This window comes from Somniosus microcephalus, chromosome 10, assembly GCF_052327205.1.
Source record: "Somniosus microcephalus isolate GS21.2 chromosome 10, FLI_Smic_1.0, whole genome shotgun sequence".
NCBI classification, from domain to species: domain Eukaryota; kingdom Metazoa; phylum Chordata; class Chondrichthyes; order Squaliformes; family Somniosidae; genus Somniosus; species Somniosus microcephalus.
Genome location: NC_140996.1, coordinates 228,552,607 through 228,623,973, shown reverse-complemented (window position 1 = coordinate 228,623,973; position 71,367 = coordinate 228,552,607). Strand labels below are relative to the sequence as shown.

Sequence of the window (71,367 nt, the reverse complement as noted above, 5' to 3'; positions counted from 1 at the left end):
TTGTGAACTGATGTCCCGAGCTTGCTCGCTGTGTGTTCCTGACTTCCTTCCTCCTTTCTTTCTCTCCAAAGCGATTTACGAGGCTCGGGTTGGGAGTGGAAGGGGAGGAGGCGCCGAATCCCCGCCCCGAAACTCACGTTGCTCACATTTAAAGGAGCACAGCACTCTGAATGTTTATATAATATACACACTCACTCACACACAAATACATATACACACAGACACATACACACTCACTCACACAAATACATATACACACACATACACACACATATGCACACACACACGCACACACTCACACAAATACATATACACACAGACACACGCATACACTCACACACACACTCACTCACACAAATACATATACACACAGACACACGCATACACTCACCCACACACATATACACACTCACTCACACAAATACATATACACACACTCACACAGACACATACACACTCACTCACTCACACAGACACATACACACTCACTCACACAGACACACGCATACACTCACCCAAACACATATACACACTCACTCACACAAATACATATACACACAGACACACGCATACACTCACACACACATACACACGCATATACACACTCACTCACACATACACACGCATACACTCACACACACACATATATACACACAGACATTTTTAATTATGCAATTATTGTGACGGGTTTGGATAGGCTGGATGGGGAAAGGTTGTTCCCACTAGTTGATGGTACAAGGACTAGGGGGACACAGATTTAAGTTTTTGGGAAGAGATACAGGGGGGATGGGAGGAAAAACGTTTTTACGCAGCGAGTGGTGAGGACCTGGAACTCACTGCCGACGGAAGTGGTGGAAGCGGAAACACTCAATGTTTTCAAGAGGAGACTGGATAGGCACTTGAGGGAAATAAACTTGCAGGGCTACGGGGATAGAGCGGGGGAATGGGACTGACTGGATTGCTCTACAGGGAGCCGGCACGGACTCGATGGGCCGAATGGCCTCCTTCTGTGCCGTTATGACTCTATGGGGGAGAAATGCAGTTGTTTGCGCCTCCCGTTAGCGCCTTAAGAGGGCGCTAATGGGGCGCAAAGCAACTAGCGCCCGGGCGCGGCGATGTTTGCGCCACTCGCGAAATTAACTAGACATTTTGCGGCGCTGCTAAACACTACCGCCACGATCTCCTGCGCCGGCAGATCGTGACGTCAGTCGAGTGCGCAACGCCCCGGTAGCGCCCCGGACCGGATATTGAGTGGTGCCCCCTGCCTTACCGCCTGCCGCTAGCAACGACAGGTTGAGGGGAGCGTTTTGCTGTCAGAAAGGGACTGGGGGAGCGCTATTTAAAGGCGACCGCTTCCTGCCTTTTTTTGTTGCTGACATTTTTGCACCACGCATTCTGAGAGAGAGAGAGAGACTTCTGGAGAGATTCAATGCTGTGTGAAGGGGTTTTGAGTACTGAGCAGCACTTTGCAGGTTCATTTTTGATTTGCCTTTCCTTGCTTCGCCAGCGCTCTGAGGTAGCGCCTCGCTCCTCGGCCTTTGCGCCTTAAGAGAGGTGTGAAGTGCCTGATTTAGCGCTCCAATCACCTCCAGGGGCGATAAAAGCCAAGTTTGCTGTCGGAGGCGATAATTAGTGCCAGACGCTAAACTTTGCGCACGGCCGATAATGGCGCCCCAAACGGGGCGATACTGAATTTTTCCCCCATGACTCAATGACATACAGATTACACAAGCCATATATTACACACATACCCATATACAATACACCATACATATATGCCACAAACATATATATTTCACAGGCACCTACATACGTGTTACATACATGTATTACATTTACTTACATCACAGATACACCCAAATATATATTACACATATATTACACATTCACATACCTAAATATTTATGATATCACAGCCTTGCTATCTTGTTACAAGTTGTTAGACAGGTTGTGAAATGTCTCATGTTTCACTCTCGATGCTCATTCTTTCATGCTCATTCTTTTTAGCTCTCCTCTCTGATCTAGTAATCTCTTTTGTTCTTAATTTTCCATTCCCTCTCTCTCTCTCTCTCTCACTCCTTATCTCTTCTTTTCTCTTTCTCTCATCCTCTAGCGTTCTTCCATTCACTCACTCTCTCTCTCCACCTCTTTCATTCTTGATTCCTCATCCTCTATTATTTTCTCGTTGACGCTCCCTCTCATTCTAAACTCATTCTGTTTCTCAATCACATGCTGATTCTCTCAATTTTGTCTCATAGAATTATAGAGTCTGCAGCTCAGAAACAGGCCATTCGGCCAACAGGTCAATGCTCCACACGAGCCTCTTCCTACTCCTCTTCATCTCACCCTATCAGCATATCCTTCTATTCCTTTCTCCCTCATGTGTTTATCTACGCTATTTGCTTCAACTCCTTGCAGTAGCATATTCCACATTAGAACGATAGAGCACAGAAGGAGACCATTCGGCCCATCATGCCTATGCCAGCTCTTTGGTAGAGTTTATCCAATTAGTCCCACTCGTGTACTCTTTCATTCTTTATCTCTCCATTCTGACTGATTGACATTCATTTGCACAGCAAGGTCCCACAAGCAGCAATGAGATAAACGACCAGATAATCTGCTGGTTGAAGGATAAAGGTTAACCGTGACGTGGGGAGAACTCCCCTGCTCTTCTTCGAAATAGTGGCTGTGGGATCTTCGACGTCCACCTGAGAGAGCAGACGGGGGCCTCGGTTTAACATCTCATCCGAAAGACGGCACCTCCGACAGGGCAGCGCTCCCTCAGTCCTGCACTGGGAGTGTCAGCCTGGATTAGATGCTCATGTATCTGGAGTGGGGACTTGAACCCACAAACTTCTGACTCAAAGGTGTGTGAGTGCTACCCACTGAGCAACGGCTGATATATAAATAGTGAGGAAACTGTCTTCCTGACTTCAGTGGCAAAAACAGGAAGGCAGATTATTATCTGAACGGCAATAGATTGGGAAAAGGGGAAGTGCAACGAGACCTGGGCGTCTTTGTGCACCAGTCGCTGAAGGTAAGCATGCAGGTGCAACAGACAGTTAAGAAGGCAAATGGTATGTTGGCCTTCATAGCGAGAGGATTCGGGCACAGGAACAAGGATGTCTTGCTGCACTTGTACAGGGTCTTGGTGAGACCACACCTTGAGTATTGTGTGCAACTTTGATCACCTTAACAGAGGAAGGATGTTCTTGCCATGGAGAGAGTGCAGCGAAGATTCACCAGACTGATACCTGGGTTGGCAGGAATGACGTATGAGGAGAAATTGGGTCGATTAGGCTTATATTCGCTAGGGTTTAGAAGAATGAGAGGGGATCTCATTGAAACTTAAAATTCTAACAGGACTAGACAGACTAGATGCAGGAAGGATGTTCCCGAAGGCGGGGGAGTCCAGAACCAGGGGTCATAGTCTAAGGATAAGGGGTAAGCCATTTAGGATTGAGATGGGGAGGAATTTCTTCACCCAGAGAGTGGTGAAGCTGTGGAATTCTCTACCACAGAGGGCAGTAGAGGCCAATTCATTAAATATATTCAAGAAGGAGTTGGATATATTTCTTGAGGCTAAAGGGATCAAGGGATATGGGGAAAAGGCAGGGACAGGGTACTGAATTTGGATGATCAGCCATGATCTCATTAAATGGCGGAGCAGACTCGAGGGGCCGAATGGCCGACTCCTGCTCCTATCTTCTATGTTTCTATGAGTTACACTGAGGTGGAGGGACCAGCAGCAGCTGGAGTTGTTTCTCATAAAGCAGAAACACGGAGGTAAACCTGAGCTGTGTCCCTCAGCTCTGCTGCCAAAAACCCTGACATGTTAATTCTTGCGACTCTAGGTTCTGTTTACAATGACGTGGAGAGAAATCAGTGCAACTCACAGTGAGGTCACTCTCTGAATCAGCTCTGGCGATTTGTACATCGCCTCGATAAACCTGTCAGTTAAAGTTGGAACGAATCGCGGGAAGCAGGAACTGGCAGGTGTTACTGGGAGGAGTTTTCAGCTGTCTTCAGTCAGTGTCATTCCTTCCTTCCCCCGCCAGGTCAGTCAGACTGAGTTGCGTCGTCTGTGGGTGTTTGATGTTAGGTAATAAATGGCAGATTGCTGGGTCACTGCCCTGCCTGGGACAATATTTAATGTGCCTGTCCTCGCTGACCTACACTGGCTCCTGCTCCGGCAACGCATCAATTTTAAAATTCTCATCCTTGTTTTCAAAGCCCTCCATGGCCTCGCCCCCTCCCTATCTCTGTAATCTCCTCCAGCCCCACAATCCTCTGAGATCACTGCGCTCCTCTAATTCTGCCCTCTTGAGCAACCCTGATTATAATCGCTCCACCATTGGTGGCCGTGTCTTCAGCTGCCTGGGCCCTAAGCTCTGGAATTCCCTCTCTAAACCTCTCCGCCTCTCTCTCTCCTCCTTTAAGACGCTCCTTAAAACCTCCCTCTTTGACCAAGCTTTTGGTCACCTGTCCTAATATCTCCTTATGTGGCTCGGTGTCAAATTTTGTTTGATAATCGCTCCTGTGAAGCACCCTGGGATGTTTTACTACGTTAAAGGCGCTATATAAATACAAGTTGTTGTTGCATAAAGGGGCAAATTCCATCTCTAAAACAACCCTAAATACAACAGATGATCACTGTTGTAATGCAGCAAATGTGACAGCAAAATCCCACAAACAGCAACGAGATAACGACCTGATAATCTGTTCTGTGATGTTGGTTGAGGGACAAACATTGGCCCAGGACACTGCGGAGAACTCGTCTGCTCTTCTTTGAACAGTGCCGTGGGATCTTTACATCCACCCAAGAGGCCAGACGGGGCCTCGGTTTAACGTCTTATCGGCAAGATGGCACCTCTCAGTAGGGCACTGAAGTGTCAGCCTGGATTATGGGTTCCAGTCTCTGGAGTGAGACTTGAATGATGTCCAATAATATGCTTCCTGTGTGTTAGTCTAGATTAAAGCACATGAAATTGCTCCCACCAGTAATGACAGAACTATAACCACCCGTACTTCATCGTAGTATTAAACAGCTCGGACGAATCTCATCAAAGACAAAATATTTAATTAAACTGCTAGGTGAACTCACAGTTCAAGTGAACACAGTATGCAGTTACACTTTACTGAAATCCTCGTGACAATACGATGCACTGCCCCAGCAGTTTGCCTCGTGCAATGGAAAACATACAAGTAATCAGCAGTGACTACACTTCAAAAAGTATTTAAATGGCTGTAAAGCGCTTTGGGACACCCTGAGGTCTTTCTCTTTCTGTTGTGTTTACGGCACTGGAGGTGTTAGCCTGCCACCCTGTGGGCACTGTGGGTAACACTCCACTCATCATCAAGGCTCCCGTGACTTTATTTAAAATCATTCATGGGATGTGGGTATTGCTAGCATTTATTGCCCTTAACTGAGTGGCTCACTCAGCTATTTCAGAGGGCAGTTAAGTATCAATCACATTGCCGGAGTCACATATAGGTCGCACCAGATTTTCTTTTATTAAAGGACATGAGTGAACCAGATGGGCTTTCATGATAATCCGGTAACTGTGTGGTTTTTTATTCCAGATTTTATTTATTAATTTCCCCTAGCTGCCGTGGTGGGAATTGAACTTGGAGTCCCCGAGATCATTAGTCCAGGTTTTCAGATTACTAGAGCAGTAAATAACCACTGTGCCACCGTTCCTGTTGGCACAAATGGGCCCCTCGGGTCATGTCGCCGAGGGTGGGCGGGATCTTGCGAAACAGCAACTCAGCAAGAGGCAGCCTCTTCAGGACAGGGAAGAGAGGAGACAACTGCAGAAAGATGCTGCTGAATTGAGGGACCGGGGAACTGTCGGTAACTGTGGAAATAGCTACCAGTCGATGACTTTGGAATCGGGGGCGGTGGGGGGAGTGGCGGGCAACATAAAAAAACTGCAGCGCTGAGGGGGTGCTGCACTGCCGAGGTGTCGTCTTTCAGATGAGGCGTTAAACCAAGGCTCCCTCTGGTGTTCGAGTTCGATATTACAGATCCCGGGCCAACATTCATTGACATCACGGGAAATTAAAATCGGAAGGGGTGCAAGACGGGCTGCCCGATTTGCTATGGCCTGCTGTCCAAGGCGAATGTCACCCCCTCTCCCCTTGCGTCCTGTCCAAGATTTGCCCCTCAACCAGTGCCACCAAAAATGCAGTCTCATTGACCATTCGCCAAGTTGCTGTTTTGGAGTCTTGCTGTGCTCGAAACGGCTGCTGCATTTGGCTACATAACATCTGCCACTGCACGTCAATATAATGCAGCGCATGTCAGGTCACCAGTCAGGAGTGTGATGGAATACTCTCCACTTGCCTGGATGAGTGCAGCTCCAACAACACTCAAGAAGCTCGACACCATCCAGGACAAAGCAGCCCGCTTGACTGGCACCCCATCCACCATCTTAAACATTCACTCCCTCCACCACCGGCGCACCGTGGCTGCAGTGTGGACCATCTACAAGATGCACTGCAGCAACTCGCCAAGGCTTCTTCGGCAGCACCTCCCAAACCCACAACCTCTACCAACTAGAAGGACAAGGGCAGCAGGCGCATGGGAACACCACCACCTCCAAGTTCCCCTCCAACTCACACACCATCCTGACTTGGAAATATATCGGCCGTTCCTTCATCGTCACTGGGTCAAAATCCTGGAACTCCCTCCCTAACAGCACTGTGGGAGCACCTTCACCACACGGACTGCAGCGGTTCAAGAAGGCGGCTCACCACCACCTTCTCAAGGGCAATTAGGGAAGAGCAGGGGTGAGTTCTCCAGTGAGGCGGGCGGGGTAAGCGATCAGCTATCAGGAGCCCCTCTGATAGAAACCAGATACCAGCTCACGTTTCCCACTGCCCCCCACCCCCCCGCTCCCCCCCCCACCCCGCCCGCCTGGTCCTGTGAGGCAACACAACTCCTTTGTTCTAAGATCAGCCCGAGAAGCTTCGGTGCGTTCAGGTTTTATTCGATGAAAGTGAGCCGCATTGTGGAATAGGTGGAGCTCCGTGGCTGATCACAGTCAACGGAGCTGTTGCTTTCTGCTGCACGATCAGCTCTCCGCTCTTAACACCGTGACAGATCACTCATCTCGCTGTCATTCCAGTAACTTACGTCTTAGCGCCAAGCCATGGTGGAGCTTTTAAGCAGTGGCTGTGCGATGACCTCCGACAGCTTGGGATGGATTTCATTTACAGCTCCCAGCAATGAGGCCGACACATTTTCATATTCTCTTTGATCATGAACTCGTCAACGTGAGGGATGTCAGTGCTGGGGAAACAGAACACTTTCCATTGCAGGCTACCAGTGTCAGAGTCAAATGCTCCTCGGCCAGGTACAGCATGAGTTGGAGGCAGAATAGAGGGCGCGCACTCCACTCTGTCGCAACAATGTGCAACGGGCCCAACCTCAGATGAGATATATTTTTCCAATCCCCTTTGCAGGTGTCAGCCGTGGCTCGGTGGGCAGTTCTCTCGCCTCTGAGTCAGAAGGTCATGGGTCCAAATCCCACTCCAGAGACTTGAGCACAAAAATCTAGGCTGACACACCCAGTGCCGTACTGAGGGAGCGCTGCACTGTTAGAGGGTCAGTATTGAGGGAGCGCTGCACTGTTGGAGGGGCAGTACTGAGGGAGTGCCACACTGTTGGAAGGGCAGTACTGAGGGAGTGCCGCACTGTCAGAGGGGTAGTACTGAGGGAGCGCCGCACTGTCGGAGGGTCAGTACTGAGGGAGTGCCGCACTGTCGGAGGGACAGTACTGAGGGAGTGCCGCACTGTCGGAGGGACAGTACTGAGTGAGCGGCGCACTGTCGTAGGGGCAGTACTGAGGGAGCGCTGCACTGTTGGAGGGGCAGTACTGAGGGAGCGCTGCACTGTTGGAGGGGCAGTACTGAGGGAGCGCTGCACTGTTGGAGGGGCAGTACTGAGGGAGCGCCGCACTGTCGGAGGGACAGTACTGAGGGAGCGCCGCACTGTCGGAGGAGCAGTACTGAAGGCGCGCCGCACTGTCGGAGGGGCAGTACTGAGGGAGTGCTGCACTGTTGGAGGGGCAGTACTGAGGGAGCGCCGCACTGTCGGAGGGGCAGTACTGAGGGAATACTGCACTGTCAGAGGTGCCGTCTTTCAGGTGAAACATTAAACCGAAGCCCCGTCTGCTCTCTCGGGTGGATGTAAAAGATCCCATGGCCACTATTTCAAAGAAGAGCAGGGGGAGTTATCCCTGGTGTCCTGGGGCCAATGTTTATCCCTCCACTAACACTAAAACAGATTATCTGATCATTTATCACATTGTTGTTTGTGGGAGCTTGCTGTGTTTCCCACATTACAACAGTGACTGTACTTCATTGGCTGTAACGCGCTTTGGGATGTGGTAAAAGGCGCTATAGAAATGCAAGTTCGTTCTTTATCAGGGGGATTAACGTCAAGAGACTTTGATTTGAGTGCACCTGATGAACTGCAATGTACTGGCCCAATTAATCTGATTATTAAAACTAGAAAATACACATCAGATCGCTCAGTATTCGCAGAGGTTAATCTGCCGAAGGGCGAGCTCCTTCATCAGCAATGGAAGCAGGGAGATAAGTGAGCACTTACAGGACTGAATGAAATGAAGAGGAGGCAGTGAGAACAAGTGCAGTGCTCGGTGTGCTGCCTTCTGTCACAAAGAGGCTGATAATGGCAGTGATCATTTCAGAATACTAAAAATATGAGAGGAGACACAAAAACCAGCTCTGCCAGAGAGTGGAATAAACATTTGAAAGACCAGGAAAGGAATTAAGCAGCTCCCAGATGGAAGGAATTGAATTTTTTTATATACACATATCTATATTTATATAAATGACCTGGATATTGGAATACAGAGTAGAATTTCTAAATTTGCCAATGACACCAAACTTGGGGGTGTGGCAAACAGTGAGGATGATACCAATCGACTGCAGCAGGACATAGAAAGACTAGCAGAATGGGCAGACAAGTGGCAGATGGAATTTAATACAGAGAAGTGTGGGGTGATGCATTTTGGCAGAAGGAACAGGGAGAGGCAATATACACTTAATGGCACAGTTTTAAAGAGTGTGCAGGGACAGAGGGACCTGGGAGTTAATGTGCATAGGTCCCTGAAGGTGGCAGGACATATTGAGAGAGTGGTTAGCAAAGCATATGGGATCTTGGGCTTCATAAATAGAGGTATTGAGCACAAAAGCAGAGAAGTTATGCTGAACCTTTATAAAGCGCTGGTTAGGCCACAACTGGAGTATTGGGTCCAGTTCTGGTCACCACACTTTAAGAAGGATGTGAAGGCCCTTGAGAGGTTGCAGAGGAGATTTACCAAAATGGTTCCGGGGATGGGGGATCTTAGCTACAAGGACAGGTTGGAGAAGCTGGATTTGTTTTCATTAGAGTAAAGGAGGTTGAGGGGTGATTTGATAGAGGTGTAGAAGATTATGACAGGTTTGGATAGGCTGGACGGGAAAAGGCTGTTCCCACTAATTGATGGTAAAAGGACTAGGGGACGCAGATTTAAGGTTTTGGGCAAGAGATACAGGGGGGATGTGAGGAAAAACTTTTTTACACAGCGAGTGGTGAGGACCCGGAACTCACTGCCGACAGAAACATAGAAGATAGGAGCAGGAGTAGGCCATTCGGCCCCTCGAGCCTGTTCCGCCATTTAATAAGATCATGGCTGATCATCCAAATTCAGTACCCTGTCCCTGCTTTTTCCCCATATCCCTTAATCCCTTTAGCCTTAAGAAATATATCTAACTCCTTATTGAATATATTTAATAAGTTGGCCTCAACTGCCTTGTGTGGTAGAGAATTCCACAGGTTCACCACTCTCTGGGTGAAGAAATTCCTCCTCATCTCAGTCTTAAATGGCTTACCCCTTATCCTTAGACTGTGACCCCTGGTTCTGGACTCCCCCGCCATCGGGAACATCCTTCCTGCATCTAGTCTGTCTAGTCCTGTCAGAATTTTGTAAGTTTCAATGAGATCCCCTCTCATTCTTCTAAACTCCAGCGAATATAAGCCCAATCGACCCAATCTCTCCTCATACGTCATTCCTGCCATCCCAGGTATCAGTCTGTTGAATCTTCGCTGCACTCCCTCCATGGCAAGAACATCCTTCCTCAGGTAAGGCAACCAAAACTGCACACAATACTCAAGTGGTGGAAGTGGAGACACTCAATGTTTTCAAGGGGAGACTGGATAGGCACTTGAGGGAAATAAACTTGCAGGGCTACGGGGATAGAGCTGATGGGACTGACTGGATTGCTCTACAGAGAGCCGGCACGGACTCGATGGGCCGAATGGCCTCCTTCTGTGCCGTTATGACTCTGTAAATGGAAGAGAAAAACAGGCAGGAAAGAGGGTGAGATAGACGAGGGTCGCTGAGGCTGAGATTCAATGCTGTTCAAACAACAAAAAACTTACATTCATATCGCACCTTCAGCGTAGTAAAACGTCGCCAGGTGCTTCACGGGAGCGGGAATTTGGGTGGCAAGAGGTCACTGCCGGGGACTGAAGGGAAAATTCCTCAGCAGTCGGGTAAGTGATGAGGGGTTTGGGGAGGGGGAAGGGGAGGGAGTGCGGGGCAAGGGAAGCCCAGAGTTTCCTTGTGGGGCTCGGAGGAGAACTCCTGCCCCCTCCTAGCACCTCGCTGGGCCTCCTCTGGCTCTCGATCCAGCCCCCGGCAGGTCTGGTCAGGCGGGGAAGCTGCCACTGCTCCCCTCTGCTCAGGCCTTGGGTTAAAATCGAAGCCCGATCTGCATATTTAAAGGGGGCCCCATCGGCTTGATGTGTGGCTGTCCTTGTTATGTGCAGTCGGTCAGATCAGGGCCGGAAAGGAGTGAGTAATCCCCCCACCCCCTCCAATTTAACTGCACTCCCCTGCCCCTCTCGCCTAGCTTCCACCAGACAGGTAGGTGTTAAAATCAAGGCCGCAGTGTTGGGGGGTTCACTGGTAACTCATTCTTAAGAATGGGCCTCGGGCAAGACGTTGGTTGAACTTGTGCTCCCCCCACCCTCAGAAAAAGAGTTAATAACACTAGGGATGAACTTTAAAGGTGAGGTATATATGAGAGACGGAGGGAGATTGGCAGTGGAGTCAGTTAGAAGAATTTGTAAGCTCGAGGAACTGCACCTCATCTTTCGATTAGGCACTTTACAGCCTTCTGGCCTCAACATCGAGTTTAACAATTTCAGACCATAACACTTGCCCCCTATGTTTCATGCTGTATGATTTTGCCATTCCCATTTGCAACATTTAAACTTTCCTGCCTCTTACCTTAGCACAGTATTTTCCTTCATTTCCTTCCTCCCCCCCGCCCACCCCCGCCCCCGTCTCTGTACCTGCTTAATATCTGTTACATCTCCAGCTTTTTCCAGTCCTGGCGAAGGGTCCCAGACCTGAAACGTTAACTCTGTTTCTCACTCCACAGATGCTGCCTGTGGACTCTGGAATAGTTCCCATGGATTGGAGGGTAGCTAATGTAACCCCACTATTTAAAAAAGGTGGTAGAGAGAAAACGGGGAATTACAGACCGGTAAGCCTGACATCAGTAGTGGGGAAAATGCTAGAGTCCATTATAAAAGATGTAATAGCAGAGCACTTGGAAAACAGGAGTGGGCCTTTGGCGTAGCGGTAGCACCCCCGCCGCTGGGCCAGAAGGCGTAGGGTTTCGAACCCCGCTCCAGACAGTCCCGGCAAGTGGAGTCAGAGCTCCGGCTCTAAATTCTGGGTTGACATCCAGCGGGATACTTGCGTCCGTGGGTGTGGGTGGCCCCCCCTCGTATGGGTTGTGGGAGCCCGTAAAACCCTCCCGCCATAGGACTAACCACCCTAATGGCTGGTACGAAGATGGTTACGGTCACAGAAGGAGCGTTAATCACGGCCAGAAATCCTTCCACCACTTCATACAGTTCCCCAAAAGGGAACAGTGTGAAGACACGTACGACGACGACTTAGAAAACAGTGACAGGATCGGACAAAGTCAACATGGATTTACAAAAGGTAAATCGTGCTTGACTAATCTACTGGAATTTTTTGAGGATGTAACTGGTAGAATAGATAAGGGAGAACCAGTGGATGTGGTGTATTTGGACTTTCAGAAGGCTTTCGATAAGGTCCCGCATAAGAGATTGGCGTGCAAAGTTAAGGCACATGGGATTGGGGGTAAGGTACTGACTTGGACAGAGAACTGGTTGGCAAACAGGAAGCAAAGAGTTGGAATAAACGGGTCTTTTTCCGAGTGGCAGGCAGTGATTAGTGGAGTACCGCAGGGATCGGTGTTAGGACTCCAGCTATTCACAATATATATATTAATGATCTAGACGAGGGAACTAGATGTAATATCTCCAAGTTTGCAGACAACACAAAGCTGGGTGGGCATGTGTGCTGTGAGGAGGATGTAGAGAAACTCCAGTATGACTTGGACAGGTTGGGTGATTGGGCAGATGCATGGCAGATGCAGTATAATGGGGATAAATGCGAGGTTATCCACTTTGGTGGCAAAAACAGGAAGACAGATTATTATCTGGGTGTCCTTGTGCACCAGTCGCTGAAGGTAAGCATGCAGGTGCAGCAGGCGGTTAAGAAGGCAAATGGTATGTTGGCCTTCATAGCGAGAGGATTTGAGTACAGGAGCAAGTATGTCTTGCTGCAGTTGTACAGGGCCTTGGTGAGACCACACCTCGAGTATTGTGTGCAGTTTTGGTCGCCTTATCTGAGGAAGGATGTTCTTGCCATGGAGGGAGTGCGGCGAAGATTCACCAGACTGATACCTGGGATGGCAGGAATGACGTATGAGGAGAGATTGGGTCGATTGGGCTTATATTCGCTAGAGTTTAGAAGAATGAGAGGGGATCTCATTGAAACTTATAAAACTCTAACAGGACTAGACAGACTAGATGCAGGAAAGATGTTCCTGATGGCCGGGGAGTCCAGAACCAGGGGTCACAGTCTAAGGATAAGGGGTAAGCCATTTAGGACTGAGATGAGGAGGAATTTCTTCACCCAGAGAGTGGTGAACCTGTGGAATTCTCTACCACAGGAGGCAGTTGAGGCCAATTCATTAAATATATTCAAGAAGGAGTTAGATATATTTCTTAAGGCTAAAGGGATCAAGGGATATGGGGAGAAAGCTGGGACTGAATTTGGATGATCAGCCATGATCTCATTAAATGGCGGAACAGGCTCGAGGGGCCGAATGGCCTACTCCTGCTCCTATCTTCTATTTCTCTATGCCTGGCCTGCTGAGTGTTTCCAGCATTTCCTGTTGTTATTTCAGATTTCCAGTATCCGCAGTATTTTGCTATTGTAGAAGAATTTGTTTGTTGTCTTGTGCAGAGTTCTGGTCTGCATACTACAAAAGAAGGATAACGAGGCACTGGAGAAGGCGCAAAAAAGATTTAGAAGGATGATACCAGAACTGAGAGGTTATAACTATCAGCAAAGATTGAACAGGCTGGGGCTCTTTTTCTCTAGAAAAGAGAAGGCTGAGGGGTGACCTGATCGAGGTCTTTAAGATTATGAAAGGGATTTGATAGGGTAGAGGTAGAGAAGGTGTTTCCACTTGTGGGGGAGATTAAAACTGGGAGGTCATAAATATAAGATAGTCACTAATAAATCCAATAAGGAATTCAGGAGAAACTTCTTTACCCAGAGAGTGGTTAGAATGTGGAACTCGCTACCACAGGGAGTGGTTGAGGCAAATAGCATAGATGCATTAAAGGGGAAGTGAGATAAGCACATGGGGGACAAATGAATAGAAGGAGACGCTGATGCTGACGGAGTGCAGCTCGGAACAGAGTGTAAAGCTGCGAGTTTGGTGAGTGAGGGAGTGAATCTTAAAGGTTAATCTCTTTTTTATAAAATCTAGTCTTGTGTGCTTGCAGTTAGCATTTAACTTAAATTTAAATTTACTGTTTCAAGCTTTAAGTTTCTTCCAGGCTTGGGCAGGGCTAAGCAAGCTCTGTGCTGGATCTCTTTTTGTAAAACCAAAACAAAAAACAAGTTAAACAAGAAAACTGTAACTAAAAGTCTAGTAACCTTTTAAATAAAAAATTCAAGAATCAAATTAAAGCTCTGTGCTGGAGAGCAGGTGAGAGTAATTAATTAATTAACTGGTCTAATCGGGTTCTGTAACTGCCAGACAGCTCACTTATTTAAATCTCAGCAGTATAAATAAAGGAGGTTAGAGTGCAGTGTGGAACAGAGTGTAAAGCTGTGAGTTTGGTGAGGGGGGGGTCCCCTTTCTTTTTCTATCTTTGTTGGCTTCCAGGAGAGCAGGAGCTAAAATGCTGCACAAGAGGGGACAGAGAACCAGTGGGAGTTTGGCTCTTTGACACCCCCCCCCCCAACCGCATTTGGAGAAAAATGAAAGGTGACATCACAGGGAAAATGGTAAGTGATTGGTTGGTGAGTATTTTGCTCACTTCCCTTATCCTTTACAGCCCAGGAAATGTATTAGTAATTGTAAGGTTTCATTAGTACTAATTTACTGGCAGTAATAAATCTTATTAGGTGTAGTAGGGTTTATTAATAAAAATAAATTAATTAGGACACAATAAAGATGGCAGGTGATGTGTTGTGACTGCAGTAAGTGGGAGCTCCTGGACGGCAGTGTGATCCAGGATGAACACGTCTGCGGTAAATGTCTACGGTTCGAGGAGCTTCGGCTCAGAGTTGATGAGCTGGAGGCTGAACTGCGGACAGGAAGGTGGGAAAAGGTGGAGGGGTGGCACTGTTAATTAATGATGGTATTAGCACAATAGAGAGGGATGACCTAAGTTCAGGAAACCTGGATGCAGAAGTGGTTTGGGTAGAGATGAGAAAGTAAGCATGCAGGTGCAGCAGGCGGTTAAGAAGGCAAATGGTATGTTGGCCTTTGTAGCGAGAGGGTTTGAGTACAGGAACAAGGATGTCTTGCTGCAGGTGTACAGGGCCTTAGTGAGACCACATCTTGAGTATTGTGTGCAGTTTTGGTCGCCTTATCTGAGGAAGGATGTACTTGACATGGAGGGAGTGCAGCGAAGATTCACCAGACTGATACCTGGGATGGCAGGAATGACGTATGAGGAGAGATTGGGTCGATTGGGCTTGTACTCGCTGGAGTTTAGAAGAATGAGGGGATCTCATTGAAACTTATAAAATTCTAACAGGACTAGACAAACTAGATGCTGGAAGGATGTTCCTGATGGTCGGGGAGTCCAGAACCAGGGGTCACAGTCTAAGGATAAGGGGTAAGCCATTTATGACAGAAGTGAGGTGGAATTTGTTCACCCAGAGAGTGGTGAACCTGTGGAATTCTCTACCAAAGAAGGCAGAAGAGGCCAATTCATTAAATATATTCAAGAAGGAGTTGGATATATTTCTAAAGGCTAAAGGGATCAAGGGATATGGGGAGAAAGCAGGAACAGGGTACTGAATTTGGATGATCAGCCATGATCTCATTGAATGGCGGAGCAGGCTCGAGGGGCCGAATGGCCTACTCCTGCTCTATCTTCTATGTTTCTATGTAAATAATAAAGGCAAGAAGTCACTTGTGGGAATGGTGTACAGGCCCCCTAACAATAACCACATGGTAGGGTGGAGTATAAAGGAAGAAATAATGGGAGCTTGTCAGAAGGGTACGGCAATAATCATGGGGGATTTTAATCTGCATATAGACTGGAAAAATCAGATGGGCAAAGGTAGTATAGATGAGGAGTTCATGGAATGTTTTCGGGATAGTTTCTTACAACAGCACGTTCTGGAGCCAACCAGAGAGCAGGCTATACTAGACCTGGTATTGTGCAACGAGATAGGATTAATTAATGACCTCATAGTGAAGGTGCCCCTAGGTAGCAGTGATCATAATATGATTGAATTTTACATTCAGTTTGAGAGAGAAGAGTGGGTCCAAGACTAGTATTTTAAACTTAAATAAGGGCAATTATGAGGGCATGAAAGCAGAGCTAGCTAAAGTGAACTGGCAAATTAGGTTAAGGGATAGGTCAATAGAGCTGCAGTGGCAGACATTTAAGGGGATATTCCAAAATACACAGACTATATACATTCCAACAAGAGAGAAATATTCCAAGGGGAGGACCCACCATCTGTAGTTAACTAAAAAAAGTTAGATAGTATTAAACTTAAAGAAAAAGCATATAATTGCACAAAGATGGGTGGCAGGTCAGAAGATTGGACAGAATATAAAAAACAGCAAAGAATGACTAAAAGATTAATGAGAGAAAAATTAGAGTACGAGAGAAAGCTAACTAGAAATATAAAAACAGATAGTAAGAGTTTCTACAGATATTTTAAAAAGAGTTAAAGTGAGCGTTGGTCCTATAAAAAGTGAGTCTGGGGAATTAATAATGGAAAATAAGGAGATGGCAGTTGAATTGAACAGGTATTTTGCATCGGTCTTCACTATAGAGGACACAAGTAACATCCTAGAAATAGCTGTAAATCAGGAAATGGAAGGGAGGGAGGAACTCGAGAAAATTATAATCACCAGGGAAGTGGTACTGAGCAAATTGTTGGAGCTGCGGGCTGACAAGTCCCCGGGGCCTGATGGACTTCATCCTAGGGTCTTAAAAGAAGTGGCTAGTGAGATAGTTGGTGCGTTGGTTTTAATTTTCCAAAATTCCCTAGATGCGGGGAAGGTTCCATTAGATTGGAAAATAGCGAATGTAACTCCTTTATTCAAAAAGGGAGGGAGACAGAAAGCAGGAAACTACAGGCCAGTTAGCTTAACATCTGTCGTGGGGAAGATGTTAGAAGCTATTAAAGACGTTATAGCAGGGCACTTGGAAAAGTTCAAAGTAATCAGGCAGAGTCAACATGGTTTTGTGAAAGGGAAATCCTGTTTAACCAATTTATCAGAGTTCTCTGAGGAAGTAACGTGTGCTGTGGATAAAGGGGAACCGGTGGATGTACCGTACTTAGATTTCCAGAAGGCATTTGATAAGGTGCCACATCAAAGGTTATTGTGGAAAATAAAAGCTCATGGTGTAGGGGGTAACATGTTGGCATGGATAGAAGATTGGCTAGCTAACAGGAAACAGAGTAGGCATAAATGGGTCATTTTCTGATTCGCAAGTGGTGTGCCATAGAGATCAGTGCTGGGGCCTCAACTTTTTACAATTTATATAACTGACTTGGATGAAGAGACCGAAGGTATGGTTGCTAAATTTGCTGATGACAAAGATAGGTAGGAAAATAAATTGTGAAGAGGACATAAGGAGGCTACAAAGGGATATAGATAGGTTAAGTGAGTGGGCAAAGATCTGGCAAATGGAGTATAATGTGGGAAAATGTGAATTTGTCCATTTTGGCAGGAAGAATAAAAAAGAAGCATATTATCTAAATGGTGAGAGATTGCAGAGCTCTGAGATGCAGAGGGATCTGGGTGTCCTAGTGCATGAATTGCAAAAGGTTACTATGCAGGTACAGCAAGTAATTGGGAAAGCTAATAGAATGTTATAGTTTATTGTGAAGGGAATTGAATACAAAAGTAGGGAGGTTATGCTTCAGTTAGACAGGGCATTGGTGAGACCACATCTGGAGTACTGTGTACAGTATTGGTCTCCTTATTTAAGGAAGGATGTAAATGCGTTGGAAGCAGTTCAGAGAAGGTTTACTAGACTAATACCTGGAGTGGGCAGGCTGTCTTATGAGGAAAGGTTGGACAGGCTAGGCTTGTATCCACTGGAGTTTAGAAGAGTAAGAGGTGACTTGATTGAAACATATAAGATCCTGAGGGGTCGGGACAGGGCGGATGTGGAGAGGATGTTTCCTCTTGTGGGAGAATCTAGAACTAGGGGTCACTGTTTAAAAATAAGGGGTCGCCCATTTAAGACAGATGAGGAGAAATTTTTTCTGAGGGTCGTGAGTCTTGGGAACTCTCTTCCTCAGAGGGCGGTGGAAGCAGAGTCTTTGAATATTTTTAAGGCAGAGGTAGATAGATTCTTGGTAAGCAAGGGGATGAAAGGTTATCGGGGGTAGGTGGGAATGTGGAGTAATCGGATCAGCCACGATCTTATTGAATGGCGGAGCAGGCTCGAGGGGCTGAGTGGCCTACTCCTGCTCCTAGTTTGTATGTCTGATGGGGTGAGATGAAGAGGGGTGGGAGGAGGCTCATGTGGAGCATAAACACTGGCACAGACCAGTTTGGCCGATTAGCCTGTTTGTGTTGTAGATTTGATAGAATTCTATGTTCTATAACCTGGGGTTGGATCAGCCCAGGGCAATGGGGTAATGTCCTCTTCTATAGGAGGGCTGGAAGGGGAACCTTTCGTGGAGCAGGTTTGCGTCTGTCTCAATCTCAGGTCTGACACCAAAGAGTACCACGTGTTTTCTTTAATTACATCAGATAGGATATACGGCCCAACCAGTCCATGCCGGTGTTTATGCTCCACTCGAGCCTCCTCCCGTCTTTCCTCATCTAACTCTATCAGCCTAACCCTCTATTCCCTTCTCCCTCAGATGCTTGTCTAGCCTCCCCTTAAATGCATCGATACTGTTCGCTTCAACCCCTCCCTGTGGTAGCGAGTTCCACATTCTCACCACTCTCTGGGTAAAGAAGTTTTTTCTGAATTCCCGATTGGATTTCTTGGTGACTATCTTATATTGATGGCCTCTAGTTATGCTCTTTTCCACAAGTGGAAACATTCTCTCTGTATCCACTCTATCAAAACCTTTCATAATTTTAAAGACCTCTATTAGGTCACCCCTCAGCCGCCTTCTTTTCAAGAGAAAAGAGACCCAGCCTGTTCATCCTTTCCTGATATGTATACCCTCGCATTTCTGGTATCATCCTTGTAAATCTTCTCTGCACCCTCTCCAGTGTAGACTGAGCTGCAGCAAGGATCCTGATGAGATGTCACTGAGAAAGAGGGGGGCCATGATGCATCGTGAGGTTGTCTTGCCCTGACAGTAATGCTCGTGATAAAATATTTTAGATTCGATAAGGGGCTCTGGTTATATTTTTTTCTTCCAGCTGTTGTGAGCCTGAGTCAGTGACGAGCTGAGACTCGCTCTCCCACATACACGGAATTATTCAGTCATTACTCAGTCTGCAGCTCTTCAACAGGCCCGTGTAAATATCTGTGCTTCGTTCGAAAAACAAAATTAAACCTGTTATTTCAGCTCGTGATCGCTGCTTCTGTTATCCAGCGTGATGTAAACAATTCCTCAAAAGTAAAGGCAGATTTTCAACTTCCTCTTTCTTCTTTTCTTTCTTTCTCTCTTTCTTTCACGCTTTCTCTCTTTTTCTCTCTCCTTTCTATCTCTTTTTCCCTCTTTCTTCCTTTCTATCTCACATTCTTTATTTTCCTTTCTTCATTTTTCTTTTGGATGAGCTAAAGTTTACGGAGTATGCAAGGTGGGAGGTCAGCCAGGAAAGCGTTGGAAAGTTGAGTCTAGCGGTAACGAAGGTGAACAATCAATCCCATATGCGCATGCGAACACCCACACACACTTCTGCCTGTGGCCACTTGACGGCACTCGGGAGGGGCAATCATGGTTGACTCCACCGCTCAGAAGAAGAGAGAGGTGAACTGTAGAGTTCCCTCTACCCACTGTCGACCTGACTGACACCGGCTAATTCAGACGTGAACAGAGCCTGCGGCTATTCGGCCGTGCGGTGCAGTACCACACCACACCACACGGTGCACTGAGCCAAGTGTCGGCCGTGGCTCAGTGGGCAGAATCCTCGCCTCTGAGTTATGAAGGTTGTGGGTTCAAGTCCCACTCCAGAGACTTGAGCACAAAAATCTAGTGCAGTACTGAGGGAGTGCTGCACGGTCGGAGGTGCCGTCTTTCAGAGCTTGCTGTGCGCTAAGTGGCTGCCGCGTTGCCTACATTACAACAGTGATCACACTTCAAAAAGTACTTCATTGGTTGTAAGGTGTTTTGGGATGCCCTATGGTAGTGAAAGGTGCTGTTGCAATGCAAGTCTTTCTTTCTGTTTTCCCAGGAAGCCTTGATTTTTTGTGCTCGAGGCTCTTGAGTGGGGCTCGAACCCACAACCCAGAGGCGAGAGTGTTGCCCACTGAGCCACGACTGACCCTCTGAAGAGGCGGGCACCTCAAACGATGCACGGGGACGGAAGGTGTGTCACATCTTCAGTCTTCGGGGCCTTGAGTGAAGCCTGACGTGATAAAGACTCACTACGCACTTGGCTGTACATAAAGCAAGGCTTTAATCGACTTGTAACAAAACATGGAGGTCTAGTTAGTAGTCACTAGCTTCCTGTTTCCAGATTGTCTCTGGCCAAGTTGGGCCCACGCCCGAGTATTTATACTCGGACGGCGCCCTCAGCTGGCCGTTCAGTAGTACTTCCCGAGTTACTTCTTGTAGAAGTTGCGATTTATGACAAAGCACGTACAGGGTCACCAACACTCCGGGATTGCCCTGGAGCCACCAGGAATTGAAGACTGATCTCCGGGGCACTGCTAGGAGCAAATCAGGAGAAAATCATTGGGACGTTAAAAGAATTGTGCGTCTTATTCATTTTCTTTGATCACTTTTACTTATTGGTTATCAGAAAACTTCGGAGATGGCAGCGAGGTGGTGGTGGTGGTGGTGGTGAGGCGGGGGGGGGGGGGAAATAAGGCTGCTTGATTGAAGTTGAGATCATCCAATCAGGTAACGAAGAGCCTGTTCGCTTTCCGATTGGCCGTGGGAAGTTGGGGCACCGGGAGGACGGGCGTGTCGCGCTGTTTTGAAGAAGAGCAGGGGAGTTCTCCCGGGTGTCCTGGGGCCAATATTTATCTCTGAATCGACATCACTAAAAAACAGATGATCCGGTCATTATCACATTGCTGTTTGTGGGAGCTTGCTGTGCGCAAATTGGCTGCTGTGTTTCCCACATTACAACAGTGACTACACTTCAAAAAAGTACTTCATTGGCTGTAAAGCGCTTTGAGACATCCGGTGGTCGTGAAAGGCGCTATGTAAATGCAAGTCTGTCTTATTGTGTGACCAATGGCAGGTCATGTGATGAAACCGCCAGGAATACGTCCAATCAGAGTTGGCAACCCTAACGGGAGAAGGGAGGGTCAGGGAGCCAGCAGAGGTCAGCGAGGACAGGGGTGAGTCGGGGTTTTAGTTGGTGGGACCGGACGTGGGCTGGAGATTGTGTGGGACGGCGCTCGAGCCTCGGGTGGAAATCGAGCATTGATGCAACAAAGGTTTCAGTTGCAGCGGGTGTGAGGTCGAGGCAGGAATACTTGAGCCGGCCGGAGCTACAACCCTCTGAGGCCCAGGTCCAAACCCTGCTCCCAGCGTAAGGTCCTGCCCGGGGTTTGGGCGGGTGGTCAGGTGGGGTGGATATACTAGGAAAGCGCCTGGTCCAGATCAATCGGAAATGAGGCTGCAAAGCACATCATCCCTTGGATGAAGGGGCCGAGTGCACTTGGATGAAGGGACCGAGTGTAATGTAACCAAATTTGCTGATGATACAAAGGTAGGTGGGAAAGCAAGTTGTGAAGTGGACACAAAGAATCTGCAAAGGGATACAGATAGGTTAAGTGAGTCGGCCAAATATTTGCCCATGGAGTATAATGTGGGAAAATGTGAGGTTATCCACTTTGGTAGGAAAAATAAAAAAAGCTAATTATTATTTAAACGGGGAGAGATTACAAAATGCAGAGGGATCGGGGGGTCCTTATACATGAAACACAAAAAGTTAGCATGCAGGTACAACAAGTAATTAGGAAGGCAAATGGAATATTGGTCTTTATTGCAAGGGGGATGGAGTATAAAAGCAGGGAAGTCCTGATACAACTGTACAGGGCGTTGGTGAGACCACACCTGGAGTACTGCGTACAGTTTTGGTCTCCTTATTTAAGGAAGGATATACTTACATTGGAGGCAGTTCAGAGAAGGTTCACGAGGTTGATTCCTGAGATGAAGGGGTTGTCTTCTGAGGAAAGGTTGAGCAGGTTGGGCCTACACTCATTGGAGTTTAGAAGAATGAGAGGTGATCTTATTGAAACATATAAGATTCTGAGGGCATTGACAGGGTAGATGCAGAGAGGATGTTTCCCCTCGTGGGGGAATCTAGAACCAGGGGCACAGTTTCAGGATAAGGGGTCGCCCATTTAAAATGGAGATAAGGAGGAATTTCTTTGAGGGTCGTGAATCTGTGGAATTCTCTTCCCCAGAGAGCTGTGGAGACAGTTATTGAATATATTTAAGTTGGAGATAGACAGATTTTTGAAAGGTAAGGGAGTCGAGGGTTATGGGGAACGGGCAGGGAAGTGGAGTTGAGGCCAAGATCAGATCAGCCATGATTTTATTGAATGGCGGAGCAGGCTCGAGGGGCCGAATGACCGACTCCTGCTCCTAATTCTTATGTCCTTATGTCACTTCTTGGTGCGCTGGACGTGTCTAATGCCCGGCAATGGGGACCCATACATAGAAACATAGAAGATAGGAGCAGGAGTAGGCCATTCGGCCCCTCGAGCCTGTTCCGCCATTCAGTGAGATCATGGCTGATCTTCCAAATTCAGTACCCTGTCTCTGCCTTCTCCCCATATCCCTTGAGCCCCTTTAGCCTTAAGAAATATATCCAACTCCTTCTTGAATATATTTAATGAATTGGCCTCCACTGCCTTCTGTGGTAGAGAATTCCACAGGTTCACCACTCTCTGGGTGAAGAAATTCCTCCTTATCTCTGTCCTATATGGCTTACCCCTTTATCCTTAGACTGTGACCCCTGGTTCTGGACTCCCCGGCCATCGGGAACATCCTTCCTGTATCCAGTCTGTCTAGTCCTGTTAGAATTTTAGAAGTTTCAATGAGATCCCCTCTCATTCTTCTAAACTCCAGCGAGTATAAGCCCAATCGACCCAATCTCTCCTCATACGTCATTCCTGCCATCCCAGGTATCAGCCTGGTGAATCTTCGCTGCACTCCTCCATGGCAAGAACATCCTTCCTCAAATGGCCGACCCCTTAATCTGAGTTTGTGACCCTTAGTTCTAGACTCTCCAGCCAGGGGAAACAGCCTCTCAGCATCTACCCTCTCAAGCCTAGGACCCCAGATATTCACAATATATATATTAATGATCTAGACGAGGGAACTAGATGTAATATCTCCTAGTTTGCAGACGACACAAAGCTGGGTGGGCGTGTGTGCTGTGAGGAGGATGCCGAGAAACTCCAATATGATTTGGACAGATTGGGTGATTGGGCAGAAGCATGGCAGATGCACTTTAATGTGGATAAATGCGAGGTTATCCACTTTGGTGTCAAAAACAGGAAGGCAGATTATCTGAACGGCAATAGATTGGGAGAAGGGGAAGTGCAACGAGACCTGGGTGTCCTTGTGCACCAGTTGCTGAAGGTAAGCTTGCAGGTGCAGCAGGCGGTTAAGAAGGCAAATGGTATGTTGGCCTTCGTAGCGAGAGGGTTCGAGTATAGGAACAAGGACGTCTTGCTGCAGTTGTACAGGGCCTTGGTGAGACCACACCTTGAGTATTGTGTGCAGTTTTGGTCGCCTTATCTGAGGAAGGATGTTCTTGCCATGGAAGGAGTGCAGCGAAGATTCACCAGACTGATACCTGGGATGGCAGGAATGACATATGAGGAGAGATTGGGTCGATTGGGCTTGTACTCACTGGAGTTTAGAAGAATGAGAGGGGATCTCATTGAAACTTATAAAATTCTAACAGGACTAGACAGACTAGATGCAGGAAGGATGTTCCCGATGGCGGGGGAGTCCAGAACCAGGGGTCACAGTCTAAAGATAAGGGGTAAGCCATTTAGGACTGAGATGAGGAGGAATTTCTTCACCCAGAGAGTGGTGAACCTGTAGAATTCTTTGCCACATAAGGCAATGGAGGCCAATTCATTAAATATATTCAAGAAGGAGTTAGATATATTTCTTAAGGCTAAAGGGATCAAAGGATATGGGGAGAAGGCAGGGACAGGGTACTGAATTTGGATGATCAACCATGATCTCATTGAACGGCAGAGCAGGCTCGGGGGGGCCGAATGGCCGACTCCTGCTCCTATTTTCTATGTCTAAGCCCTCTAAAGATTTTATATGTTTCAATGAGATCACCTCTAGTTCTTCTCAACTCCAGAGTACAGGCCCATTCTACTCCATAATCATATGGAAGCAATGTGGATTGACAGTTAACGTGCGCACGGTCAGTGTGATTTCCTGACTGAAGGAGTCAGAGGGATTATCCAAGGGATTCTTTTGCCCTAATTTGCCCTGGGTTTTCTTTGCCTCCCGCAGGAGATTACACGGCTGTTCGGAGGGGGTAGGAAGCGTCGAGTCATGAAGTCCAAGGCATCGTCAACGTGGGGCAGACTTTGATGGACCAGCTGGTTTTTATCTTCTTAATTTACCTATGTTCGTATATAACCCCAGCTTTGCGCACGGGCAGCAAGTTAACAGTCTACTCCAACGAATCATGTGCAAACACTGAGTGACCAGTCCGCTGCAGTGTGGTGACTGCGGCCGTTGCACCTTTAACCACCAGATGTCACCATGCACAGGGCACAGCACTGTAAAGGCGGGAAGCGAAAAATGGGGAAAGGGGAGTGAATCGATATGTGGAGAGGGAGCTAATGGGTTGACTGACCTGCAAAGGTGTCAGCCGTGGCTCAGTGGGCAGCACACTTGCCTTTGAGTCAGAAGGTTGTGGGTTGAAGTCGCACTCCAGAGACTGGTGAACAAAATCTAGGCTGACGCTCCCAGTGCAGTGCTGAGGGAGTGCCGCACTGTCAGAGGTGCCATCTTTCGGATGAGACATTAAACCGAGGCCCCGTCTGCTCTCTCAGGTGAACGGAAAAGATCCCAGGGCCGCTATTTCGAAGAAGAGCAGGGGAGTGTTCCCTACTGTCCTGGCCGATATTTATCCCTCAATCAACCTCACTAAAAAAATCATGATTATCTGGTCATTATCTCATTGCTGTTTGTGGGAGCTTGCTGTGCACAAATTGGCTGCTGCGTTTCTTACATTAAATGATCAATTAATCTGTCTATTGGTGACCTTGGTTGAGGGATAAATATTGGACAGGACACTGGGGAGAACTGCCCTGCTCTTCTTCGAAATAGTGCCATGGGATCTTTTATGGCCAGCTGAGAGCAGGTTTAATGTCTCATCCGAAAAACGGCACCTCCGACAGTGCAGCACTCCCTCAGTACTGCCCCTCCGACAGTGCGGCGCTCCCTCAGTACTGCCCCTCCGACAGTGCGGCGCTCCCTCAGTACTGACCCTCCGACAGTGCGGCGCTCCCTCAGCACTGCACTGGGTGTGTCAACCTAGATTTTGTGCTCAAGTCTCTGGAATGGGGTTCGAGCCCATGACTGTTTGACTCCGAGACAACCTTCATGTGTGAGTCTGAATGTAAGATTGGGAGACTGTTCAACTAGAGGTGGTGTCACAGACAAGTCCAATCCTGTCTTCAGCCAACACACACACACTACCGGGAGAGGTCACAAAATAACCATAAGGATTGGGAACTCTGGTGTATTTTTTCATGTCTAGCTCAGAACACCAAAGCCAATGTTATTGTTTGCGCTCTGATCCTGATTAGTTGTACAGGGGCTATGACCGAGGATTGAACTCGGACCTCCCTGAGAAGCGCATTTACCCCCCCCCCCCCCCCCCCGCTGAGCCATCGGGATTGTTTCCATGTATTAAACGTAAAACCACTTAGTCCCATCATCACCCTCTTTCCCCCCCCCCCCCCCCCCCCCCCCATTAAAATCATTCCCACTACTTGAGGAAGCCGCCATTCTGTGACTAGTTGGCAGCTGATCTAATTATTGCAAATCTCCGTTAAGTTAGGTTAAACACGACTCTTTTCCCCTCTCTCCTCTTTTGGGGAAATGATGCAATGTGTTTGTAGAGTTACAAGCTCTCACCACAAGCAGCCTGTGTTACATACTCCCTGGCGTCCCACTGCCCTGGTGCGTGAGAGCACAGCTGGGATCTATTAACTCCCTTAAAGGTACAGGATTGAGCCACCATCCTAGGTTTAATAATCATTGAATAGAATTGTAGAACAGTACAGCACAGAGGAGGCCATTCGGCCCATCGAGTCTGCGCCGGCTCTTTCGAAGAGCAATCCAGTTAGTCCCCCTCCCCCGCTCTTTCCCCATATCCCTGCAATTTTTTCTCCTTCCTGTATTTATCCAATTCCCTTTTGAAGGCTACTATTGAATCTGTATCCGCCACCCTATCAGGCAGCGCATTCCAAATCCTAACCACTCGTTGTGTAAACAAGTTTTTCCTCATGTCGCCTCTGGTTCTTTTGCCAATCACCTTAAATCTGGGCCCTCTGGTTATCGACCCTTCAGCCAATGGGAACAGTTTCTCTCTATCTACTCTGTCTAGACCCCTCCATGATTTTAAACTCCTCTATCAAATCTCCTCTTAACCTTCTCTGCTCCAAGGAGAACAACCTCAGCTTCTCCAGTCTCTCCACGTAACTGAAGTCCCTCATCCCTGGAACCATTCTCGTAAATCTTTTCTGCACCCTCTCCAAGGCCTTCACGCCCTTCCTAAAGTGCGATGCCCAGAATTGGACACAATACTCCAGCTGGGGCCGAACCGGTGTTTTATATAATGTTAAAAATCAATATCAATATTAAACCTGGTGATGACTTCCTGCCTCCCTTTTCTCGCAGGGAATAAGGCACAAGGGGGTGGGCGGGGACGGGAAGGGGGGTGAAAATGGTCTCCGCCAGCAGCATGTTAGGGGTGCATAGCCCCTGTCCAACTAGTCAGGATCAGAGCGCAAACAATATAATTGGCTTTGGTGTTCTGAGCTAGGCACGAGAAAATACACCAGAGTTCCCTGGAATTTAGAAGGCTAACTGGGGATTTGATCATAGTTTTCAGGATATTAAGGGGAACAGATAGGGTCGATCGAGAGAAACTATTTCCGCTGGTTGGGGATTCTAGGACTGGGGGGCATCGTCTAAAAATTAGAGCCAGACCTTTCAGGAGTCAAATTAGGAAACACTTCTACACACAGTGTGGTAGAAGTTTGGAACTCTCTTCTGCAAACAGCAATTGATGCTAAATCAATTGTTAATTTTAAATCTGAGATTGGTTAACAGAAATCTACCAAAGGTATTAAGGGATAAGGGGACAAAGTATGGAGTTAGGTTGCAGATCAGCCCTGATCTCATTGAATGACGGAACAGGCTCGAGGGGCTGAATGGCCTCCTCCTGTTCCTATGCTCCTATTAGCAGCGCGGTCTGTACATCATACTGTGCGGCTAGTGTGGGTGGACTACGTCTTCAATCTGCCTCCTTCCAGCTGCGGATTCTGTTACGTGGCACAGATCAGGATGGGGCGGGGGGAGGGAGGGAGACAGCTGCAGTTCCTGAGAAAAGGTCACAACTTTTCTCAAGAACAAAACTGTCCTGTCTAAAGCATAAATACTCCCAATAAAAGCAGGTCTTTTCTTAGTCAGCTCTCACTCTGAACTGTTCAGTTCAGTTACAAACTTAAAAATAAAAGGAATGTCTGTCCTGGCCAATCAAACTTTTCATTTTGTTTAAAACTTTAGAGTAACGCATTCGTAATTTTTGGGGGATTTGTGTGATTTCTCAGGCGTGTATCTGCGATTAACACACATTGAGGGCTAACATATTAATTCATAAAACTTTTTTAAAGAACTCAATTCTACAACCCTTCAAAGTTTCTCATTTCTGTTAAATGGCATTTTAACCACATCCAGATCGGGATGCCTTCTGGGTCCTAAAACCCACCGAATTACATTTCTCCCCCTCAGTGTCAGGAGGAGGGTGCAGCTTGGGTTGTTAGCATAAGATAGCTTTAAATAAAAAAATTAAAAATCTGATCAAGTGTTTTGCAAACATGAGGTGTTATTTCTGTTTGACTCACCGAAATGGTTCAATCTAGGAAAGAATAGACTTGCGATTATAGAGCGCCTTTCACCACCTCCGGACGTCCCAAAGCATTTCACAGCCACTGAAGTACTTTTTTTGAAGTGTAGTCAGTGTTACAATGTAGGAAAGGCGGCAGCCAATTTTCACACAGCAAGATCCCACAAACAGCACTGAAATATAAACGACCAGATAATCTGTTTTAGCGATGTTGGTTGAGGGATAAATATTGACACCGGGGAGAACGCCCCTGCTCTTCTTTGAAATATCGGCCATGGGATCTTTTACATCACCTGAGAGGGCAGACAGGGCCTTGGTTTAACGTCTCATCTGAAAGACAGCACAAACCGACAGTGCGGCGCTCCCTCAGCACTGGCACTGGGAGTGTCAGCCTGGAGGCGGGGTTCAATTATGGAGTATGTGTAGTATATATGTGCTGTATCTGTGTTATTATGTGTAGTGTGTATTTTTGTGTGTAGGTTTGCAAAGTATATATCTGTAGTATGTATGTGTAAATATTATAGCATGTGCATGCAGTATGTATGTGTGTTGTTGTCTATATGTAATGTCTCCTCTTCCAGCCTTATAACCTCCTCTCATACCCTTCATGTCTCTGGCTCTCTGCCTATCCCCATTCCTTTGCCCCACCATGTGAGCAAATTGACTGCCACGAAACCTACATTACTACAATGAATACGCTTCCAATGTACTTCATTGGCTGTAAAGCGCTTTGAGACGTCCTGAGGTCATGAAAGGCGCTGTAGAAATGGGAGTCTTTCTTCTCTTTCTCATTGAGACTGTGCCAAACCCACCTCATGTAGGATCCTTATGGCTGACCAGAGAGAGGAGACTTCCATTCAGGTTCTCGAGATGAACATAAGAAATAGGAGCAGGAGTAGGCCAATCGGCCCCTCGAGCCTGCTCCGCCATTCAATAAGATCATGGCTGATCTGCTCCTAACCGCCAATCCACTATCACAGAACCATCTCCTGAATCTAACAGAATTAGACACACGAAATAGGAGCAGGATCAGGCTACACGGTCCCTGGGCCCGCTCCGCTACCCACAGGGCCATGACCGATCCGAACCTAGACTCATGTCCAAATTCCTGCCCGCTCCCCTTAATTCCCTTTACTTCTAGGTCAACGTCTCAGCAACTTCAACAGCTAGTCCCCCTGTACAGTCGGGAAGCTCATGTAGGTACAGACAGAGTGTGGTGTCTGTACAGGTTGGCAATATGACCAACAGCATTTTGGGGTTTTATAAATAGAGGCAGAAAGTAATGAGGAATGTGTATGAAGTATTGGTTAGTTCAGCTGTGGCTCAGTGGGGAACACTCTCGCCTGTGATGGTCAGATAAGTCGTGGGTTCAAGTCCCACTCCTGAGACTTGAGTGCAAAAATTAAGACTGACACTCCCAATGCAGTACTGAGGGAGTGCTGCACTGTCAGTTTGTGCCATCTTTCGGATGAGACGTTAAACCGAGGCCCCGTCTGCTCTCTCTCAGGTGGACGTAAAAGATCCCATGGCACTCTTTCAAAGAAGAGCAGGGGAGTTATCCCCGGTGTCCTGGGGCCAATATTTATCCCTCAACCAAGATCACTAAAAAACAGATTATCTGGTCGTTTATATTTCAGTGCTGTTTGTGGGAGCTTGCTGTGCACAAATTGGCTGCCGCATTTCCTACATTACAACAGTGACTACACTTCAAAAATACCTAATTGGCTGTAAAGCGCTTTGGGACGTCTGGTGGTCATGAAAGGCGCTATATAAACAAGTCTTTCTATCTTGGTCACATTTGGAGTACTGTGTGCAATTTTGGCCAGCCCATTCGAGGAAGGACAGTCGGGAGCATACAGCATAGCGATGCCAGGGATGGGAAACTATAAACATGAGAGATTTGAGATACTGGTCCTATTTCCAGTGGGGTAAAGAAGGTTAGGGGGAGCCTTCATTGTGTTTATTGATAATTATGAAGGTTTAAAAGAATGAATAGGGAAAGACTGTTCCCTCTGGGTGGGGAGTCAATGATGAGGGGTTCATCAATTTAAGATTGGTACTGAGAGCGAGGAGAGAAATTAGGAGAACTTCCTTTAAGGAGAGGACTGTTGGAGCTTGGAATGCTTTGTAGCAGGGAATTGTTGAGGCAGAGACCATCGCATCTTCTGAGGGAAAATCAGATAAATGTTTGAAGCAGAGGAAGGCACAGGAGATGGGGAGAAAGAAGGGGGAAGTGAGATTGGTTTTGAATTCCTCCAGCAGAGAGCTGGCACCAGCATGATGGGCTGAATGTCCTCCTTCTGTGCTCACTGGCCGACATCGGCTCCCGGTCCGGCAACGCCTCGATTTTTAAAGTTCCCACCCTTGTTTTCAAATCCCTCCATGGTCTCCCTGTCTCTGTAATCTCTTCCAGCCCCACAACCCCCCGAGATCTCCGCGCTCCTCCGATTCTGGCCTCTTGCGCAACCCCGATTTTAATCGCTCCACCATTGGCGGCCAGGCCTTCAGCTGCCTGGGCCCCGAGCTCTGGAATTCCCTCCCTAAACCTCTCCGTCTCTCTACCCCTCTTTCCTCCTTTAAGACGCACCTTAAAACCTACCTCTTTGACCAAGCATTTGGTCACCTGCCCTAATATATTATGTGGCTCGGTGTCAAACTTTGTCTGATAATCGCTCCTGCGATGCACCTTGGGATGATTACATTAACGGCGCTATATAAATGCAAGTTATTGTTGTATAAACGTGTGTGGTTGTATGGGGATTTCTGGCTGTACAATTTGCTACTGGGGATAAGGCGTGCCGATACTAATTGCCTGTATTCCTGTACCTACGTTGTATACAAGGATGTCACCAGCCTACATTGTCTTTCTCTATGATATGTTAGTGTCAGCTGTGGCTCAGTGGGCAGCACTCTCTCGCCTCTGAGTCAGAAGGTCGTGGGTATCAAGTCCCACTCCAGAGACTTGAGCACATAAAGCTAGGCTGGCATTCTTGTGCAGTACTGAGGGAGCGCTGCACTGTCGGAGGTGCTGTCTTTCGGATGAGACGTTAAACCGAAACCCTGTCTGCTCTCTCTGATAGATGTAAAAGATCCCATGGCACTATTTCGAAGAAGACCAGTGTCCTGGGGCCAATATTTATCCCTCAACCAACATAACAAAAACAGATTATCCGGTCACTATCACATTGCTTCTTTTTGGAGCTTGCTGTGCGCAAATTGGCTGCCGCGTTGCCCACATTACAACAGTGACTACACTTCAAAAAGTACTTCATTGGCTGTAAAGCACGTTGAGACGTCCGGTGGTCGTGAAAGGCGCTACAGAAATGCAAGTCTTTTTTTTAATGGTTTTTTACTGCGCCTGTAATGTTTGAGAACTAACAAGTTAGAGGGGCTTTGGGACCCAGCGGAAGCCTCGGTGGGAGGTATTAGATCCCATAGTTGCCTGGTTCAGAGTTCACCCTTTAAATAAGCCTTGCAAAAGGAGCTCATTGTCTAGCTTTGGAGAAACTCCCCGGCGGAGAGACCAGCACAGCACAGAGCAGGTGAGGAGAGCCTTGATCCCAGCAGGAGCAGCATCATTCTCCTAAAGCCCAGCAGCACACACCGCATCTGGTGCCCAGATACCCTGCACTGTTTGCGATACAAAGTAACGGCAGATCCGAAGTTTGGCTGAAACTTTTTTAATGGTTGTTCTCCTCTCTGCTGTCAGGGTTCGTCTATAGGGTGCTCGGACTGATCATTGAGGCTTTTCCAGCTTTGAGAAAGAAAAGCTCAAGTGCGACACGAAAAAAAAAGAAAGACTTTAGAAAAGAAAATAATAATTTCTTAAAAATAATTATGCAATTATTTTTTTTTAAACTTTTGAAGTTAGTACCAGGAGCGAAGGGGGATCGCAACAAAAGCAAGCAAGTCAGAATCGCAAACTTGACTCCTTGGCAAGAATCTGGGCAAACTTTGGCAAATCATCTCCTAAAATTAAACTTTATGCTCAGTTAGTTCCTGAAAGTTGTTTTAATTTTAACTTTTTTTTGCTGGCTGTGTTGTCGACCTGATCTGATGTTTATCTTGTTACTTGTAAGTTGGAGATTCATTCATGTTATAATTTTAGACAGGGTGGGTGGGGGATGGATAAAGAAACTTCCAGAAATCTGAGAATTTGTCTACTCTGGCAACAGCCAGATCTCTTTCCCCCCCCCCCCCCCCCCTTAGTGACTCTGCAGTGATTGGGTGATCTTCGTGTGAACCAAGTTTTAATGTAAGACTTCAAGCTAGCTGCATTATTGAAATGTGATCTTTCCCCTCCATCCCATTTAAAACCGTTCCAGCCACACATTCCCATTTTAAGTCCTGGGGAAATGATCCTGTGCTTGATTTGTTTATTTTCTTTCAGAATGACAAAGGCAAAAGTTGACATCCCATTGACAAAGTTCCAAGGTTAGACCCTCTGATACTTCATGTGATTTTTTTTTGAAGAATGTTGATGTATTTCTCCCACTCATTATATCTTCTCGTTGGTGAGAGATTGGGGGACAGGACAGATCTGTGCTGCAATTGGAATCTCACTACCTCTGGGCTGTGATTTCCTGCAAAGGAACATATCCAGATTTTTTTCTCTCTCTCTTTTGTGTGCAGGGACAGAATGCAATTCGCAATTCGCAATTCAAATCGCTTTATTGGCATGATAAGTTACATCTTATGTTGCCAAAGCATCAAAATACATTTATGGTTTAGCACATAAACGCAGTTCTATTCATAGTGTATAAACAGGTATGTCCCTGAGTGTATAAATATACATTCGCATTGTTTATATATATTCTTTTCTTAGTTTACTGGTTGTCCCTCTGTTCATGGCAAGCTGTAACATAGTGTGCCGCCAGTGTTACACAGCTTCTCTCCTCTCCCAGTAGGAATGGGAGTTTTTGGTTGTCATTCAGATTTCTGAAATCAGGGCATATTTGTGAGAATTTTTGGTAGAAATTCTCCCTGATGCCCTGATATTTTCCGCAGGCTGTGAGGAAGTGCATCTCTGTCTCCACTACTCCCTGACTGCAGTGAGAGCATATCCTGTCTTCTCTTGGCAGCCTGGTCTGCCTGTGTCTGCCTTTTTCGATCGCTAGGCTATGTTCGCTGCTGCACCAACATGAAGTCATTCTGATCACCGCCTCATGCCGCATTCCACAGATAAGGCCCTTGCAAGGGTGGGGGAGGTGGAGTGTTGCATTTAAAACAGTCAGTAGAATTATGCTGGAGGTGTGTCCCTATCTGCTAAGGCACATTGTGCATTTTTTTCAGTCTCCAGAGATAAAGAGAACAAAACCGCAATCCAACTTTAAAATTCAAGTCGCTCCGTGGCCTCGCCCCCCCCTCCCTATCTCTCTAACCTCCTCCAGCCCCACAACCCTCCGAGATCTCGGCGCTCCTCCAACTCTGGCCTCTTGCGCATTCAATCCGAAACCAGATTCCAGTGCAGAAGCAGCGAGGGCAATAGTGTCTCTGTGAGCCGAATCAAATCTATTTTAATCGCTCCACCGTAGGCGGTCGTACCTTCAGCTGCCTGGGCCCTAAGCTCTGGAATTTCCTCCCTAACCCTCTCTGCCTCTCTCTCCCCCTTTTTAAGACGCTCCTTAAAACCTACCTCTTTGACTAAGCTTTTGGTCACCTGCCCTAATATCTCCTTGTGTGGCTCGGTGTCAAATTTTGTTTGGTAATCGCTCCTGTGAAGCGCCTCGGGACGTTTTACTATGTTAAAGGTGCTGTATAAAGACAAGTTGTTCTGTATCCAGTGTGCTGTCACAGTCACTGAAACAAAGGCAACAGTCAGTACACCGGTTAATCTAATTTTCCTGTTCGGGAAATGAGAAGGGATTGGATTGAATTGCGGTGTAAGTAACTTCTTTCCAAGGAGAGGAAAGCTTGCTGACTGGACTCTATGCCAGTGCCTCGCTTAAACAGTTGCGGTTTATTATAAGCTCGAGGCTCCTTTTTACAGATGAGGTTGGTAAGGGAGCTGCATATCCTGATCTGTGCTTATTTTGTTTTAAATTTTTGAAAAGGCAGACAACTTGACCGACTGCACCTGGGTGTGGCCAGTCTGTGTGTCTGAGGGACCTCAGTTTGCCAACCCCTCCAGGATTGTCACTGGAATACTGTGTGCAGTTCTGGTCCCCAGAAATTGAAGGTTTATCTCCAGGACACTGCGGGGAGCAACTGGGGAGAAGGGACGTTAAACAAAATTGTGGGGTTTTTTCACTTTTTTTTCTGTGTTTATTAGTTATAAAAAAACAATATTGGAGATGGGAGGGGAAAAAAGACTGTTTGACTGGCAGTCAAGAATCAGCCAGTCGGGTAACCGAGAGTCTGTTCGCTTTCCCATTTGGCTGTGGGAAGGCGGGTCCCCGCAAGGACGGGCATGTCAGGCGACCAATGGCGGGAGTGTGTGGGGGTGGGGCAGTTGGAGGCAGGAGGTCATGTGATGCAACCTCCAGGAATACGTCCAATCAGAGTTGGCCATGCTAACAGGACCTTGCCTGCTGGTTTCCACTGAGGAATGTACCTGGGAGGGGGAAAAAGAAAAGATTAAAACAGATGATCTGGTCATTTTATCACATTGCTGTTTGTGGAAGCTTGCTGTGCACAAATTGGCTGCCGCGTTTCCTACATTACAACAGTGACTATACTTCAAAAAGCGCTTTGTTGGCTGTAAAGCGCTTTTTGGGACGTTCTGAGGTCGTGAAAGGCGCTATCGAAATACAATGGTTAGATGGGCAGAACAGTGGCAAATGGAATTTAACCCTGAAAAGTGTGAGGTGATGCATTTTGGGAGGACTAACAAGGCAAGGGAATACACAATGAATGGTAGGACCCTAGGAAGGACAGAGGATCAGAGGGACCTTGGTGTGCATGTACATAGATCCCTGAAGGCAGCAGGACAGGTAGATAAGGTGGTTAAAAAGGCATATGGGATACTTGCCTTCATTAGCCGAGGCATAGAATATAAGAGTAGGGAGGTTATGATGGAGCTGTACAAAACGCTAGTTAGGTCACAGCTGGAATACTGTGTGCAGTTGTGGTCGCCACACTATAGGAAGGATGTAATTGCATTGGAGAGGGTGCAGAGGAGGTTCACCAGGATGTTACCTGGGCTGGAGCGCTTCAGCTATGAAGAGAGACTGGACAGACTGGGGTTGTTTTCCTTGGAGCAGAGAAGGCTGAAGGGGCACCTGATTGAGGTGTACAAAATTATGAGGGGTAGATAGAAAGGAACTTTTCCCCTTAGTAGAGGGGTCAATAACCAGGGGGCATAGTTTCAAGATAAGGGGCAGGAGGTTTAATGGGGATTTGAGGAGAAACTTTTTCACCCAGAGGGTGGTTGGAATCTGGCACTGACTGCCTGAAAGGGTGGTAGAGTCAGGAACCCTCACAACATTCAAGAAGCATTTAGATGAGCACTTGAAACGCCATAGCATATAAGGCTACGGACCAAGTGCTGGAAAATGGGATTAGAATAGACAGGGCTTGATGGCCGGCGTGGACACGATGGGCCGAAGGGCCTCTTTCTGTGCTGTATAACTCTATGACTAAGTCCTTTCTTATTGTGGCATCTCCACAAACACATCCAAAGAGAATTAGTTACAATAACAGGTTGAGGTTTGCTTAAATTCGAAATGAAGCCGTTGAAATGTGGTGTCTCTCTGAACACCTGCTGCGGGAATGTTTCCCCGTGCCCCGCCCCCCCCGGCCACGAGCTCAGAAAGCAAGGACTCACGAACAACAATGAGATAATGACCAGATTATCTTGTTTTCATCTTTTAGTGATGTTGGTTGAGGGATAAATATTGGCCCCAGGACACCCGGGGATAGACCTGAGGAGGAGCAGCAGGGCTGTTGCTGCCTGCGGTACTGAGCCCCAGCACGAGTCAGTGCGGAGTCAAGAGAGGAGGCAAGAAAATTGTTCGTCGGGAAGAGAGGGAGGAAATTGCAACTAAGACCTGCAACATTTCCGTTTGTCTGTGTGTATATGTGTGTGTGTATCATAGAAATTTACGGCACGGAAGGTGACCATTCGGCCCATCGTGTCTGTGCCGGCCGTAAAAGAGCGATCCCAGCCTAATCCCACTTTCCAGCTCTTGGTCCGTAGTCCTGTCGTTTTACGGCACTTCAAGTGCATATCCAAGTACTGTTTAAATGTGATGAGGGTTTCTGCCTCTACCACCCTTTCAGGCAGTGAGTTCCAGACCCCCACCACCCTCTGGGTGAACAAAGTTCTCCTCAACTCCCCTCTAATCCTTCTACCAATTACTTTAAATCTCTGCGCCCTGGTTATTGACCTCTCTGCTCAGGGGAAAGAGCAGAGTATGTCCCTGTGTGTGTGCATGCGTGTCGATGCTGGTGTGATAGTTATCTTGGTAAATTGGGTATAATCACAGGAGTCTGCTGTCTGTGTGGCTGGTACAGCTTCGTGGTCTGAATTTAATGGTAACCCGGGAGCTGAGGTAATATTTGGAGAAATAAGAAAATCTGTGAGTGGATCCAGATTTCAGGGAACGTTACGAGACATGAATGGAGTCCCTTCCCACGGGCTGAGCCTGGGCCACGTAGACAGACGCTCAAATCTGAGGAGCTTTTGGATGAAGTTGTTTGGGAGCATTGGTGTAGATTCACAGGCCAATAGCTGACACAGTAGCACGTTCCACGGTGCTGGTCTGTTACATGTCAGCGATGCCTGTCTGAAGCTGTGTCTGTGCTACTGTCCCACAAATCCGAAATAGGCATTTAACGGTTTCAGGCCTGTATGTAGATTTTATTATTTAAATTTCATTCTCCCCTCCTCCCTGACTCCCAGCAAGCTGCCTTCAGGAGAAATAGTTCCATGGCTGCAGAGGGTGCACCGGGATCTCACCCACGTGGCATAGTCTAGACAAGCATTTCACTGGGGGGGGGGGGGCAGCACAGCCAATCCCATTTTGTCCTGCTGTATGTATACAGGCAGACAGACAGACAGACGAACACACACACACACACTTCCTTCCCTAAAGGACATTAGTGAACCAGTTGGGTTTTTACAACAATCTGGTAGTTTCATGGTCACCATTACTGACACTAGCTTTTTATTCCAGATTTATTTAATTAACTAAATTTAAATTCCCCGGCTGCCATGGTGGGATTTGAACTCGCGTCTCTGGATCATTAGGCGTTTGCTCCCACACGCACATACTCGCACACAAACACGCACATACACAAACACGCACATACTCGCACACAAACACGCACATACACAAACACGCACATACTCGCACACAAACATCCATGCACATACATACACACATGCACAAACATCCACACACCTTCTTACAGGGTTCAACAGACAGAGAACAGACTCTTACTTTCTTGGGTCTGCCAGCTCTGCATTGCGCTAAGTTACACTGGCAGCTCTGCATTGTTCTCTCTGGCTCGGCAAAGGGGAATTCACTGGCCTCCAAACTGCAGTCAAATTTTAATCTAGTTCACCTGGCTTAGTTGTGAGAATTCCGCCCTCGTGGTCGGAAGCTGGTGGATTTGAGCCCCACGCCTGTCCTTGAGCATTAGGCTGACACGGGAGCTCAGTGCTGAGGGAGTGCCGCACTGTTGGAGGTGCTGCCCTTGGTGTTTGAGAGGTTAACACGGAGCATCAGAACAGCAGCAGGCCATCCAGCAACCTCGAGCCTCGTGAGTGAACACTTTGTTTCTCTTTGCTTCTCAGGGTTACGCTGTCCGCGTCCACCGGAACCATGTGGGTGAACAAGCTTGTGGCCGTCGGCCTACTGATTGCCGTTGCAGCAGCCGGGGAGAAGCTGAGTGGGCACGCGGCTGCCCTGGCCGATACCAGCGTGGAGCTGGGCCTGAACCTCTACCTCACCTTGGCCAAGGACAAGGGCTCGGAGAACATCCTGATCTCTCCTGTGGTGGTCGCCTCTTCCCTCGGACTGGTGTCGCTGGCCGCCAAGGACCTGACCGCCACCGAGGCGAAGGCGCTGCTCAACATGAGCAAGGTCCAAGACGACGAGCTCCACTCGGCCCTCTCCCAACTCTTGGCCGAAGTCAGCAACTCCACGGCGCGCAACGTGACCTGGAGGATCGGCAGCCGGCTCTACGGGCCCACCTCGGTGAACTTCGCCGAGGACTTTGTGAAGGACAGCAAGAAGCACTACAACTACGAGCACTCCAAGATCAACTTCAAGGACAAGAAGGCCGCGCTGAAGTCCATCAACGAGTGGGCGGCAAAGACCACCAGCGGCAAGCTTCCCGAGGTCACCAAGTACCTGGAGAAAACCGACGGAGCCATGATCATCAATGCAATGTTCTTCAAACGTATGTGGCTTCCCACAGCCGTTTACAGTTGGTATTTTGGACATGAGTTTGAATCGATCTACTCTTGTGCAAGAATTAAATTAACTGTGTTTCCTTTTTATTTACAGCTCATTGGGACGAGAAATTCCACCACAAGATGGTAGACCAGCGTGGTTTCATGGTGAGCCTTTCGGAATCGATTGGGATTGACATGATGCACCGCACAGGTATGTCCTCCCTTCCCAATTTTTCTCCAGAAGGTCGTGAGTTCAAGTCCCACTCCAGCACATAATCCAGGCTGATACTCCCAGTGCAGTACTGAGGGGAGTGCCGCACGGTCGGAGGTGCCAGCTTTCAGATGAGACATTAAACTGAGGCGACATTAAACTGAGGCCCCGTTTGCCCCCTCGGGTGGACGTAGAAGATCCCGTGGCACTATTCGCAGAAGACCAGGGGAGTTCTCCCCGGTGTCCTGGCCAATATTTATCCCTCAATCAACATCACTAAAAAAAAAAAAAAACAAGATTATCTGGTCATTATCACATTGTCGGTTGTGGGAGCTTGCTATGCGCAAATTGGTTGCCGCGTTTCCTAAATTACAACAGTGACTACACTTCAAAAGGTACTTCATTGGCTGTAAAGCGCTTTTGGACGTCCTGAGGTTGTGACAGGCGCTATAGAAATGCAAGTTCTTTCTTTCACCCCTTCTCCCTCGAAGGCACTGACTCCTGGCTGGGGCGAAGGTCCACAGGTGCCGGTGTCTCAGCCAAGTCCTAGTTCTCCCGGAGCCGCGTACCTCGTCGCTTTGCGCGTGTGAGCATTGGCGTTGAGTGTCTGTCGGCTGTGGGAGTTGACGGCGGAGCTCGATTTCCGTCCTCGCCAGAACTCTGCACCCGAGCATGTTCTAGTGTTCCAGCCAAGCTCAATCCTGTCCTGTCTCAAACACCCACACCTGTGCTTTCCCTGCAGGAGCCACTGGGCATCAGTCAGAAACCAGATTCCAGTGCAGAAGCAGTGAGGGCAACAGTGTCTCTGAGCCGAATCAAATCCATTTTAACCGCTCCGCCATTGGCGGCCATGCCTTCAGCTGCTGAGGACCTCGGCTCTGGAATTCCCTCCCTAAACCTCTCTGCCTCTCTCTCCTCCCACTCCTTAAAACCGACCTCTTTGAGCAAGCTTTTGCTCATCTGCCCTAATATCTCCTTCTGTGGTTGGGTGTCTAATTCTGTTTGATAATCGTTCCTGTGAAGTGCCTTGGGACCGTTTTACTAAGTTAAAGGCGCTGTATAAATACAAGTTGATGTTGATGAGTCCCATGAACAATTGATGTCTCCAGCAGAAGCTATGTATGGAATGGGGCCGTGCCCATTCACCATGGAGTATCTGCTATAACAACAGAAAATGCTGGAAATACTCAGCAGGCCAGGCAGCATCCGTGGAGAGAGAAACCGGGTTAACGTTTCAGGTCTGGGACCCTTCATCAGAACTGGAAAAAGCTGGAGATGTAACCGGTGCAGAGACAGGGGGCGGTGGGGTTTAGGAGGAGAGGAAGGAATTGAAAGAATATACTGTGTTTTTGTAAGAGGCAGGAAAGATAAAATGTTAATGTTGCAAATGGGAATGGCAAAAATCATACTGCATGAAAAATGGGGCAGGGATAATTATCTGAAATTGTTGAACTCCGTGTTGAGTCCAGAAGGCTGTAAAGTGCCTAATTGAAAGATGAGGTGCTGTTCCTCGAGCTTACATTGAGCTTCATTGGAACAGTGTAAGAGGCCGAGGACAGAGAGATCAGAGTGGGAGTGGAGCAGCGAATTAAAGTGACAGGCGACCGGAAGCTCAGGGTCACCCTTACGGACTGAACGGAGGTGTTCCGCAAAGCGGTCGCCCAATCCGCGTTTGGTCTCCCCAATGTAGAGGAGACCGCATCGTGAGCAGCGAATATCTGCTCTTCGTTTAACCTTTTTTAAAAGTTGTCTCTCTGAATGGTGCAAAATGTCAATTCACCCTGAGTCTCCACACACCATCCAGCAGGAAGTAGGACTGATTTGGAATCCCTTCACTGTGTGGCTGTCCAGTGGGGTGAGTGTGAGCTGGGAGAATTCAACCTAACTGACAGTCCTGCAGATGACGGGAGGCTGGGTGGGGAGCTGGAATGGTGACGGAATCAGGACTCTTTGCCTTCTTCGTAACACGCCTACAACAACAACTTGTATTTATACAGCACCTTTAACGTCACAAGACGCTTCACAGGAACTTTGTCACAATTTGACACCGAGCCACAGAAGGAGAAATTAGGGCAGGTGACTAAAAGCTTGGTCGAAGAGGTAGGTTTTAAGGAGCATCTTGAGGAGAGAGACTTAGTGAGGCGGAGAGGTTTAGGGAGGGAATTCCAGAGCTTAGGGCCTAGGCAACAGAAGACACGGCCGCCAAAGGTTGAGTTATAATCAGGGATGCTCAAGAGGGCAGAATTAGAGGAGTGCAGATATCTCGGAGGGGGGGGGTTGAAGGAGATTAGAGATAGGAAGGGGCGAGGCCATGGAGGGATTTGAAAGCCAGGATGAGAATTTTGAAATCGAGGCACTGCTTAATCAGGAGCCAATGTAGGTCAGCGAGCACAGGGGGTGATGGGCGAACGGGACTTGGTGCGGGTTAGGACACGGGGCAGCCGAGTTTTGGATCACCTCAAGTTTACGTAGGGTGGAATGTGGGAGGCCAGCCAGGAGTGCGTTGGAATAGTCAAGTCTAGAGGTAACAAAGGCATGGATGAGGGTTTCAGCAGCGGATGAGCTGAGGCAAGGGCGGAGACGGGCGATGTTAGAGGTGGAAATAGGCGGTCTTTGTTATGCCGCGGATATGTGGTTGGAAGCTCATTTCAGGGTCAAATATGACACCAAGGTTGCGAACCGTGTGGTTCAGCCTCAGACAGATGTTAAGGAGAGGGGTGGAGTCAGTGGCTGGGGAACGGAGTTTGTGACGGGGACCGAAAACAATGGCTTCGGTCTTCCCAATACTTAATTGGAGAAAATTCACCTAGAATCTTACAGCACAGCAGGAGGACATTGGGCCACATTGTGCCCATGCCGGATCCTTGAAAGAGCCCTCCAGTTAGTCCCACTCCCTCTATTTCCCCATAGCCCTGAGAATTTTTCCCATTCCAGTCAATTCTCTTGAAAGTTACTATTGAATCTGCTTCCACCGCCCCTTCAGGCAGCGCATTCCAGATCACAACAACTTGCTGCGTAAAAACAATTCTCCTCATCTCCCCTCTGGTTCTTCAGCCTATGACCTTCAATCTGTGTCCTCTGGTGACCGACCCTCCTGCCACTGGAAACAGTTTCTCCGTATTTACTCTGTCAAAACCCTTCATGATTTTGAACGCCTCTATTAATTGTCTCTTTTTCTCTGCTTTAGGTTTCTATAACTTCTACAAGGATGAAAGCAACCAGGTGAACGTGCTGGAGGTGCCCCTGGCCCACCAGCTATCCAGCATGGTCTTCATCATGCCGTACCACATGGAGCCTCTGGACAGAATCGAGAAAGCGCTGACCAAGGAACAGATCAACACCTGGATGGGCAAGCTGCAGAAGCGGCCGGTGGCCATCTCCTTGCCAAAGGTCAACTTGGGGGTTAGCCACCAGCTACAGGTGAGCTTCGGACTAGAAAGAACGAACTTGCATTTCTACAGCGCCTTTCGCAATCGCAGGACGTCCCAAAGCACTTTACAGCCAATGAACTGCTTTTGAAGGGTAGTCACTGTTGTAATTTACGGAAAGGCAGCAGCCAATTTTGCGCACAGCAAGCTCCCACAAACCTCATCGTAACGCGCCCCCATCAAGGTCCCATAAACAGCTCCTCTGTTTTCAGTGGTGTTGTTCTGAGGGATAAAGGTTGAGCCAGGGCACCAGGAGAACTCGCCCGCTCCTGTTTGAAATGAGATCTTCTATGTCCACCTGAACAGGCAGGTGGGGCCTTGGGTTAACATGTTGGGGCTGTAGCAGGGTAAGAACTCATTGAAACTTATAAAATTCTAACAGGACTAGACAGACTAGATGCAGGAAGGATGTTCCCGATGGCCGGGGAGTCCAGAACCAGGGGTCACAGTCTAAGGATAAGGGGTAGGCCATTTAGGACTGAGATGAGGAGGAATTTCTTCACCCAGAGAGTGGTGAACCTGTGGAATTCTCTACCACAGAAGGCAGTGGAGGCCAATTCATTAAATATATTCAAGAAAGAGTTGGATATATTTCTTAATGCTAAAGGGATCAAGGGATATGGGGAGAAGGCAGGGACAGGGTACTGAATTTGGATGATCAGCCATGATCTCATTGAATGGCGGAGCAGGCTCGAGGGGCCGAATGGCCTACTCCTGCTCCTATCTTCTATGTTTCTATGTCAACTTTAGGACTGAAATGAAGGATGGAAAGGGCGTTCTCCAGTCCTGTTGAATGTTCCCCCAGGAGTTCAGATTATTAGTGTGGGAGGGTGGAGCAGAAAGAAAGAATAAGACTAGAAAGAATTTGCATTTATATAGCACCCCAGGATGTCCCAAAACACCAGTTAAGTACCTTTTTGAAGTGCATTCCCAGTTGTAATGTGGGGAAATGCGGCAGCCAATTTGCACACAGCAAGATCCCACAAACAGCACGATGATATTGACCAGATCACCTGTTTTTTTAGGGATGTTGTTTGAGGGATAAATATTGGCCACAATGCTTGGTAGAACTCCATTGCTGTTCATTGAAATAGTACCACAGGATCTTCATACATTCACCTGAGAGAGAAGATGGGCCTCGGTTTAACATCTTATCCAAGCAACAGCACCATTTGACAGTGCAGCACTCCCCAAGTACTGCAGTGGAAGTGTCAGCCAGGATTATGGGCTCAAGTCTCTGGAGTGGGACTGTGAAACCCATAACTGCCTGACCCAGAGGAGAAGTGTGCTACCCACCGAGCCAAAGCTACAACATTGGATTCAGATTGGTTTGGCTTCCTAATGGCTGTAATTACCGGAAACTCTTTTTTTTATCCAGCACCGACGGGACCGGCGTGGCGCTGGTCCATCAAAAGGTCCAGATTACAGAGAGGTATAGTAAAAGGTACGAGAGCCCCGTACACGGCCACGGATCCAGGCGTCCCTGTTGCATAGCAACAGGTGCAGGAACCCCGGCCACAGACCAAGCGTCCCTGTTGCATAGCAACAGGTGCAGGAACCCCGGTTACACGGCGACAGATCCAGGAACGGCCACTAATATGAAGTAAAACTTACCTGAACCTACTCCTGAATTTTGCCGGTTAACAGAGGTTTCCGGTTATTTAGGTGCTGGTAAATCAAGAGTTTCCTGTAAATGCTTCCTTACAAAGTGGCCCAGGGGGCAATTGGATGTGGCCTTGTTGGGATGGGATCTGGGGCCCAGTGTTGGTCTCCAGCAGTAGTTCATCCTTACTGGCCAAGGCTGGGTGCTTATTCCCCCCCCCGCCCCTCCTCCTCCTCCCCCTGCACTCTGTGTGTTGCCATTGTTATTTGTTGAGAGTTCGTTAACCTGCTTCCCATCCTCTTACCAGATTCACCAGACTGACACCGGGGGCCAAAAGGGTTAATTATGAGAACAGGTTGCACAGACTGGGTTTGTATTCCCACGAGTTTAGAAGATTAAGGGGTGATCTGATCGAGGTGTTTAAGATGATTAAAGGAGTTGATCGGGTAGAGAGAGAGAAACTATTTCCTCTGGTGGGGGGAGTCCAGAACAAGGGGGCAGAACCTTAAAATTAGAGCCAGGCCGTTCAGGGGTGATGTCAGGAAGCACTTCTTCACACAAAGGGTGGTGGAAATCTGGAACTCCCTCCCCCAGAAAGCTGTTGAGGCTGGGGGTCAATTGAAAATTTCAATACTGAGATTGATAGGTTTTTGTTAGTCGAGGGTATAAAGGATATGGAACCAAGGCGGGTTGATGGAATTGAGATACAGATCTAATTGAATGGCGGAACAGGCTTGAGAGGCTGACTGGCTTACTCTTGTTCCTATGTTATCCATGCCAGACTTCACTTTAGCCAAGAGGCCTTTTAATATAAGTACCTCATTTTTGCTCGGTTTCAATCTCCAGTGATGATTTGGTGGGCAGTCCCTGGTATCAACTTGCATAACTACAGCTGCCCACCCATCACCAAAGGTATTGTGTGGCACAGCCTGTTACTCCATATTATCCCAGACCATTCCATTGCTTTCACACTACTAATACCAAGAAAGAAAGAACTTCCATATAGTGCCGAACTGTCACAACCGCAGGACGCCAATGAGGCACTTCTGAAGTGAAGTCACGTTGTAACGTAGGGAAACACGGCAGGCAATTTGCGCACAGCAATGACCAGATAATTTTGTTTTAGTTATGTTGGTTGAGGGTGAAGCAAAACAGATTAACTGGTCACTCATTTCATTGCTGTTTGTGGGGCCTTGCTGTGCACAAAAATGACTGCCACATTTTTGAAAAATTTGTTCTCGGCATATGGGTGATGCTGGCAAGGTCGGCATTTATTGCCCATCCCTAGTTGCCGTGAGAAGGTGGTGGGGCGCCGCCGCCTTGAACCGCTGCAGTCCGTGTGCTGATGGTCCTCCCGTGGTGGAGGTTGGGTAGGGAACTCTGGAAAAAGAAAGACTTATGACGTAAGAAAACTACTAGGCACTTGGTCTAAGCTTTAATCAACTGTTTTACAACATGGAGGTCTAGTTGTGTCCTTCACTAGTTCCTGTTAAGAATGTCCTGCGCAAGCTGGGCCCGTGCCCGAGTATTTATACTCTCCCTGGACAGCGCCACCCACAGGCTGCTCTGTTGATTCATGTCAACTTGCATTTCTATAGCGCCTTTCATGACCACCGGACGTCCCGAAGCGCTTTACAGCCAATGAAGTACTTTTTGAAGTGTCGTCACTGTTGTAATGAAAAATTTGTTCTCGGCATATGGGTGACGCTGGCAAGCCCGACATTTATTGCCCATCCCTAGTTGCCCTGAGAAGGTGGTGGGGCATTACAACAGGGAGTACACTTCAAAAAGTACTTCATTGGCTGTAAAGCGCTTCGGGACGTCCGGTGGTCATGAAAGGCGCTATAGAAATGCAAGTTGACATGAATCAACAGAGCAGCCTGTGGGTGGCGCTGTCCAGGGAGAGTATAAAACTGACTCAAAGCTTTTATATAGATATGTGAAGAGAAAAAGATTGGTGAAGTCAAGCGTAGGTCCCTTGCAGTCAGAATCAGGGGAATTTATAATGGGAAACAAACAAATGGCAGAACAACTAAATACATACTTTGGTTCTGTCTTCACAAAGGAGGACACAAATAACCTCCCAGAGATGCCGGGGAACATAGGGCCTGATGAAAGGGTTGAACTGAAAGAAATCAGTATTTGTAGGGAAATGGTGTTAGGAAAATTGATGGGACTGAAGGCCGATAAATCCCCAGGGCCTGATAATCTACATCCCAGGGTACTTAAGGAAGTGGCCCTAGAAATAGTAGATGCATTGCTGGTCATCTTCCAGAACTCGATAGACTCTGGAACAGTACCCATGGATTGGAGGGTGTTAAGTCTGTGGGTTGTATTATAAATAATCACAGACTCCACTGTTAACAAAATAAAACACGTCTTTACTATTCAGAGGCTCGGGCGATTCTGCCCTAGTTAACGTATCACAACCCTTATATACTGGTGTGGTCACTATCGGTATTACAGTATACATGAGCCAATAGATAGTGCCACCCTAAAGTAGTGCTCTTAAAGGCGAACGGTTACATTCTATAGTTCCCTTAAAGGTAAACGGTTACATACACAACAGAGGGTAGCTAATGTTACCCCACTATTCAAAAAAGGTGGTAGAGAAAAAGCAGGGAATTATAGACCGGTAAGCCTGACATCGGTAGTGGGGAAAATGCTAGAGTCTATTATAAAAGATGTAATAGCAGAGCACTTGGTAAGCAGTGACAGGATCGGACAAAGTCAACATGGATTTACAAAAGGTAAATCATGCTTGACTAATCTACTGGAATTTTTTGAGGATGTAACTGGTAAAATAGATAAGGGAGAACCAGTGGATGTGGTGTATTTGGACTTTCAGAAGGCTTTCGATAAGGGCCCGCATAAGAGATTAGCGTGCAAAATTAAGGCACATGGGATTGGGGGCAAGGTATTGACTTGGATAGAGAACTGGTTGGCGGACAGAAAGCAAAGAGTTGGAATAAACGGGTCGTTTTCCGAGTGGCAGGCAGTGACTAGTGGGGTACCGCAAGGATCGGTCCTAGGACCCCAGCTGTTCACAATATATATTAATGATCTGGACGAGGGAATTGGATGTAATATCTCCAAATTTGCAGACGACACAAAGCTGGGTGGGAGGGTAAGCTGTGAGGAGGATGTCGTGAAACTCCAGTACGATTTGGACAGATTGGGTGATTGGGCAGATGGCAAATGCACTACAATGTGGATAAATGTGAGGTTATCCACTTTGGTGGCAAAAACAGGAAGGCAGATTATTATTTGAATGGCAATAGATTGGGAGAAGGGGAAGTGCAAAGAGACCTGGGTGTTCTTGTGCACCAGTCGCTGAAGGTAAGCATGCAGGTGCAGCAGGCGGTTAAGAAGGCAAATGGTATGTTGGCCTTCGTAGCAAGAGGGTTCGAGTACAGGGACAAGGATGTCTTGCTGCAGTTGTACAGGGCCTTGGTGAGACCACACCTTGAGTATTGTGTGCAGTTTTGGTCACCTTATCTGAGGAAGGATGTTCTTGCCATGGAGGGAGTGCAGCGAAGATTCACCAGACTGATACCTGGGATGGCAGGAATGACGTAGGAGGAGAGATTGTGTCGATTGGGCTTATACTCACTGGAGTTTAGAAGATTGAGAGGGGATCTCATCGAAACGTATAAAACTCTGTCAGGCCTGAACAGACTAGATGCAGGAAGGATGTTTCTGATGGCCGGGGAGTCCAGAACCAAGGGTCATAGTCTAAGGATAAGGGGTAAGCCATTTAGGACACAGATGAGGAGGAATTTCTTCACCCAGAGAGTGGTGAACCTGTGGAATTCTCTGCCACAGAGGGCGGTGGAGGCCAGTTCATTAAATATATTCAAGAAAGAGTTGGATATATTTCTTAAGGCTAAAGGGGTATGGGGAGAAGGCAGGGACAGGGTACTGAATTTGGATGATCAGCCATGATCTCATTGAATGGCGGAGCAGGCTCGAAGGGCCGAATGGCCTACTCCTGCTCCTATCTTCTATGTTTTTAAATGTGGCAGCCAATTTGCTCACAGCAAGCTCCCACAAACAGCAATGTGATAATGACCAGATAATCTGTTTTATTGATGTTGATTGAGGGATAAATATTGGTCCCAGGACACCGGAGATAACTCCCCTACTCCTCTTCAAAATAGTACCATGGGATCTTTTACATCCACCTGAGAGAGCAGACGGAGCCTCGGTTCAACGTCTCATCCAAAAGACGGCACCTCCGACAATGCAGCACTCCCTCAGTACTGCACTGGGAGCGTCAGTCTAGATTTTTGTGCTCAAAATCATGTCTCTCAAAAGTGCTTCACATTGTGCAATTACTAATGGTTTAAGTCAACAGAGTGGCTAGGTGCAGCTCTGTGACGTTAAACCGAGACCCTGTCTGCTTTCTCAGGTGGACGGAAAAGATCCCATGGCACTATTTCGAAGAAGAGCAGGGGAGTTCTCCCCGGTGTCCTGACCAATAGTTATCCCTCAAACAACATCACTGAAAAACATGGTCTGGTCATTATCGCATTGCTGTTTGTGGGAGCTTGCTGTGTGCAAATTGGCTGCCGCGTTTCCTACATTACAACAGTGACTCCACTTCAAAAAAAAAGTACTTCATTGGCTGTAAAGCGCTTTGGGACGTCCGGTGGTCGTGAAAGGTGCTATAGAAATGCAAGTCTTTCTCTCGTCTATATAAATACATGTTCTTCCTTTGTCGATAATTATTGATCTATCACGTTATCCTGTTGTAAGAATACACTGAAGAGGTTTCTCCTGTTTAAGAGTTAAATTATGAGGGCCGGTTACCTAAACATGGCTTGTATTCCCTTGAGTATAGAAGATTGAGGGTTGATCTGATCGAGGGGTTTAAAATGTTAAAAGGATTCGCTCGGGTAGATGGAGAGAAACTGTTTCCTCTGGTGGGGGAATCGAGAACAAAATTAAAATTGGAGCTCGGCAGTTCAGGAGCGAAGGGTAGTGTAAATCTGGAACTCTTCCCCCGTACCCCTTTAAAAGGCTGTGGATACTGGGGTGTCAATTGGAGCTTTCAAGACTGAGATCAGTAGATTTTTGTCAGGTAAGGGTGTCCAGGGATAAGGAACAAATGGAGTTGAGGTACAGATCAGCCATGATCTAATTGAGTGTTGGAGCAGACTCGAGGGGCTGAATGGCCTCCTCCCACTCCTTGAGATGTTCCTGCACCAGACATGACCTGTTTTTAATTTTGAACATAGAAACATCTGGCCAGCATCGGATTGACCACAGCTGTTGACAAAAACAAAGCCGACTTGTCCAAAATCTCCGGTAAGAAGGGCCTCTACCTGGCCAACGTTCTCCATGCTGCCGCCCTGGAGTGGAGCACCGACGGCAACCCATTTGACGCCTTCATCTACCGGCACGAAGAGATGAAGAATCCTGAGATCTTCTACGCTGACCACCCTTTCTTCTTCCTGGTCAAGGACAAGAAGACCAGTTCCATTCTCTTCATCGGGCGGCTGGTGAAGCCCACGGGTCGCAAAATGCACGATGAACTGTAGCCTTAGTTTGCGTTTGGTACTTGAGGCGCCGGTAGTGTGGCCAGTGCGCAAAATGCAACATGTGTTTTTAAAGTTTTTTTTTAAGTGTCAACTAGTCTATCTTAACAGTTTGACGTCCCATCATTTTGGGCTAGAGTGTTGGTCGTTTTGAGAATGGCCATCTCCAACTCCAAGCCACTGGGATATTCCTGGCCAGTTAAGGGCCCTATTTTCCCAACCCCCACCCCCATCCCTCCAAATGCTGGATGGATTTCAATCAAATGCAAATGGTGGTTCCAACGCCACTCTAGTTCCATAACGCAAGTTAATTCCACTGAAGCTGAAGGATGATTACATATTGCCACTAAATTTCCGTACATTAGCTCGGCAGCGACGATGGGGCTGAAGACTATATAGAATTGCATCGCATTTACAGCACAGAAACAGGCCATTCGGCCCAACTGGTCTATGTTAGTATTTATGCTCCAGGCGAGCCTCCTCCCACCCCTCTTCATATAGCCCTATCGGCAGATCCTTCTATTCCTTTCTGCCTCGTGTACTAATCCAGCTTCCACATAAATGCATCTATGCTATTCCACACCACCCCCACCCGCAACTCAACCACTCCCTGTGGTAGCGAGTTCCACATTCTCATCGCTCTCCGGGTAAAGAAGTTTCCCCTGAATTCCCTATTGGATTTATTCGTGACTATCTTTTTATATATAGTTTTTATAAAACATGTTGACCAATTTTGGAAAGGTTTGAGCTGAAATATTTTGATTTTAACCTCCGCCTTTATTATGGGACATACTAGAAGAGTTTCAGATTCTCCTGGCGTGGTGGGGGTGTGGAGCAGATTGAGCGCAGCAAGCTCGGTCCTGCCGTCACCATCGGGATTTTGTGAAATTTTCAGTCGGTCCACTTGATAAACGGCCAGCGGCAGAGTTCTGGATTTTGGTGCTTCATGACCTTTATCTGCTGTGAGAAAATTATACTTTATAAGTATTGGGTGAAGTATGAGCAACTGGTGGGAGTTAGTGGAGGTGACTGTCACTAAATCAATGTATTTGCACCACTTGGTTCGAATTTACAGCACAGAAACAGGCCATTCGGCCCAACTGGTCCGTGCCGGTGTTTATGATCCACACCAGCCTCCTCCCGTCTTTCCTCATCTCACCCCATCGACATATCCTTCTATTCCTTTCTCCCTCGTCTGTTTATCCAGCTTACCCTTGAATGCATCTAAAATATTCACCTCAACCACTCCCTGTGGTAGCAAGTTCCACATTCTCACCGCTCTCTGGGTAAAGAAGTTTCTCCTGAATTCCCTTTTTGGATTTATTAGTGACTACCTTATCTTTATCACCCCACGTTTTGGATTCGCCCACAAGTTGTCGATTTGAAGTGGTAATGATGTGTTAAATAAGCCTGGTGAAAACCCTGTACGTAGTCTCTCTGGTTGGAGAGGGAGAAGGGGTCAAAGGACACTTGAACTGCGATTACCTGCTGTAGAGAAGGAGAGCCCGAGGGAGAGGGGCGAGGAGGGCGGGTGCGGAAGCTGGCGTATGAGTGAGATCACCTCTCTTTTTCCCCCCCCCCCCCCCCCCAACCCATACCTGGTCCGACGCCGCGAGTGTTTTCTTTCCGATTTGGTTTACTCCAATCGAGCGCTGACATTTTACTGGTTCAACGTGAGATAGCGGGTGGCAGCCCAGGGGGGTTGCTCGCTCTCCCCAAGGGCAGGTGGCTTCCTGGACGTCAAGCTCGGAACAACCCACGTATCCCGTTGGATAAAGAACGCACAGAGCCAAATTGCACATTTTAGCCGGTTTATGCAAAAAACAACTCTCATAAATTCTTGCGAGGTAATCAAGAGCAGGGATAAGCGCGGTTTGTATTGTGAGCAGTTAACGTATGTCCTGAAAGGAGGGGCTGATGGCAATGTAGAGCATTGGTGGAAAGTGTGATCCTTCTTTCATTTATCTACCCATTGAATGACCATGGATTTACTCATGTTGCAGATGCTCCTGGACCACACAGTGTCATCTGTGCAGATGGATTAGTGTTGACTGTTGCAATACCTGGAAACCACTTTTTGGTTTCTTTTTACAATAAAATTTGAAATGACAAATTTCCTTTCTGCGTCTCCTTTTTTGTCTCCAGTGAGAAGTTGTTGCAGAGGTGTGGTTTGAGAGAGGGTTAGGGAAACCTCGCCAGTGGACGTCTGGTGTGATAGAGTTACCAGAACTGATCATTGAAGGTTGATGATATAGAGCTGCCAATTGTCCTCCGCATCCTTGGGCTATGGGAGCGTAAGATTGGGAGCAGGAGTCGGCCATTCGGCCCCTCGAGCCTGCTCCGCCATTCAATAAGATCATGGCTGATCTTCAACCTCAACTCCATTTTCCCGCCCGATCCCCATATCCCTCGATTTCCCCTAGAGTCCAAAAATCTCTCGATTTCAGTCTTGAATATACTCAACGACTGAGCCTCCACAACCCTCTGGGGCAGAGAATTCCAAAGATTCACCACCCTCTGAGGGAAGAAATTTCTCCTCATCTCAGTCCTAAATGGCCGACCCCTTATCCTGAGACTCTGCTCCCTAGTTCTAGACTCCCCAGTCAGGGGGAAACAACCTCTTAGCTTCTAACGTGTCAAGCCCTCTCAGAATCTTGTTTCAATGCGATCACCTCTCATTTGTCTAAACTTCAGAGAGTATCGGCCCAATTTACTCAATGGTATCAGAAGGCTCCGCCTGAGACAGTGTCTGCAGGCAACCATCACAGAAACCCCACAGTGCAGATAGAGACCATTTCGGCCCATCGAGCCTGCACCGACACATATCCCACCCGATCCCTGTAACCCCTACACCAACACATATCCCACCCTATCCCCGTAAACCAACGTATTTAATCCCCCTAACACTAACGGTCAATTTATCATAGCCAATCAACCTAACCCGCACATCTTTGGACTGTGGGAGGAAACCGGAGCACCCGGAGAAAACCCACGCAAACACGGGGAGAATGTGCAAACTCCACACAGACAGTCACCCGAGGCCAGATTCGAACCCGGGTCCCTGGCGCTGTGAGGCAACAGTGCTAACCACTATGCCCTCTCATCCCAGGGATCAAACTAGTGGAAAGAAGGAAATGAGCCAGGATTCCGAGTCCCTCGAAGATCTATCCTTGGCCCCTGCCTCTCCAACATGGTATCTGCTGCCTTTTGCTGACACCATCTGCAGATATGGGGTCAGGTTGCACATGTATGTTGATGACCCCCAGCTATGGGCTGGATTTTCAAAGCCCCGAGGAGGCAGGCATGGAGGTGGGACTGCTGGTAAAGTAGCAGAAAGTGGGGGCCGATGGCAAACCCGCCTCCGTGCCCTTTTGCCAGGAGGCGGGAAGATGTGCTGCTTCGGGAAAGGCATTAAATACTTAAAAACAGGTAGTTAACAGGCAGAAAAAAGGATTGGTGCTATTTTACCTTCACAGGTGAAGGCTTCCCGATCTTGGAGAACCCCGCCGGCTTGGAGGAGATCTGCGGGGGTCGGAGGCACCTGGAAGTAAGTTGTAGAGGTGAGCGATGGGTGCAAGTGTGGAGTGGTAAGTACGTGAGGTGAGTGATAAGTGTAAAAAAATGTTCACTTACCTTGCTTTCTTCCTACAGCCTTCATCCTCTCTGGATCGGGCGACCCGACATCCTCGTTGTCGATTTCACAGACTGGCTGTTGGATCCTCCGACTCAACGGCCATCTGAAATCGACAAAGTTGAAAGGTTTGATGAGTCCTGAACACAAGGACTCATCAAACTACAGAGAATGTCAGTGTTTGTCAGCTTCACAGAGCTGTCAAATACTGACATTTCTTCTTCCAGGAAGTCTTGACAGATGGGACGTCTGACGTTGACGTGCTCTGTCAGTGACTTCCCCCCTAATTGGCCTGCTGAGCCCGCAGGGCGGGCTTAACAAGGTCAGTCGGGGAGAATCCCTCTGGTTGGCCAGACGAGGATGGAGGCGGGACATTGACACGACAAGCAGCAGTTCCGCCTCCAACTCATCTCCATTGAGAAAATCCAGCCCAATATCTCACCACCAACCTCTCTCGATCCCTCCCTGCCTCTGTGCTGTCAGCCTGCTTGTCCTACATTCAGTCCTGGATGCGCTGCAATTTCCTCCAGTTAAACATTGGGAAGACAGGAACCATCATCTTGAACCCTCACCATAGTCCCCATTTAATCTTGCCTCCGACTCCCTCTGCAGACACTGTCTCAGGTGGAACCTTCTGATCCCATCTTCTCTCCAGCGGAAAGAATGCCGACATCCTGCTCCGTAACATTGTCTGCCTCCGCCCCTCCCTCAGCCTCTCTGCTGCTGAAATCCTCATCCGTGCCTTTTTCACTTGCTGACTCGACTAGTCCAACGTTCAAAGTTCTCCTGGTCGGTCTCCACCTTCTGTAAACTTACAAATTCCAGAACTCTTGCTGCCCGTACCCTATTCTACATCACCCATCGCTCCCGTCCTACGATGTCTTCCCGTTCCCCAACGCCTCAGATTTAAAATTCTTAGCCGTGCATTTAAATCTCCTCATGGCCTCGCCCTGCTGCCGATCTCGCCAACCTCATCCAGTCCCACAGCCCTCCAAACTCTCCTGCCTTCCATCCTACCACAGACCTTCCCATTTTTCTTTCCTTCCCTCCTCCCTGCCCCACACTTGCTTAAAAATCTCTCCAACCTTTTCCAGTTCTGACGAAGGGTCCCCGACTCGAAACGTTGACTCTCTCCTCAATGCTGCCTGACCTGCTGAGTGTTTCCAGCATTTTCTGTTACTCCAAACTCTTTAGTTCCTCTGACTCTTACTCATCCCGACATCCCTTCACCTCGCCACTGGCAGCTCCGCCTTCAGCTGCCTCGGCCTCATGTTCTGCAATTCCTTCCTTAAACCCTCTGCTTACCACCTCCTTCTTGAAGACCATCCTTAAAACCCATCTCTCAGACCAAACTTTTGATTACTTCTCTTAATATCTCTTTTCTTCGCCTCAGCATCCATTGTTTTTTGATCACACCTCTGTGCAGCATCTTGCTACATTTCCCTACACGCTTCAGCAGAGCGACTCGCGAAGCTGGTATTGCAGACCAGGTTAAAGGGAAATTTAATAGAGGTGTTCAACTATATGAGGGGCTTTGACCAATAGATAGGGAGAAACTGTTTCTCCTGCAGGATGGGTCAGTAACCAACAACAACAGCTTGTATTTATATAGCGCCTTTAACGTAGTAAAGCATCCCAAGGCACTGCACAGGAGTATTTTAAGTCAAAAAATTTGACCTGATCCACATAAGGATAAATTAGGGCAGGTGATCAAAAGCTTGGTCAAAGAGGTAGGTTTTAAGGAGCATCTTAACGGAGGAAAGAGAGGTAGAGAGGCAGACAGGTTTGGGCAGGGAATTCCAGAGCTTGGGGCCCAGGCAACAGAAGGCACGGCCACCAATGGTCGAGTGATTATAATCGGATCCTCAAGAGGGCAGAATTAGAGGAGTGTAGATATCGCGGTGGGTTGTGGGGCTGAAGATAGGAAGGGACAAGGCCATGGAGGGATTTGAAAACAAGGATGAGAATTTTGAAATCGAGGCATTGTTTAACCAGAGGACACATTTTAAGATAATTGGCAAAAGAACCAGAGGGGAGTAAAAATTCTTACAGGGCTTGACAGGGTAGATGCAGAGAGGCTGTTTCCCCTGGCTGGGGAGTCTAGAACCAGGGGTCACAGTCTCAGAATAAGGGGTCGGCCATTTGGGACTGAGATGAGGAGAAATTTCTTCACTCAGCGGGTGGTGAATCTTTGGAATTCTCTACCCCAGAGGGCTGTGGAGGCTCAGTCGTCCAGTATATTCAAGACAGAGATCGATAGATTTTTGAATATTAAGGGAATCAAGGGATATGGGGATAGTGCAGGAAAGTGGAGCTGAGGTCAATGATCAGCCATGATCCTATTGAATGGCGGAGCAGGCTCGAGGGGCTGTATGGCCGACTCCTGTTCCTATTTCTTATGTTCTTATGAGGAGAATTTTTTTTACGCGAGTTATGATCTGGAACGCACTGCCTGAAAGGGCAGTGGAAGCAGATTTAATAGTAACTTTCTAAAGTGGATTGGATATATATGTGAAAAGGAAAAATTTGCAGGGCTGTGGGGAAAGAGCAGGGGGAGTGGGACTAATTGGAGAACTCTTTCAAAGAGCCAGCACAGGCTCGATGGGCCGAATGGCCTTCCTCTGTGCTGTATCATTTTATGATTTCTAAAGGCACTATATAAATGTTGGCAGCCCCTGAGAGACTGTCAGTATTTGCAAGGACTCCCTCGTACTGTGTCCATGTATGTAAGGGGTCCACACACGGAACATATTGCAGTCAGGCCATGGCTCAGTGGGCAGCACTCTAGCCTCGAAGTCAGAGCGTTGTGGGTTCAGAGTCCCACCCCAGAGACTTCAGCCCAAAACTCTAGGCTGACACTCCAGTGCAGTGCTGAGGGAGTGCTGCACTGTCGGAGGTGCCCTCTTTTGGATGAGATGTTAAATCGAGGCCCCGTCTGCCCTCTCAGGTGGACGTAAAAGATCCCATGGCCACTATTTCGAAGAAGAGCAGGGGAGTTCTCCCCGGTGCCCTGGCCAATATTTATCCCTCAATCAACATCACAAAAACAAATTATCTGGTCATTATCACATACATAGATACATAGAAGATAGGAGCAGGAATAGGCCATTCGGCCCCTCGAGCCTGCTCCACCATTCAATAAGATCATGGCTGTTCTAATCCTAACCTCAAATCTTCTATCACTCTCCATCCCACCCGAACCCATGTGATCTCCCGGGAGAGGCGAAAAACCAGATAAAAAACCCAATGGCCAATTTGGGAGAAAAAAATCAGGGAAATTCCTCTCCGACCCATCTAGGCGATCGAAACTCGTCCAGGAGATCACTCTGTCCCTATATTTTCTACAGTACTTACCTTCTGTAAGAGGCGATCTCCACCCCAGCCAGGAACAGGAATAGAACCATCTCCTGAAATCTAACACAGAATTAGAACACAAGAAGTAGGAGCAGAACCAGGCTACACTGTACCCTGTCCCTGCTTTCTCCCCATATCCCTTGATCCCTTTAGCCTTAAGAAATATATCTAACTCCTTCTTGAATATATTTAATGAATTGGCCTCCACTGCCTTCTGTGGTAGAGAATTCCGCAGGTTCACCACACTCTGGGTGAAGAAATTCCTTCTCATCTCTGTCCTAAATGGCTTACCCCTTATCCTTAGACTGTGACCCCTGGTTCTGGACTCCCCCGCCATCGGGAACATCCTTCCTGCATCTAGTTTGTCTAGTCCTGTTAGAATTTTATAAGTTTCAATGTCATTGCTGTTAGTGGGATCTTGCTGTGCGCAAAATTGGCTGCTACGTTCCCTACGTTACAACAATGACTACATGTCAAAAAGTACTTCATTGGCTGTAAAGCGCTCTGGGTCATCCTGAGGTCGTGAAAGGTGCAAAGTCTTTCTTTTTATATTGGAAACTACTAGGTTGTGCTGTCCAGTGATTGAATAAGCAGTAATGGGAGCATCACTTCCTCCACTCAGCAGATCTCTTCAACAACCTGAGTCGAATATGGGTGCACCGACCAATTCTGATGAAAAACCTTATCCAGCAACAATGGTCCCCAAGGATCGATTTTTTTTTTTTTAGCATTTATTGCCCATCCCTAGTTGTCCCTTGAGAAGGTGGTGGTGAGCCGCCTTCTTGAACCGCTGCAGTCCGTGTGGTGAAGGTGCTCCCACAGTGCTGTTAGGGAGGGAGTTCCAGGATTTTGACCCGGCGACGATGAAGGAACGGCCGATATATTTCCAAGTCAGGATGGTGTGTGACTTGGAGGGGAACTTGCAGGTGGTGGTGTTCCCATGCGCCTGCTGCCCTCGTCCTTCTAGGTCGCGGGTTTGGGAGGTGCTGTCGAAGATTTCATTATATGGAGCAGCAATAGTTGAAACCGAGAATGTAACCTGAGTAGGATATTCATCTTCAAACACCCAAACTCCCCAAGAGTTAGAGGGATATGAATCCAAATATCAATCCAGCGATCAATATCCTCACAGACAACTTTAAAGATGGGAGAGAAGCAGAGATGGGAAAACTGACACAGATCTGGAATAATTGGCATTTCCAAACAACTAAACTGGCCAATGAAAAGAAAAGGAATCACAAACAGGAATGAGATAACTGGCCTGTCAATCTGTTTATGATGACGTTGTTCAGGACTCCAGGAGAACGCCCTGCTCTTCTTTTGAGAAGTGCCATGGGATCTTTAGCATCCACCTGATCTGCTGGAACAGCAAAGAGGGCCTTGTTTTATCCAAATGACACATCTGGCAATGCAGCACACCATCGTATTGCATTGAGGTGTCATCAAGTACTGGACTGTGGCATTGACCCACAAACTTCTAATTCGGGTGAGTGTTCGACCAACTGAGGCAAACCGGGCTGAAGACCCAACTGCCCCCCCGCCACCTCGACTGAACTGTCCCAGGGTGCAAGGGACTTCCGTCTGCAACCAACACTGTCAGAGGACCTAGTGCCTGCATGACGTCCTGCAAACACAGCACTGAAGCAATCCCAGCAAGTGTAGTATCGCCTCACTCCACGAAATGAATGCAAAGTGCTTGCCCCTTTCCCCAATGAAATGATGGCTTTCAAAGTGACCGTACGGCATGGGTCAATGAGAGGTGCCAACCCGCCAACCACATTGAGGAGGAAAAACAGTGTAAGTCTCATGGTTGGTGCTTACCTTGGCCAGCCTGGGCTCAGAAACAGACCTTGTACCTGTAGTGTATGTACCTTTAAGGGGAGAACTACTTTTACAGCTCCTGTATACTGTAGTACCGGCAGTGACCACACCTGTATATAAACCCTGAGTAGGGATCTGTACTGTTAGTTTTCGAGCAACCCTCATCCAGTAAACACCTGTTGATTGTTCCTCTGCAGTCTCTGTCTATTTACTAACGGACACCATACCTCAAGATTCACAGATTTAACAGTGGCGACGATGAGTGGATTCAAACCTACCTGCAACTCTGTAGAAGAAGGCCGATTCCAGGAATACGGGCGTCGGCCATCCGGAGAAGACTTCAACATCGCAGAGGAGGCTGTGGAGAGTTGGGCTTGGGAAAAAGGCCAAACAGCGTCGACGGGGTAAGAGAGAGGGTGGAGCGCACAGCGCGCAGCCGGTGTTCAGGCCCGAACGGCGTCGGAGAGAGAGGCGCACGGGAGGGGCGAGCAGAGCGCGCAGCCGGTGTTCAGAGGCTGAGCCCCAGCAGAGAAGACCGGTGTTCAGGCCCGAACGGCGTCGGAGAGAGAGGCGCACGGGAGGGGCGAGCAGAGCGCGCAGCCGCTGTTCAGAGGCTGAGCCCCAGCGGAGAAGAAGTGCACAGAGCGCGCAGCCGCTGTTCAGAGGCTGAGCCCCAGCGGAGAAGAAGGGAGAGCGTGGGAGACGCCATTTTTCTTTTGGCGCCGCAGCGGAGAAGAAGGGGATGCGCGGGAGATGCCATTTTGAGCCGGCGGAGAAGAAGGGAGAGCACGAGAGACGCCATTTTTCTTTGCCAGTCTAACCACACCCAGGGATGCAGAAGAGTGGCAGTGTCACAGCGTTCGACAATGAAGTCGAAGATTGGGCGACATATGTAGAACGCATAGAAGTGCACTTACATCCCTTCAGCCTCCTTAGGAAATATAGGTGCTGCTGGGCCTTCTTCACCAGAGAGGAGGTATTGAGGGACCAGGAGAGGTCTTCCATGATGTGGACTCCGAGGAACTTAAAGCTGTCCACCCTTTCCACCACAGCCCCATTGATGCTGAGTACCTAACGGAACTGCGCAAGCTATCAAAACCCTGCCAGTTTGGAACGGAACTAGCAGATAAGTTAAGGGACCAGTTTGTGTGTGGGCTTCAAAGTGAAGGAACCCAGAAACGGCTTCTATCAGAAAAGGATCTTACGTTGGACAAGGCTTTCAGTATGGCAGTATCTCACGAAGCAGCCACACGGGGCGCTGCAGAGATACAACGGAGACCGCAAGAATATGGCACAAATGAAATGTCATACGGAACAGTAAAGTGCTATCGCTGCGGCAGAACAACACATGACCATAAGGATTGTTGGTTCAAGGACCAAGTGTGCAGACAGTGTGGAAAAGTAGGACACAGAGCAGGAGTCTGCAGGTCGGAAAAGAAAACCAGCAGCAAGAAATCTCCACAGGAGAAGTACAAAAAGGTACATAAGGTGACGAAGAGTAGTTCAGACGAACAGGAAAGTGATACAGACTCTGGAAGCAAGGAGCTGGGTTCTCTGGAACTACATAATGTAACCAAAATGGACGATCACCAAACTATCTGGGTCACGCTCAAGATAGACGAAGTCCAAGTGAAAATGGAATTGGACACAGGATCAGCCCTAACAGTCATAAACCGAAGGGACTACAAGCGGCTATTCTCACATATACCCTTGAGGGATACAGAGATTGTCTTGAAGACGTACACGGGGGAAAAAGTCTACCCCAAAGGGAAAATAAGGGTGAACGTGATATACAACGGCAAGGAAACACCAAAAATGGACATATATGTATTGCCAGATGGAGGACCACCACTACTAGGACATGAATGGATCCGGAAGATACCATTAGATTGGCATTCCATACAAGCACTGACGGTAGATGCCAAAAAGGATGACGACGTCACACCTGGACGACTGTCAAAAATGCTAACCGACGCACAAGAAGTGTGCCAGGAGGGACTCGGAACACAAAAAGGCATAACAGCGACAATCAAAATAGAGGAAAATGCGAGCCCAAAGTTTTTGAAGGCCAGACCGGTGCCTTATGCGATCCGCCCAGCTGTCGAAGCAGAGCTGGAAGGTTTGGAACGTTCAGGAGTACTGTCCAAAGTGGACTGGAGCGAGTGGGCTACACCCATCGTTCCTGTAATGAAGAGGTCGTTCCTCGGGCTGGTGAACTACTACCATAAGTTCTTGCCGAATTTGTCTGCAGTACTACACCCACTGAACACTCTACTGCAAACGGGGGTACCATGGAAGTGGAATGACGAAGGTAAACGAGCTTTCCAAAAGTGCAAAGAATTGATCACATCAAAAGAGGTGTTGGCTCATTTCAATCCAGCACTACCAATTCGGTTGGCGTGTGATGCATCACCCTATGGTATTGGAGCGGTGCTGTCGCACAAATTCCCGGACGGCTCGGAGAGGCCAGTAGCCTTTGCGTCTCGGTCACTAACCTCAGCCGAGCGTAGCTACGCCCAGATTGACAAGGAGGTCCTCAGCCTAGTGTGGGGAGTGAAAAAGTTCAACCACTATCTACACGGGCAGAAGTTCACCTTGCTGACTGACCACCAACCACTTGTCTCCATCTTTAATCCAAAGAAGGGCGTTCCGGTGATGACTGCACAACGGCTACAAAGGGAGGAAGCGCCAGCAGTGGACCCTGTCGAAATATTTTATTCGACTATAATTGAATGCTTGCCAGTAACTAACGCAGATATAGAGGAGGAGACCTGAAATGACCCGACACTGTCTTGGGTATATGATTTGACGGTGAAGGGATGGCCAACACATGGCGACTCACTGTTGCCAGCATTCTCATCCAGAAGAGAACAGCTGTCAGTATGCCAGGGGACCTTGATGTGTGGATCCCGAGTGGTAATTCCACCCAAGTTAAGGGAGAGAGTGCTCAATGAGCTTCACGAAGGCCATCTGGGAGGGGTGAAAATGAAAAGCCTTGCTAGGGCTTATGTGTGGTGGCCGGGGATCGATCAGCAAATCGAGGACCTGACAAAGAGGATGTAACTGGTAAAATAGATAAGGGAGAACCAGTGGATGTGGTGTATTTGGACTTTCAGAAGGCTTTCGATAAGGTCCCACACAAGAGATTAGTGTGCAAAATTAAGGCACATGGGATTGGGGGCAAGGTATTGACTTGGATAGAGAACTGGTTGGCGGACAGAAAACAAAGAGTTGGAATAAACGGGTCGTTTTCCGAGTGGCAGGCAGTGACTAGTGGGGTACCGCAAGGATCGGTCCTAGGACCCCAGCTGTTCACAATATATATTAATGATCTGGACAAGGGAATTGGATGTAATATCTCCAAATTTGCAGACGACACAAAGCTGGGCGGGAGGGTAAGCTGCGAGGAGGATGTCGGGAAACTCCAGTACGATTTGGACAGGTTGGGTGATTGGGCAGAAACATGGCAAATGCACTATAATGTGGATAAATGTGAGGTTATCCACTTTGGTGGCAAAAACAGGAAGGCAGATTATTATTTGAATGGCAATAGATTGGGAGAAGGGGAAGTGCAAAGAGACCTGGGGGTCCTTGTGCACCAGTCGCTGAAGGTAAGCATGCAGGTGCAGCAGGCGGTTAAGAAGGCAAATGGTATGTTGGCCTTCGTAGCAAGAGGGTTCGAGTACAGGAACAAGGATGTCTTGCTACAGTTGTACAGGGCCTTGGTGAGACCGCACCATGGGTATTGTGTGCAGTTCTGGTCACCTTACCTGAGGAAGGACGTTCTTGCCATGGAGGGAGTGCAGCGAAGATTCACCAGGCTGATACCTGGGATGGCAGGAATGATGTATGAGGAGAGATTGTGTCGATTGGGCTTATACTCACTGGAGTTTAGAAGATTGAGAGGGGATCTCATCGAAACCTATAAAATTCTGTCAGGTCTGGACAGACTAGATGCAGGAAGGATGTTTCTGATGGTCGGGGAGTCCAGAACCAGGGGTCATAGTCTAAGGATAAGGGGTAAGCCATTTAGGACTGAAATGAGGAGGAATTTCTTCACCCAGAGAGTGGTGAACCTGTGGAATTCTCTGCCACAGAGGGCGGTGGAGGCCAGTTCATTAAATATATTCAAGAAAGAGTTGGATATATTTCTTGAGGCTAAAGGGATCAAGGGATATGGGGAAAAGGCAGGGACAGGGTACTGAATTGGATGATCAGCCATGGTCACATTGAATGGCGGAGCAGGCTCGAAGGGCCGAATGGCCTACTCCTGCTCCTATCTTCTATGTTTCTATGTTTCTATGTAAGAGCTGCTCAGGATGCCAGAAGGTCCAAAATGCACCACCACATGCCCCTCTACACCCATGGGAGTGGCCCTCCTCTCCATAGCAACCAGGAACGATATGCACACGGCAGGGGCCACTAATGTACACAGTGGATGTTTGGGGAGAACATTGTGAGGCGCCATGTCGACCAGATCCTAGAGTCACAGGAACGAGTCAACCCCATGTCTCGCGTACCTGGTGATGAACCAACTGACGACAGAGGGCCAGAATCGCCTCCGCACCAAGAGCAAGACACTCAGGAAAGGCGCTATCCAGAAAGGATCAGGAAGCCGCCCCAAAGACTGAATTTATAAATGGACTATTTTCAGTTAATGTTGCATGTTAAAAGTGTTAAATGTAATTAGTTGATATTTAATTGTTAAATGAATGTTATGGTACTGTTAATCTAAAAGGGGAGGAATTGTTGTGTATGTACCTTTAAGGGGAGAATTACTTTTACAGCTCCTGTATACTGTAGTACCGGCAGTGACCACACCTGTATATAAACCCTGAGTAGGGATCTGTACTGTTAGTTTTCGAGCAACCCTCATCCAGTAAACACCTGTTGATTGTTCCTCTGCAGTCTCTGTCTATTTACTAACGGACACCATACCTCAAGATTCACAGATTTAACAGTACCGACCAAGTGCGCACAAAAGCTCCCAATGGTCTACGCTGACATTGAACAGAAAGTGTCATTCTTCTCCCAGTGCACACGCATTTGATTGGACATGGATTAAACGGGTCCTCCCTCTCTAACATGCTACAAATATAGCTTTACAAATGGGCACCCTAACTTCCATCAAAGGCAGTTCCTAAGAACAGCTTGTACAAGTCAGCCGTGGCTCAGTGGGGAGGACTCTTGCCTCGGAGTCAGAAGGTCGTGGGTTCAAGTCCCACTCCAGAGACTTGAGCACAAAAATCTAGGCTGACACTCCAGTGCAGTGCTGAGGGAGTGCTGCACTGTCGGGGGTGTCGTCAAGTGGACCTAAAAGATGCCACGGCCACTATTACGAAGAAGGGCAGGGGAGTTCTCCCCGGTGTCCTGGGGCCAATATTTATCTCTCAATCAACATCACTAAAAAACAGATTATCTGGTCATTATCACATTGCTGTTTGTGGGAGCTTTCTGCACACAAAATTGACTGCTGCGTTTCCTACATTACAACAGTGACTACACTTCAAAAAAAAAAGTACTTCATTTGCTGTAAAGCGCTTGGGACGTCCGGTGGTCGTGAAAGGCGCTATAGAAATGCAAGTCTTTCTTTTTTTTTTGCTTTTTAAGTCCCGGACAAATAGTTTGCAACCAAATAATCACAACAGCAGGAAATTGCGCAGCACTCACCACCCCTACTGCAATTAAAGGAGCAATTATTTCAACACAGCGCAATGTAGAAAAGCAATTACACCTTTAACCATCCCGGTAAACAAACTGAAAAAGAAGGCAGGCTGAAATAAAAGAGTCTCGAGGTCTCGGGGGCGGCCTAAGAATGATCGGGGGCTGGGCCCAGGAGTGGGACTGATTGGATCCGCTGTGCTCCCTCTTACTTGTTCCCGTGATGATGGCAGAAGCTGAGGAAAGGGTAAGGCCTGATGTGCTCGGGAAGAGTGCTGGGATTTGTGTTTGAGGGATGGGAAAACAAGAACTGGAAAGACTCGCATTTCTACAGCAACTTTCACCACCTCAGGACGCCCCAAAGCGCATTACAGCCGATGAAGTTCTTTCGAAGTGCTGTCACTGTCGTAATGTAGGGAAACGCGACAGCCAATTTGCGCACAGCAAGGTCCCACCAAACAGCAATGTGATAATCACCAGGTCATCTGTTTTTAGTGATGTTGGTTGAGGGATAGACGATGGCCGGGACACCGGGGAGAACTCCCCCTGCTCCTCTTCGAAATAGGCAATGCTTTACGTCCACCTGAGAGAGCAGACGGGGCCTTGGATTTACATATCATCCGAAAGATGGCACCTCCGACAGTGCAGCACTCCCTCAGTACTGCCCCTCCTATAGTGCAGTGCTCCCTCAGTACTGCCCCTCCGACAGTGCGGCTCTCCCTCAGTACTGCCCCTTCGACCGTGCGGTGCTCCCTCAGTACTGCCCCTTCGACCGTGCGGTGCTCCCTCAGTACTGCCCCTTTGGCCGTGCGGCTCTCACTCACTACTGCCCCTCTGACAGTGCGGCTCTCCCTCAGTACTGCCCCTCTGACAGTGCGGCGCTCCCTCAGTACTGCCCCTCCGACAGTGCGGCTCTCCTTCAGTACTGCCCCTCCGACAGTGCGGCGCTCCCTCAGTACTGCCCCTCTGACAGTGCGGCGCTCCCTCAGTACTGCCCCTTCGACCGTGCGGCGCTCCCTCAGTACTGCCCCTTCGACCGTGCAGCGCTCCCTCAGTACTGCCCCTTCGACCGTGCGGCACTCCCTCAGTACTGCCCCTCCGACAGTGCAGCGCTCCCTCAGTACTGCCCCTCCGACAGTGCGGCGCTCCCTCAGTACTGCCCCTCCGACAGTGCAGCGCTCCCTCAGTACTGCACTCAACTGTCAGCGTAGGAAAGGGTGATGGGGGAAGGCATGGAATATCAAAGGTCCTTTTCTCTCTTGTTATTGTTTGATTTAGTCAAAGGATTGACACTTGTGATGAAGTTCCGTGGGTAGGGTGCCCATAAAAGGAGAGCTAGTGACCTCGGCCAGCTGAGCCCAGGCTTACCAAAGCTTTGAAAAGGCTAAATTGTGGCCCGTACCATGATAGCCTTAGGACAATGCACTGTCGCAGTGTTAGAGGGTGAAGTACAATGTGCTCGGCCTAGCATCACCTCAGTAATAGATGGTGTGAGCTGTCTTTGACCAAATCCTAATACCTCCTTATGTGGCAATGCTCGCTGACTTACACTGGCTCCCGGTCTGGCAACGCTGCGATTTTAAAATTCTCATCCTTGTTTTCAAATCCCTCCATGGCCTCGCCCTTCCCCTATCTCTGTAACCTCCTCCAGCCCCACAACCCACCGAGATCTCTGCGTTCCTGCAATTCCGGCCTCTTGCGCATCCCCGGTTTTCTACGCTCCACCATCGGTGGCCATGCTTTCAGCTGCCTGGGTCCTAAGCTCTGGAATTCCTTCCCTCAGAGGAGAGCCACAGCCAGACTGATCCGGTCAGAAATGATTTAAGTGTGCGCCTATGATGGTCCTTCAGCCGTCTAGTTCCTAAGCTCCGGAATACCCTCCCTAAACCTCTCCGTCTCTCTCCGCCTCTCTCTCCTCCTTTAAGACGCTCCTTCAAACCTACCTCTTTGACCAGGCTGCCCTAATATCTCCTTATGTGGCTCGGTGTCAATTTTTTTCTGATATTCGCTCCTGTGAAGCACCTTGGGACGTTTTACTACGTTAAAGGCGCTATATAAATGCAAATTGTTGTTGTGTATCCAAACCAGAAGACTTCCTATCAGCCAACAGAACAGGAACCCAGTGGTCAATAAAAGCATGTCCGAACTCACCATTGTGAAATCTTAAAAGATGTTGGCTGACTTCCTCAATGAGTCACATCATAATGTCGACAAACCCAGTGTAAAGTTGGGAGTTGATATAAATACAAACTCTCCCTCTCTTGTTAAGTCGGGTTTAACTTATTTATCAATTTCTTTTTATTTATTCTCAAGATGTGGGTGTCGCTGGCAAGGCCAGCATTTATTGCCCATCCCTAGTTGCTCTTGAGAAGGTGGTGGTGAGCAGCCTTCTTGAACCGCTGCAGTCCGTGTGGTGAAGGTACTCCCACAGTGCTGTTAGGGAGGGAGTTCCAGGATTTTGACCCAGTGACGATGATGGATCGGCGATATATGTCCCAAGTCAGGATGGTGTGTGACTTGGAGGGGAACTTGGAGGTGGTGGTGTTCACACACGCCTGCTGCCCTTGTCCTTCTAGGTGGAAGAGGTCGCGGGTTTGGGAGGTGCTGCCGAAGAAGCCTTGGTGAGTTGCTGCAGTGCATCTTGTAGATGGTGCACACTGCAGCCACTGTACGCCGGTGGTGGAGGGAGTGAATGTTTAAGGTGGTGGATGGGGTGCCAATCAAGCGTGCTGCTTTGTCCTGGATGGTGTCGAGCTTCTTGAGTGTTGTTGGAGCTGCACTCATCCAGGCAAGTGGAGAGTATTCCATCACACTCCTTACTTGTGCCTTGTAGATGGTGGAAAGGCTTTGGGGAGTCAGGAGGTGAGACACTCGCCGCATAATACCCAGCCTCTGACCTGCTCTTGTTGCCACAGTATTTATGTGGCTGGTCCAGTTCTACTAGTTCCACTAGATCTTCTGGTGATTATCCCCCTTTGTGGGGGAGGTTAACAGGGTCTAATTACGATCAAGGTGGCTCAAAGGTGATACACCTGGTCATAGAAGATTGGGACATAGGAACAGGAGTAAAGTCATTCGCCCCATCGAGTCTGCTCCCCTATTTATTATCCATAGCAGCTCTATCACTTGAATCCCAATTCCCCACCCCAAAACCAAGTCAACTCCCAGTAGCAGATTTGACAATCTCCTACTTGATTATCTCTTGCTGTGCACAGTTTTGGTCTCCTTATCTGAGGAAGGATATACTTGCCTTGGAGGCGGTGCAACGAAGGTTCACTAGATTGATTCCTGGGATGAGAGGGCTGTCCTATGATGAGAGATTGTGTAGAATGGGCCGATACTCTCTGGAGTTTAGAAGAATGAGAAGTGATCTCATTGAATCATATCAGATACTGAGAGGGTTTGACAGGGTAGATGCTGAGAGGTTGTTTCCCCCTGGCTGGAGAGTCTAGAACTAGGGGCATAGTCTCAGGATAAGGCATCGGCCATTTAGGACTGAGATGAGGAGAAATTTCTTCACTCAGAGGGTGGTGAATCTTTGGAATTCTCTGCCCCAGAGGGCTGTGGATGCTGAGTCGCTGAGTATATTCAAGGCTGAGATCGATAGATTTTTGGACTCTAGGGGAATCAAGTGATATGGAGATCAGGCGGGAAAGTGGAGTTGAGGTCGAAGATCAGCCATGATCTTATTGAATGGCGGAGCAGGCTCGAGGGGCCGAATGGCCGACTCCTGCTCCTAATTCTTATGTTCTTATACTTATACACGCAGCTCTGCAGTAATCAGATGGATGTGCTAATGACTGACCAGCTAACTCGGCCTATTAATGGGAGCTGAAGATTCTTCCACTCAGCTCCAGATAACACTGCAAGCCAGTGCCCGAATGGGTGGGGTTGCCTTGGTTGGACAAGCAGCGGTGGGCGTACCAGTGAGTCATGCAGCTTTAGCTGGTTAAACCCCGAGCTGCACCCCTACACACGCTTGGGGGACCCCAGGCCGGAGCTCCCTGCCTTAGAGCTGGTCGCTATGGGAAGAGTGTGAACTCCACATCTGACAAACAGAGACACTACCTGTGTATATTCCTCAACCACCTGTAGGAATATAGGAACCTAAACAGGAGGAGGCCATTCAGCCCCTCGAGCCTGTTCCGCCATTCAATGAGATCATGGCTGATCTGCGACCTAACTCCATGTACCCGCCTTTGCCTCATATCTCTTAATATCTTTGGTTAACAAAAATCTATCAATCTCCAATTTAAAGTTAACAATTGACCCAGCATCAATTGCTGTTTGTGGAAGAGAGTTCCAAACTTCTACCACCCTTTGTGTGTCGAAGTGTTTCCTGACTTCGCTCCTGAAAGGTCTGGCTCTAATTCTTAGGCTATGTCCCCCAGGTCCTAGAATCCCCAACTTGGGGAAATAGTTTGTGTTGGAGACTCTAAACATGGATTAAGGAGTTTCTGTGTGACTGACTAAAAAAAAGGATTATGGGGGAAAAATTCATTTGCCCTAAGAGGACGCTAACAGGGCACACAGCAACTAGCGCCCGGGCGCGGCACCACCTACGCCTCCCGCGAAATTCAGCGGGAGGTTAGCGGCGGTGGTAACCGTTAGCGCCCCGTGGCACTGCGCTGCCGGCGATGACGTCATTGCCGTGCACAGCGCCCCGGTCACGATCTTCGGTAGCGCCCCCTGACTTAGCACCGGACGCTATGTCCAACAGGGTCAGGGGGGCCTACCTGCGGCCGGGACAGCGCTATTTAAAGGTGAGGTGCGGGGCGGCCATTTTTGTCGCTGGCTGCCTGCCAGTACCTGCCTCTGCTCCCGTCCCTGGCCTCCTTACCTGCACCCCCCCGCCGCGGAGTGCCGGCTGCGCTCCAAGTGCCGGGCTCTTTTGCCGGCACTCCCGATCCCCGGGGGCCCAGCTGGGCCTCGGGTTGTTCCAGGCGGTGAAGTTAGTGCCCCAAAGGGGGCGCTACTCAATTTTTACTCCTGTGTATTCAGGATAAACTTGCTCTTGGGGAACATCAGTTGTTCTTTAACAGGAGATATTTTGGTGTAACTAGTTGTATTTTTCTTTTTATTTCCAACAACAACAACTTGTATTTATACAGCGCCTTTAATGTAGTAAAACGTCCCAAGGTGCTTCACAGGAGCGATTACCAAACAAAATTTGACACCGAGCCACAAAAGGAGATATTAGGGCAGGTGACCAAAAGCTTGGTCAAAGAGGTCGGTTTTTAGGAGCGTCTTAAAGGAGGAGAGAGAGGCGGAGAGGTTTAGGGAGGGAATTCCAGAGCTCGGGGCCCCGGCAGCTGAAGGCACGGCCGCCAATGGTGGAGCGATTAAAATTGGGAATGTGTAAGAGGCCAGAATTACACAAGTAAATTGTATGGAAAAATGTCTCATTAAAGGGTTTTGCCTTCCCAGCAGTTTTGTTCTGCTAGATTTAATAGAGGGAAGTTAAAGCATTGGAAAAACCAAAATCATCTCAATCAGCTCCGGACAAATATTTTTGTCTACTTACATAGAATTTACAGCACAGAAACAGGCCCAACTGGTCTGTGTCGGTGTTTATGCTCCACACCAGCCTCCTCCCTCCCACCCCTCTTCATCTCACCCGATCACCATATCCTTCTATTCCTTCATCCCTCATGTGTTTATCCAGCTTCCCCTTAAATGCATCTATGCTATTTGCCTCAACCACTCCCTGTGGTAGCGAGTTCCACATTCTCACCACTCTCTGGGTGAAGAGGTTTCTCCTGAACTCCCTATCGGATTCATTAGTGACTATCTTATATGTATCACCCCTAGTTTTGGACTTCCCCCATAGGTGTAAACATCTTCTCTACATCTGCCGGAGCCCCAACTCCATCTTTATCTCCAGCTACTTACTTGGGCTGTTGGCCTATTTGACCCCTGAACTGAGCTTTGAGCCGAATCAGGGCACAGCATTCCTCCAGCTCTACAACTCTCCCTGCCTCGGCCTCGACCGTACACCCATTGCAACGGAAACCTTCGTTACATGAAGACTAGATATCCACACATGACCCGAGCTCCGGCCCACACAATCTCCAACCCGCGTCCTGTCCCACAATACTCACCCCCCCTGTCCTCGCTGACCTCTGTTGGCTCCCTGACCCGCGTCCTGTCCCACAATACTCACCCCCCCCTTGTCCTCGCTGACCTCTGCTGGCTCCCTGACCCGCGTCCCGTCCCACAATACTCACCCCCTCTGTCCTCGCTGACCTCTGCTGGCTCCCTGACCCGCGTCCTGTCCCAGAATACTCACCCCCTTGTCCTCGCTGACCTCTGTTGGCTCCCTGACCCTCCCTGCTCCCCTAGGGATGACCAGCTCTGGTTGAACGTGTTCCTGGAGGTTTAACCACATGGCCTCCCGCCTCCAACCGCTCCCGCCCCCACCCCCCCTCGCTCCCGCCATTGCTCGCCCGACACACCCATCCCCGCAGGGCCCTGCCTTCCCACGGCCAATCGGAAAGCGAACAGACTTGCATTACCCGATTGGGTGGGGTGGGATGGCAGGAATGACGTATGAGGAGAGATTGGGTCGATTGGGCTTATACTCACTGGAGTTTAGAAGAATGAGAGGGGATCTCATTGAAACTTACAAAATTCTAACAGGACTAGACAGACTAGATGCAGGAAGGATGTTCCCGATGGTCAGGGAATCCAGAACCAGGGGTCACAGTCTAAGGATAAGGGGTAAGCCATTTAGGACAGAGATGAGGAGGAATTTCTTCACCCAGAGAGTGGTGAACCTGTGGAATTCTCTACCACAGAAGGCAGCAGAGGCCAATTCATTAAATATATTCAAGACGGAGTTGGATATATTTCTTAAGGCTAAAGGGATCAAGGGATATGGAGAGAAGGCAGGGACAGGGTACTGAGTTTGGATGATCAGCCATGATCTCATTGAATGGTGGAGCAGGCTCGAGGGGCCGAATGGCCTACTCCTGTTCCTATCTTCTATTGGCTGTCAGTCAAACAGCCTTTTCTCCCCATCGCCGATATTTCTATTAAACAGAAGTGTTCAAAATAAGGAAAAAACCACGGGGGAAAAATTGGGTATCGCCCATTTTGGGGCGCTAATATCGGCCGGGCCCAAAGTTTAACGCCCGGCGCTAATTATCGCCTCCAACCGCAAAATTCGCCTCTATCGCTCCTGGAGGTGATTTGAGCGCTAAATCAGGCGCTACACACCTCTCTTATGGCGCTAACGTCGGGGAGCGAGGCGCTACCTCAGAACGCTACTGAAGCTCAGGCGATGTCTGTTACCATGGAAGCCAGACAGACTGGTGCCGTCCAGTTCTTAAAGGGGAGGGGCCATCTTGCTGGCCAGCCACTCCCTGCTCATTGCAGCCTTGAATCTCGGCCTGGAGAGACCTCGAAAGCAATTGTGTTGGAAGCACTAATGGATAGGCCCTGGGAAAGAACTCGGCGCTTAGGAACCTCAAAAGTGGCACTGAGGGCCGCAACTCCTTAGGACAGCGTTAAAACCAAAACTTTTGCCGACAAGAAAAGGCAGGAAGCGCCCACCTTTAAATAGCGCTCTCCCAGCGCCTTCCCGACTTGAAAATGTTCCCCTCTACCTGTCACTCCTAGCGGCAGGTGCTAAAGCAGGGGGCGCAACTCAATATCCAGTCCAGGGCGTTGCACGTTCGACTGACATCACGATCTGCCGGCGCAGGAGATCGTGGCGGTAGTGTTTAGCGCTGCCGCAAAACAACTGGTCAATTTCGCTCGGGCGCTAAGTTTCCAGCGCCCCCTGGAGGTGCTAACGGGAGGTGCTAACCAACCAAATTTCCCACCCCACCACAGTTTTGTTTAATGCCTGTTGTTTTTGTTGTTCCATTGAGTAGTAAAGACC

General features: G+C 48.3%; 2 protein-coding genes across 10 annotated transcripts in view; one reads left to right on the top strand and one right to left on the bottom strand.

Annotated features, from left to right (window-relative positions):
- The window catches only part of gdpd5b (glycerophosphodiester phosphodiesterase domain containing 5b), a 261,392-nt gene extending 261,289 nt beyond the window's left edge, over positions 1-103 (bottom strand). For 2 of the 4 annotated variants that reach the window (XR_015079825.1, XM_085999720.1), the window contains exon 1: positions 1-102. This exon is cut by the window's left edge and continues 558 nt beyond it. The gene's annotated coding sequence lies outside the window, so the exon portion shown is untranslated. The other 2 variants (XM_085999716.1, XM_085999719.1) reach the window with 2 other exon arrangements.
- Positions 104-14,235: 14,132 nt separating this feature from the next.
- Positions 14,236-51,128, top strand: serpinh1b (serpin peptidase inhibitor, clade H (heat shock protein 47), member 1b). 6 transcript variants are annotated; one of them, XM_085999712.1, is made up of 7 exons: positions 14,236-14,423; positions 32,282-32,325; positions 35,704-35,830; positions 37,631-38,238; positions 38,346-38,444; positions 41,632-41,864; positions 48,716-51,128. In XM_085999712.1, exons 4-7 carry the CDS (start codon positions 37,659-37,661, stop codon positions 49,016-49,018), a joined length of 1,215 nt encoding a protein of 404 aa, XP_085855838.1. In that variant the 5' UTR covers positions 14,236-14,423; positions 32,282-32,325; positions 35,704-35,830; positions 37,631-37,658; the 3' UTR covers positions 49,019-51,128. The 6 variants fall into 6 exon arrangements, with proteins under 6 accessions (XP_085855838.1, XP_085855839.1, XP_085855841.1 ...); XM_085999711.1 differs by lacking the exon at positions 14,236-14,423 and adding an exon at positions 31,335-31,433; XM_085999713.1 differs by lacking the exon at positions 35,704-35,830.
- The last annotated feature ends 20,239 nt before the right edge of the window (positions 51,129-71,367 follow it).

Coding starts and splice junctions, on each gene's coding strand:
- serpinh1b (XM_085999715.1), top strand. CDS start 37,659: ATGTGGGTGAACAAGCTTGTGGCCGTCGGCCTACTGATTGCCGTTGCA. Junction 38,239..38,345: donor CAATGCAATGTTCTTCAAAC/GTATGTGGCTTC, acceptor TTTTATTTACAG/CTCATTGGGACGAGAAATTC. Junction 38,445..41,631: donor TGACATGATGCACCGCACAG/GTATGTCCTCCC, acceptor TCTCTGCTTTAG/GTTTCTATAACTTCTACAAG.